This window comes from Triticum urartu, chromosome 3A (assembly GCF_056163025.1).
Source record: "Triticum urartu cultivar PI428250 chromosome 3A, HENAU_Tu73, whole genome shotgun sequence".
Taxonomy (NCBI): domain Eukaryota; kingdom Viridiplantae; phylum Streptophyta; class Magnoliopsida; order Poales; family Poaceae; genus Triticum; species Triticum urartu.
Genome location: NC_141875.1, coordinates 553628580 through 553700668, shown reverse-complemented (window position 1 = coordinate 553700668; position 72089 = coordinate 553628580). Strand labels below are relative to the sequence as shown.

Genomic DNA, 72089 nt, shown 5'->3' with positions numbered 1-72089 from the left:
TACCACCCCCTCCAACACTCTAGCTCTGTCTCTCTCCCAACCTTATTCATCTCCTGCACATATGCATGGATGCCGATCGATCTCCCTTAATACATGAGGCAGATCGATCTCCTTAATACATGAGGTAGGCCTCTCTGCTCCTCCACACATATACCAGCCATTGTACCTCTATAGTTAATTGGGCCTCCCTCTTCCCCCACCACACATCGATAGTCGAGCGCTGCAGGTAGGTATCCATGCCACAGAGACAAACTGCACAGGTCCCATCTCACGTTCTAGTAGGCCAGCCACTCTATATCTTTGACGTGGGCACACACAAATTCGATGGCACTCTTTATCAATCGTGCGTGCACACACACACACATCATCTCTCTCTTTGATTCTATGGTCACCTCAAGCCGATGATACCTCCACTCTCTTCTCGTGGATCGCCCCCTCTATATATATGTTATATCCAGGACTCTATTTCACACACATTGCATATGTTAAATATTTTGATTGACCCCCCCCCACAAAAAAAACTCTCAAGAACCCACACACTATATCTCTCTAGGTTTGTATCTCTCTCACACAACCCCACGTAGGTGGTGTACGTATACAAGAAGAGAATAGGTGCACCATGCACGTACTCATGCTTCGTGCCCAGCCACACCTGCGCTGGTACACGGTGGAGCTCATTTCTTTACGAAATGGCAGCCCACATGCTAATTTGAACGCCTGTAGCGGTTGTTTACCTAGGGAGGTCGTGTACCACGCGTGCACGAAACAAAGTTCGACTTGATGCGTTACCGCGTTATTTTTAAATAAAGTTATAGCGCTCAATGGCACGTACACAGAATATAAAACGATTTTTATGGAGGAAAAGGTAGTCTGCTCTTCAGAGTATCTCACACAAGGCTCCGGTGGCCTCTCTCTCTCTCACTGTTGGTCACTGATCCGGCCGCATCCCGTCTGCTGGGGGAAAGGGAGTGTGGTGGCCTCTCTCTCTCTCTCACCGTTGGTCACTGATCCGGCCGCATCCCGTCCACCGGGGGAAAGGGAGTGCGGTGGCCTCTCTCTCTCTCACCGTTGGTCACTGATCCGGCCGCATCCCATCCGCCAGGGGAAAGGGAGGAAGTGCATCATTTCTCCGTTCGACGGCGCCGAGGCAGCACGTCCCGATCTATGGTACATGCCGTTCTCTCTGACCAAGCTCCGGCGCGGCAGGGCCTACGCCACCTGCTCGCAGATTCCGCCCGCCGCCGCTCACCTAGTTACATCCCGATGACCTCCAGGTATCCCCTTCGACCTTGCTCCACTGCCCGTTTTCCCACTCGCTGCATGTGGATCTTCCATAGTTCTTTGCCCAAAACGTAGCTCGTCCGGTGTACTTTCCATATTGCATTCTCGTCCTCATACCGTTTTAGACAAACACAACCGTGTTGTTATCTTCCCTTAGGACAAGGAATATGCTTCTTTTTTGTCGTCGCATGTGTCATCAACTGTTATTGGCCAATAATTGTTTCCTTTCTACCTCTTTTTTGCAAACAGGGCTATCCATTTCACCTCGTTGCTATTGCGACCTTTTGGTGAATTGCACAAATCACTTTTTTCTTAAGAGTGTTTTGTGCAGTTGTACTAAAATGTCACACGGGCAATGTCATTTCAGTGCGACTGCACAAAGGGAGATTGGTTTTTCTCTATCCTCCTCATCCAACTCCGAGCCTAATCTTCTCCAACTAGTTAGTCTTAAGAGAGACTGCAAAGGTGACCGGCTTCTATTTGTGTGTTTATTGTTTCATCAGCAGCCCTCTATTATCATAATCACACTTGATATCTTTGGAACAGGGATGCTCAGCTCTATTTTAGTGGAACTGCACAAAATGATCGGAATGTTGCATGCTCCAGACAGCTACTTTTTTTCCCAACATGCCTTGTTGATTTAGACAGAGCTAGGGGGACGTTGCTGCCAATGAAAGCATGGATCAATTTTAATTTAACACCTTCTCACAACTTTGTCTTCAGTTGTGATGTAATTATTAGCTCTGATCTGCTAATAATTGACATGCATTAGCAAGGAAGTTAGTTTTTTATTGTTTCCGAAAGAGTATCGATGGCAAGACACGCGAAACAAAAGCTGAAAGCTCACACCATTGTACAATTTCATGTCGCTGGAAAATTATTTGTATAGTACATCAATTATGTAAACAAATGATGGTAGCTTGATAGCATTGCCAAAAGCCTCTTCATCATCCGGGTCCATGTGCCATGCACAAAATTATACTCCTTCGTTCCTAAATATTTGTCTTTTTACAAATTTCAAACGGGCATATTTTAGAGTGTAGATTCACTCATTTTGCTTCGTATGTGTACTCCCTCAGTTCCTAAATATTATATTCGTCTTAATAGAGATTTCAACAAGTGACTACATACGGAGCAAAATGAGTGAATATACACTCTAAAATATGTCTATATACATCTGTATGTGCCAGTCCATTTGAAATCTCTAAAAAGACAAATATTTGAGTAGTCACTCGTTGAAATCTCTAGAAAGACAAATACTCCAGAGTATATTTAAGAACCGAGGGGGTAGTGCACAACCGCATGGGAGACTCAGCCCGGTCGTTGCGCTGCATTAATAGTGAGTAATGAGCAGTCAAATCATAAGCCCCACCTTTCCCACTGTAAGTTGCTCTGAAGAAGCAACCATCAATATGCTCTTCTTTGAATCCGCTCATACTACTCCATTCGTCACTGTTTATACAGCGCGCTCTAGAAAAAAGAAAAAAATCTATGGGACCAAGGCGACTAGCGATCGGCCTAAAAAATAGCACTGGTAGTTATAGCACGGCGTCTATTACTAGAGGGAATAATGCGTACACACATGCATGCAGTGCTTCCACCCCGGGTACACACATGCATGCACTCCGTAGTAGTACAGTACATGGAGAGAAAATTGTGGACTTGATTGCGGTTACCACGCCCTAATTAATTGAGCATTAAACCAAACGCGTCTAAAGTCTCTCTGGTGGTGGAAATGCATTGAGAGAAATGCATCATAATGAAGCGCGCCCTGTAAACTGTGACGGAGGGTGGAGTAGTATGAAGGTGCAAGACCAAGTACGCGTACTACTGCGCTTGGCTCTTCGCCCCTTCGTGAAGTCGAACAATGATGGTACTCCGCATGTTGGGTACTACAGTGTATGCCTCTGACAATCTGACACCGAATGGACTGATGCATGTCCACCGAGGGTAGGTTGCATTAGTCAAAAGGCGTAAGCAAGCTTCACCTTGTCCTGCAAGCTTCTCCTCGTTCTGCGAGTTGACGGGACACACCAAAAAGTATTGCTAGTCCATACTCCCTCCTTTCCGGTTAATATGGCTTAATCTTTTTGCGGGTAAATGAGAGAGCTTTATTCATATATAAGCATTCTTAGGACGATCAGCCAAGACACTGGTCACTAGGAAGCAAGGTACCCCACAAAAAAAGAAGTAGGAAGCGAGGTGTTTCATCAAGCCAGCTCTCGGCCACATTCAAAGTGCAGCAAGCACGGTTCGCACGAAGATGCGCCGCAAGGTTTGCTGACCTGTTTACATGCTGAATAACAAAAAAAAAGAGGAAATATTACTGAGCACTACTATTTGTAACAGGATATGAGCCAGAATTAAGCGAGAATTGTGGCGTGTATTCTATGCAATCAACTTCCATTATCACATGCAAGAACCCTCGAAGAGAACCAAATGTGTTGAAGATTGCTTTATCACATTTTAAAATTATAATAAGAGTGCAGACGCTCCTCCATCCGGTTCCTAGTACTAGTATAGTACGTACCTTTATGGACTATAGTAGTAGTACTAGTAAACTTTGCGCTTGGCTGTTCGGGAAGTCGAACAATAATAGCACTAGTAGTATAGTGTATGCTTCTGGCAATCTGACACCGAATTAACTGTTGCACGTCCACCACCTGAGCGAGGGAGAGTTTGCATTAGTCAAAAGTTTCTCCTTGTCCTGCGAGCCACCTCGCGCAAGCTTCTCCCGTCCTGCAACCTTCTCCTCGTTCAGCAAGTTGATGGGACATGGCAAAGTAATGCTAGTCCATGCTGCCTACTCTCCGGTTAATATGGCTTAATTTCAAACAAGATAAATACATTGTCTATCACTGTATATTTGTAAAAATACAGTTAGTGGACTTCATAATACGCTCATTGCGCTCAATATATATATTTTCCGGTGTTCATACGGTCACTAGCTCACCCTGACTAAGTATGTGTGTGCATGCACGTGTAGGTTGAGCACTTAAGCGTGACCATGTGTGTTCCGTCGTGTGCTCAGACATGCATGCATTAGGGCGTCGCGTGCGTTTTTGTGTCCATGTGTACGTGTGACTGTTGCATACACGTAGGGGGAGTATGTGTAGGGGCCACTAAGGAGCAGTCAAATCACACAGTAAGTTAGTCGGAAGAAGCAACCATCATTTCACTCTTGAATGACACGTACGCAATATAAAATGGTTGATATGGAGAGAAAAAGAAAACCACTATATATACACTAGCAGGAGCCTAAGCTACAAGCCTGCTTGCTTAGGTTGCTCTCTTCACAAGCATAGAACGACGGGCCTGATCCCGCAGCTGGGGGAACGGAACAATGTTCTGCGTAGACGCGGTCGACATCGGCGAGGGAGAAAACCCACAGTCGGTGCGTCCCAATCGGGAGTCACCGCGGTATGGGCCGATGCCGCGTCCCAACCGCCCTGCTAGCTACAGCCCGACATCCCAGGTAGTCCATCTTCCTTTTGGAGCCGGCTTGCTCCACTGCCATAGCTCCATCTCCGTGTCGATCTTTCTCTACTTCTATCGGCTTCTACTTGTGATGAGTTTATGTCTCATGAACTAGTGCCAGTACTATTATTCTAATCACATTTCTTCAATATCTTTGCCATCAGGGATGCTCAGGTCGATTTTAGTGGAACTGCACAAAAGCATCGTATGATCTGAGGGTGCTAGCCGTCTTTCCTTCGACAGGTTCTACCTGGACAGGAAATTAAATCATGTTTATGATTTAGGGTTTAAGTCGTAGTGACCCCATCAGTGGTTTTTCTATCGTACACGCTCTCACAACTTTTTTCTTTAGGTGTGAAGTAAATATTGGCTATGATCTGTGAATCATTGAGATGCATCAGCATGCGTGTTAGTTTTCCTTTGTATTCGATGGAATGTTGTAATGGGGAAACCTTGGAATAGGAATGAAAATGGAGTGGAAAAGTTTCTGTTTTTCCGTAGAAAAAATGAAAACGGAGAGAAACCAACATTTCGTTTCGTTGGATCGCGCCATCGAGCAAAACCAACGTTTAAATCACGTCTGTCGTGTTCGTGTCTCACCCTACTCCACGGCTCGACCCCACACGGTCGCTCGGCATGCCACTCACCACAAACCGAGTAGTATACCATAACTTTCCCGCCTGCTTGTCGATGGATCGCGCCATGGAGTACTAGCACTACTGGAAGAGATTGACGAGTTGGGGGAGGACAGCTAGGTGTAGCACAGACTCCCAAGAACTTACTACTGGAAGAGATCGCGCATGTTGTAGCCGGCTATTGCGACCTTTGAACACGGAGCAGCCGCGTGCACCTGGAAGCGGCGCGGGCGACGCTCTCTCGGCCGACGCGCCGCTTCAATGCCGGTGCAAGTGAGAGGTCGCGTCCGCTCTGGCCGGGCATGAATGCGGCACTGACCGTTTCAGGCGGGAAGCACGCGCGGATGATGAAGAGGGTTCGGGTTGGTCAGGACAGGCCGTGGCAGCGGTCCGGACGTGCGCAAACAAGAGATGATGTACGTTAATATTGTTGCATATATAATTAACAACGTAAATAATGTGCCAGTCGGACAAATATGATTGGAGATGGAGACGGAAATGGAATTTTACGTAAACAGGAATATGCATGTCTATGTCTATGTGTGTGTGCGCGACGACTCTCGTGACCTGGAAGCGGGGGCGTGTTTTTGATGAAGTTTTCTTAAGGGAGGCTAGTGTACCACACGTGAAGGACAGGAAGTGCGACCAGGACACGTGGGCGTGGATCGTTAGTTCATCGGAAGTAGTACTAGTTTTCTTCACTGTACATTAAATAAAGAGTTTTGTTTCGTGCTTACACAATTTAAAATGATTGTTATGGAGAGAATAAGAAAACCACTTGTAACGCCCTCGATGCGGCTATAGCTCCCACGTGTCGAGGCATGACTTAGAGACATAACCGCATTGAAAGCAATGTCGCAAGTCAGGCAATCATTACAACATCCCATGTAATACATAATAAAAAAAGGGGAAATAACATAGTTGGCTTACACTCGCCACGTCACATCAGAGTACATAAATAACATCCATCAAACAAAACACTCATGGCCCGACTACGGCGCCAAAATGGAAAAGAACCCAACATGCGACAAGGCCCTGAATCGAACCCCAACTAGGCACCACTACTGATCATCGGGAAAGGAAACATAATAACGCTGAGAGTCCTCGTCGAACTCCCACTTGAGCTCGTACTCGTCACCTGGAGCGGAATCACCTGGACCTGCATATGGAATTATAGTATCTGTGAGCCACAGGGACTCAGCAATCTCGCACCCTCGCGATCAAAACTATTTAATCTTATAGGAAGGATAAGGCAAGTATATGTGGAGCTGCAGCAAGCGACTAGCATATGTGGTGGCTAACTTATCCGCAAAAGAGAGCGAGAAGAGGAGGCAAGGCGCGAGCGAGAATCTAGAGGAATAGCCTGCGCAAGCATAACTCCAACACCGTGTCCACTTCCCGGACTCCGCCGAGAAGAGGCCATCATGGCAAACACGCAGTTGATTCGTTTTAAATAATTAAGGTTTAAGTTATCTACAACCGGACATTAACAAATTCCCATCTGCCCATAACCGCGGGCACGGCTTTCGAAAGTTCAATCCCTGCAGGGGAGTCCCAACTTAGCCCATGACAAGCTCTCACGGTCAACGAAGGAATAGACCTCCACCCGAGACACACCGATCAGACTCGGTAACCCGGTACAACAAGACAATTCGACAGGTTAAAACAAGTCCAGCAACACCGCTCGAATGTGCCGACAAATCCCGATAGGAGCTGCACATATCTCTTTCTCAGGGCACACTCAGATGAGACTAGCTACGAGTAAAACCAACCCTCAAGTTTCCCCGAGGTGGCCCCGCAGGCAGCTCAGTTCGGACCAACACTCAGAGGGAGCACTGGCCCATGGGGGGGCTAAAATACGATGACCCTTGGGTCTGCAGAACCCAAGGGAAAGAAAAGGGTAGGCGGCAAATGGTAAAACCAAGGTTGGGCATTGCTGGAAAAGCTTTAATCGAGGCGAAATATCAAGGGGTTCCCATTATAACCCAACCGCGTAAGGAACGCAAAATCCGGGAACATAACACCGATATGACGGAAACTAGGGCGGCAAGAGTGGAACAAAACACTAGGCGAGAGGCCGAGCCTTCCACCCTTTACCAAGTATATAGATGTATTAAGATAACATAGCAATATAATGATATCCCAACAAGTAAATAAATGTTCCAACAAGGAACGGCTCCAATCTTCACCTGCAACTAACAACGCTATAAGAGGGGCTGAGCAAAGCAGTAACATAGCCAATCAACGGTTTGCTAGGACAAGGTGGGTTAAAGGTTCAATCATGCAATTGGGAGGCTGACAAGCAAGTGGTAGGCATCGTATCAGTGGCAAAGCAAAAGAGCGAGCAAACTAGCATAGCAAAGATAGTAGTGATTTCGAGGGTATGATCATCTTGCCTGCACAGTTGTCAGAGTTGACTGGATCCTCACAAGCAAACTCAACGGGCTCCTCGGTAGCGAACTCGTCTCCCGGCTCTACCCAACAAGACAAACAAGCAACAAGGATACAATCAACTACGTGCAAGACCAAGCAATATGATGAAACGATGATATGCTATGCGGGATGCGATGCGGGATGCAAAATGCAAGATATGACAGGAAATGCATGAACCTGGCCTCAACTTGGCATTCCAAGGGTGCCACTGGATAGAGGGGATGAAATCGCTTGAAAACGATATAAAGATCATTGGAATCGGAGTTACGGTTTGGAAATGGCAAGCGTTTTAAGATATGACACCGGTCTGCGATTTACAGCAAGTAGGCATCTAAATGCAACGAAATGAACATGCTACAGCCACCAAACATGAAAAAAATATACATGGCAGTGAAGTACACAATATGGTTAACAAAACACTAGCACTGAGCCATAGGCAAATTCATCCATTAAGAGGTTCAAACAAGCATGGCAAAAATGAATATGCAAAACAGATTCCAGACTTAGTGAAATTAACACTAGCCTGAAATTTCAGATCACGATGCTCTCTTCGGAGCAGCAAAACAACATGATAGATAACCTGAACATGACAAATAAGAACATGGCATGGAGCTACTCAACAAGCTTAACAAAACACCCAAAGTGACCTGGGGCCAAAAGGGTTCACAAAATACTCTACCGAGCTCACGAACATAGCTCGAACACAATCAGTTTTCAGACTTAGTGAAAACTGAGACATGCTGAAATTATAACTCACGAAGGCATGTAAACGAGCTCGATGCACTCACTACGGTGCAAGTCATGGCAAGGCAAGCATATATCCAGAAAGAAGACACAATATGCTAGCTACACATGGCAAGAACAAAGGCATAGCATGCATGGAACACTAACGGTAGCATCGGCAAAATCGCAAACAAGTTGACGATCTGCCCAGATTAACAACGAAGCAAAAGTTGAGCTCGATTGAGTCAACCTAGAGCACTCCACATATGCAAACAAAGACATGGATGGATAGAGCATAACATAAATATCAAAACTCCCTTACTAATCATCCTCAAAAGAGGCACGGATCACTAGGAAACAAGCTGGACATATAGCATCACGAACTAAAATATCCCAGACTTAGTGAAAATCACTAAGTCCCTGAAATCAGCAATCTCAGGTACCTCTCTTCGCAAGCTTGCACAAGACAACACACACATCCTAAAAATGCATGGGTGGCACCTCTAGAAAGAAGACAAAATGCTTAACAAATCATCCCAAAGGGGCAAAGGCATATCATGCACGGATTAAACATGGCAAAAATGACAAAAGTGCATGATGAACTAACGGATCTGCAATTTAACTCACGAAGCCTCCTTCTAACAGCATTTTGGGCAACAAGATGGCCTCAAATGCAAATTATGCAATGGAATGAAATGATGTACATGTCGAGGCGAAGATTTTGATATATCATACGCCCAAAACGGAGCTACGGTTGCGGAGATACGAGCAGTCAAAGTAGGCACAAAAAATCTAGGGTTAGAGGTAAAAAGTCAACCCGAGATCCAGATCTGGATCCGGGGTACTGTTCACCGGCACGTTTCCCGAGGATGACCAGCGCCGGAGCTCGTCGGTGCCGGCCGGAGTGGGGGAAGAGGAGGCCGGGGTGAGGGAGAGGAGGCCGGGCGGCGCCAGAGGATGAGGCGGCGACCGCGGGCGGCGGCGTCCGGGGCGGCGCCGGCCGGTGGCGGGCGGCGGCGGCCGGCTTGCGGCGGCCCGGCGAGGCGACAAGCAGCGGCGGGGCAGCGGCCGGAGGAGGAGAAGAAGGGCGGCGGCGTGCGGGCGCCTCTGGCCCGAGCGGTCGGCGGGGAGGGCCGGCCCCGGGCCCTCGCGGGCCGGCGATGTGGGCGCGGGCGCGGTGGCAGGAGGGCCACGTGGCGGTTGGCGGCTGGCTGGGCGCGGCGGCGGACGTTGTCCGGCTCTCCCGGACACGTCCGTCGGTGGCGGGGTCGATCTCTTTTTTTTTAGGGTTTTGGACGGGGGAAGAAGAGATCCGAGTGGAAGGGGTATATATAGGCATAGAGGGAGCTAGGAGTGTCCAAATGAGGTGCGGTTTTCGCCCACGCGATCGTGATCGAACGCTCTAGGACATGGAGCTGAGTTTGGTGGGTTTTTGGGCCAAGTTGGAGGGGTGTTGGGCTGCAACACACACGAGGCCTTTTCGGTCCCTCGGTTAACCGTTGGAGTATCAAACGAAGTCCAAATGATACGAAACTTGACGGGCGGTCTACCGGTAGTAACCCAAGGCCGCTTGGCAAGTCTCGGTCCAATCTGGAAATGTTTAATCCCCACACACGAAAGAAAGTTAGAAATGACCACCGGAGGAGAACGAAGCGCCGGAATGCAAAACGGACAACGGGGAAAATGCTCGAATGCATGAGATGAACACGTATGCGAATGCAATGCACATGATGACATGATATGAGATGCATGAAAACGAAAACAACACACGGAGACAAAAACCCGAACCCGAGAAATAAATATAACTTAATGCCAGAAACGGCAAGAGTTGGATACAAATATGGAAAGTATATCTGGGGTGTTACAACACTCCACCACTACGAAAAGATCTCGTCCCGAGATCTAGGACTGAAAGAACTCCGGGTACTCAGAACGGAGGTGATCCTCGCGTTCCCATGTAGCTTCACGGTCGGAATGGTGAGACCACTTGACTTTGAGAAATTTGATTGACTTGTTGCGAGTTCTGCGTTCAGTTTCTTCAAGAATGGCAACTGGGTGCTCATGATAGGAGAGATCTTCTTGGAGCTCAATGTCCTCGAAGTTGACAGTGCGGTCGGAAGTCTTGAAGCACTTTCGAAGCTGAGAGACATGGAACACATCATGAACATTTGCAAAGTTTGAAGGAAGCTGGAGCTGATAGGCGAGGTCGCCTCTCTTGCTGATAATCTTGAAAGGTCCGACATATCTGGGGGCAAGCTTCCCTTTGATACCGAAGCGACGAGTACCTTTCATAGGAGAGACGCGGAGGTAAACATGATCTCCGATCTTGAAAGCCAGATCACGGTGCTTACTGTCATAGTAGCTCTTCTGGCGGGATTGGGCTGCTTTGAGGTTATCCCGAATGACTTTGCACATTTCTTCTGCTTCTGTGATTAAGTCATTACCCAGCAGCTGACGTTCACCGGTTTCAGACCAGTTGAGAGGGGTACGGCACTTCCTGCCATACAGAATTTCAAAAGGGGCCTTGCCCGAACTTGCTTGAAAACTGTTGTTGTATGAGAATTCAGCATAAGGAAGACAATCCTCCCACTTCATGCCGAAGGAGATCACACAAGCCCTGAGCATATCTTCAAGAATCTGGTTGACACGCTCGACTTGACCGCTTGTTTGAGGATGGAAAGCTGTGCTGAAGCGAATGTTGGTACCCATGGCCTTCTGAAAAGAATCCCAAAACTTCGAGGTAAAGATACTGCCACGGTCTGAAGAGATCACTTGAGGAATACCGTGCAGAGAGACAATGCGAGAGGTATAGAGTTCCGCCAATTGAGCTGCAGTGATCGACTCTTTGATAGGCAGAAAATGAGCCACTTTGGTGAGTTTGTCGATGACAACAAATATAGCATCATTGCCACGCTTGGACTTTGGAAACCCAGTCACGAAGTCCATTTCAATGTGGTCAAACTTCCATTCTGGAATGGCAAGAGGTTGGAGGAGACCAGCTGGCCTTTGGTGTTCTGCCTTCACTCTTCTGCAGACATCACATTCATTCACGAATTGAGCGATCTCGCGCTTCATTCGAGTCCACCAATAAGCTTGCTTGAGGTCCTGATACATCTTCGTACTACCAGGGTGGATGGAGAGGAGAGAGTTGTAAGCCTCGTTCATGATCACTTTACGAAGTTCACCTTTGGGCACAACAATACGATCCTCGAAGAAGAGAGTGTCCTTGTCATCAAGGCGGTAGCACTTGTACTTGGACTGACTCTTTGCAATCCCAATCTTCACCTTTTTCACCATAGCATCAAGAAGCTGGGCTTGGCGAATCTGGTCTTCTAAGGTAGGAGAGACTTGAAGGTTGGCGAGGAAACCTTGATGAACAACTTGCAGATTAAGTTTGCGGAAAGCTTCACAAAGCTCGGGTTGATAAGGCTTGAGAATCAGACTGTTGCAATAGGCCTTTCTGCTCAAAGCGTCAGCAATCACATTAGCCTTGCCTGCAGTATACTCAATACTCGGATTTTACTCTTGAATCATTTCGACCCATCGAGTTTGCCTTAGGTTGAGATTAGGCTGAGTGAAGATGTACTTGAGGCTCTTGTGATCAGTGAAAATGTCCACTTTCCTTCCCAATAGAAGATGTCTCCAAGTCAAAAGAGCATGCACAACTGCCGCCAACTCGAGATCATGAGTGGGGTAGTTCTTCTCATTAGGCTTCAACTGGCGAGATGTATAAGCAACAACTTTCTTCTCTTGCATCAAAACTGCGCCAAGACCTTGGAGAGAGGCATCACAAAAGACCTCGTACGGCTTGGTTTCGTCAGGCGGAGTCAGAACTGGAGCAGTGATCAACTTCTCTTTCAAAGTGTTGAAAGCAATATCACACTCCGGAGACCAAACGTACTTGACGTGCTTCTGAAGAAGATTTGAGAGAGGCTTGGCGATCTTAGAGAAGTTTTCAACGAATCTTCTGCAATAGCTTGCGAGACCGAGGAAACTGCGGAGTTGCTTCACGTTCTGAGGAGGTTCCCAATTCACAATTGCGGATACCTTCTCGGGATTCACGGAAATGCCCTTGGCAGAGATGATATGGCCAAGATAAAGAACCTCATCGAGCCAAAATTCACACTTGGAGAACTTGGCATAGAACTGATGTTCCCTGAGCTTATCGAGAACCAAACGCAAGTGCTTGGCATGATCTTCCTTGTTCTTCGAGAAAACCAGAATGTCATCGAGATAGACCAAAACAAAGTCATTGGTGTAGGCGTTGAAGATGAAGTTCATCATGCGAGAAAACGTCGGAGGAGCGTTGGCGAGGCCAAAAGACATGACAGTGTATTCATATGAACCAAAGCTTGTTCTGAATGCTGTCTTGGGAATATCTTCTTCACGAATGCGAATCTGATGATAACCCATACGGAGATCAAGCTTGGAGAATACTTGAGCACCCTTGAGTTGTTCGAACAGCTCATTGATGTTGGGAAGTGGGTATTTGTTCTTGATGGTCTTCTTATTCACTGGACGGTAATCAACACAAAGTCGACTCGATCCATCCTTCTTCTTCACAAAAAGAACACCACAACCCCATGGAGAAGTACTAGGCCGGATGAGACCCAATCTTTCTTGCTCATCGAGTTGCTTCTTCAACTCCTTCAACTCTTCGGGGCCGAGCTTGTAGGGACGTTTGCACACAGGTTCCGTACCGGGCTCAAGTTCAATAACAAATTCAACCGGCCGGTTTGGAGGCATCCCTGGGAGTTCTTCTGGAAAAACGTCTTGATATTCGCAAACGACTGGAATTTGCGAGATAGCATCCAGTTCACCCTTCTCATTGAGAGAAAACAGACGGATGGTATTATCCCGAGCGGCAAAGACAATTACTTCCTCAGACGAATGAGTCAATTGAATCTGCCTGGCTGCACAATCAAGCTGAGCCTTGTGCTTAGAAAGCCAATCCATTCCGAGAATAAGATCGATATCAGAGTTACCAAGAACCATTGGAGAAGCAAGAAACTTGAAATCACCCATCAAGATAGAAATATCCGGCACCTCCATACTAGAACTCAGTCGCTTAGCTGGAGAGACGACTTGCATAGCTCTAGGTAATGCCTTAGTGCTAAAATTGTTCTCCGATGCAAATGGAAATGACATGAAGGAATGCGATGCACCAGAGTCAAAAAGAACTTTTGCAGGAATATCATTAACAGGAAGGTTACCCATGATCACATCTGACGAGTCCTCTGCCTGAGCTGCATTCATCAAATTGACCTTGGCGTGCTTGGGATTATGCTTGACCACAGCTGTACTTGCCGATCTGACAGGAGGAGGAGGAGGAAGACGCCTCTGGTTGAAACACTTGTTGGCATAGTGACCCTTCTGTTGGCACTTGTTGCACGTGACCTCTGAAAGCGGACGGTGATACGGATCACTCGATCTTGGAGCTTGAGACGAAGCCTTATTCTGAAAGCCTGGGTTGGGTGGGTGGGAAGAACCACTGCCACCTTTGCTCTTCTGCTGATACGGCTGACGGAACGGAGGAGGAGGAAGCCAAAACTTCTGCTGCTTGGCCACTTGAGTAGAGGAAGAAGGAGTAACATCTCTGACTCGCTTCCTGGAAGCATCACACCTCAACTGAGCAGCCTCTTGCTTCAGTGCCATGTTGTAGAACTCATCGTATCTCAATGGCTCAAAGAGGACAAGAGCGAGCTGAATTTCCTCACGAAGACCACCCCTGAACTGATAGATCATGCTCTTCTCATCAGGAACATCCTGCTTGGCAAAACGGGCAAGCTTCTGGAACAATTTGTTGTAGTCATAGACAGACAAAGAGCCTTGCTTCAGATTGCGGAATTCCTCATGCTTGCTTTCAACCACGCTCTGCGGAATGTGATGAGCGCGGAAATCTTGACGGAAATCATCCCAAGTGATAACACGTCCACCTCTGGAATCCTTGTACTGCTGGAACCACTCTGCAGCCTGATCTTTGAGTTGGAAGGAAGCGAATTTCACAAAATCCTCAGGCCTGACGTTGCTGCACTCGAAATGCTTACACAGATCCACAAGCCAATCGTCAGCATCGGTTGCCTCAACACAATTGCTGAAAGTCTTTGGCCCGTTAGCAAGGAACTGGTTGAGTGTAGCAAAGTGACCCTGGTTGCTGCCTTGATTCCCTTGACTGCCTTGATTGCGCTCTTGGAGAATTTGCATGATCAACTGAGTGTTTGCATTGGTTGCGGCCATCACAGCTTGCCATGCCTCTGGAGGAGGTGGAGGTGGTGGCGGATCAGGATTCGGAGTCGTGCGCGTTGGAGGAGCCATCCTGAACAGGTTGACCACCATTAGCACATTGACAGATAAATATTGAAGCTGAATCCAACGGAATGAAAATTGCAACATATAGTCTTCACATCCGAACAAAATGAACGAATGCATTTCTCTTGAAGTGGTCACATATTCCTAAACTGCGAAGCCACGAAGAATCAGGTAGAAGGGGTACAACAACGAGGGATGGAATCATCATATGACGTCGAAGCAAAACGAATGCCACAACTCGAAATAAAACCAAGGGTTGGCTTGAGGAATAAGCAGGAACAAATACATGATAGAAATTTCGTCCGAAGTTTTCGTGGTGGGACCTACATGGGCTCGATCGTACAGCACCATCATGTACAAGGCAGTGCACATGACATACGAAGCGTCTCCAAGTCAGCATAGCCAAGGACTCTTTAAGACACAACGAGACCACTGTAAAATCGACCGTGAATAGGCGAACCACTAGACGTCGAACCCCAATTTCATATCATACATCTGTCGGAAAGATATCCTAAGGCTACTTGAATTCCCACCTATGAAATTCCCGAAATTTTCCCGGTTATGCAATCAGGTGTTGGGGATACAGGGGAAGCATAATATCTCACCCAAGCTAGCAAATCCTACATCCAGCTGTATCCATCCTTCAACACATAACCAAGAAACCTTCGGAAACCATCTATCTCAACCTTCGAAAAGCATCCGTTATACAAGTTATGGCGATACTCCCGAACTCCCGCCCCAGTACTGGGTGGCGTCGAGGTTATCTCACCAACGAACTGCATAAAGGGGATTTTCGATGTCGCGCACAAATCTCAAGTATACCAGAATTGCAACGATAAAATTGTGACGACAACACCTCGGAGCTCAACTCCCCGGGACACTGCCACAACCCCTAAAGACAGGAGGCACCAAGAACAATGTTCTCGTCACAAAACCATCGGAACAAAACCAAGATACTTGCGTGATCCTAAAATTTTTTTTAGTGAAATTTGAGAAAAGAAGAGTCAAAACTCTACGTCAGGAAGCCTTACCAGAGCGATGAGGAGACTGGGAAGTAAAAAGAATTCCTAAGCTCTCCGATATATAATTCCTAAATGACTCAAAACATTTTTCTAGACACAACTCGGCTGCTAAAAGCGATCAAGCAATGGGGCTCCTAAGGTCGGGGAAGGCTCTGATTACCAACTTGTAACGCCCTCGATGCGGCTATAGCTCCCACGTGTCGAGGCACGACTTAGAGACATAACCGCATTGAAAGCAATGTCGCAAGTCAGGCAATCATTACAACATCCCATGTAATACATAATAAAAAAAGGGAGATAACATAGTTGGCTTACACTCGCCACGTCACATCAGAGTACATAAATAACATACATCAAACAAAACACTCATGGCCCGACTACGGCGCCAAAATGGAAAAGAACCCAACATGCGACAAGGCCCTGAATCGAACCCCAACTAGGCACCACTACTGATCATCGGGAAAGGAAACATAATAACGCTGAGAGTCCTCGTCGAACTCCCACTTGAGCTCGTACTCGTCACCTGGAGCGGAGTCACCTGGACCTGCATCTGGAATTATAGTATCTGTGAGCCACAGGGACTCAGCAATCTCGCACCCTCGCGATCAAAACTATTTAAACTTATAGGAAGGATAAGGCAAGTATATGTGGAGCTGCAGCAAGCGACTAGCATATGTGGTGGCTAACTTATCCGCAAAAGAGAGCGAGAAGAGGAGGCAAGGCGCGAGCGAAAATCTAGAGGAATAGCCTGCGCAAGCATAACTCCAACACCGTGTCCACTTCCCGGACTCCGCCGAGAAGAGGCCATCACGGCAACACACGCAGTTGATTTGTTTTAAATAATTAAGGTTTAAGTTATCTACAACCGGACATTAACAAATTCCCATCTGCCCATAACCGCGGGCACGGCTTTCGAAAGTTCAATCCCTGCAGGGGAGTCCCAACTTAGCCCATGACAAGCTCTCACGGTCAACGAAGGAATAGACCTCCACCCGAGACACACCGATCAGACTCGGTAACCCGGTACAACAAGACAATTCGACAGGTTAAAACAAGTCCAGCAACACCGCCCGAATGTGCCGACAAATCCCGATAGGAGCTGCACATATCTCTTTCTCAGGGCACACTCAGATGAGACTAGCTACGAGTAAAACCAACCCTCAAGTTTCCCCGAGGTGGCCCCGCAGGCAGCTCAGTTCGGACCAACACTCAGAGGGAGCACTGGCCCATGGGGGGGCTAAAATACGATGACCCTTGGGTCTGCAGAACCCAAGGGAAAGAAAAGGGTAGGCGGCAAATGGTAAAACCAAGGTTGGGCATTGCTGGAAAAGCTTTAATCGAGGCGAAATATCAAGGGGTTCCCATTATAACCCAACCGCGTAAGGAACGCAAAATCCGGGAACATAACACCGATATGACGGAAACTAGGGCGGCAAGAGTGGAACAAAACACTAGGCGAGAGGCCGAGCCTTCCACCCTTTACCAAGTATATAGATGTATTAAGATAACATAGCAATATAATGATATCCCAACAAGTAAATAAATGTTCCAACAAGGAACGGCTCCAATCTTCACCTGCAACTAACAACGCTATAAGAGGGGCTGAGCAAAGCGGTAACATAGCCAATCAACGGTTTGCTAGGACAAGGTGGGTTAAAGGTTCAATCATGCAATTGGGAGGCTGACAAGCAAGTGGTAGGCATCGTATCAGTGGCAAAGCAAAAGAGCGAGCAAACTAGCATAGCAAAGATAGTAGTGATTTCGAGGGTATGATCATCTTGCCTGCACAGTTGTCAGAGTTGACTGGATCCTCACAAGCAAACTCAACGGGCTCCTCGGTAGCGAACTCGTCTCCCGGCTCTACCCAACAAGACAAACAAGCAACAAGGATACAATCAACCACGTGCAAGACCAAGCAATATGATGAAACGATGATATGCTATGCGGGATGCGATGCGGGATGCAAAATGCAAGATATGACAGGAAATGCATGAACCTGGCCTCAACTTGGCATTCCAAGGGTGCCACTGGATAGAGGGGATGAAATCGCTTGAAAACGATATAAAGATCATTGGAATCGGAGTTACGGTTTGGAAATGGCAAGCGTTTTAAGATATGACACCGGTCTGCGATTTACAGCAAGTAGGCATCTAAATGCAACGAAATGAACATGCTACAGCCACCAAACATGAAAAAAATACATGGAAGTGAAGTACACAATATGGTTAACAAAACACTAGCACTGAGCCATAGGCAAATTCATCCATTAAGAGGTTCAAACAAGCATGGCAAAAATGAATATGCAAAACAGATTCCAGACTTAGTGAAATTAACACTAGCCTGAAATTTCAGATCACGATGCTCTCTTCGGAGCAGAAAAACAACATGATAGATAACCTGAACATGACAAGTAAGAACATGGCATGGAGCTACTCAACAAGCTTAACAAAACACCCAAAGTGACCTGGGGCCAAAAGGGTTCACAAAATACTCTACCGAGCTCACGAACATAGCTCGAACACAATCAGTTTTCAGACTTAGTGAAAACTGAGACATGCTGAAATTATAACTCACGAAGGCATGTAAACGAGCTCGATGCACTCACTACGGTGCAAGTCATGGCAAGGCAAGCATATATCCAGAAAGAAGACACAATATGCTAGCTACACATGGCAAGAACAAAGGCATAGCATGCATGGAACACTAACGGTAGCATCGGCAAAATCGCAAACAAGTTGACGATCTGCCCAGATTAACAACGAAGCAAAAGTTGAGCTCGATTGAGTCAACCTAGAGCACTCCACATATGCAAACAAAGACATGGATGGATAGAGCATAACATAAATATCAAAACTCCCTTACTGATCATCCTCAAAAGAGGCACGGATCACTAGGAAACAAGCTGGACATATAGCATCACGAACTAAAATATCCCAGACTTAGTGAAAATCACTAAGTCCCTGAAATCAGCAATCTCAGGTACCTCTCTTCGCAAGCTTGCACAAGACAACACACACATCCTAAAAATGCATGGGTGGCACCTCTAGAAAGAAGACAAAATGCTTAACAAATCATCCCAAAGGGGCAAAGGCATATCATGCACGGATTAAACATGGCAAAAATGACAAAAGTGCATGATGAACTAACGGATCTGCAATTTAACTCACGAAGCCTCCTTCTAACAGCATTTTGGGCAACAAGATGGCCTCAAATGCAAATTATGCAATGGAATGAAATGATGTACATGTCGAGGCGAAGATTTTGATATATCATACGCCCAAAACGGAGCTACGGTTGCGGAGATACGAGCAGTCAAAGTAGGCACAAAAAATCTAGGGTTAGAGGTAAAAAGTCAACCCGAGATCCAGATCTGGATCCGGGGTACTGTTTACCGGCGCGTTTCCCGAGGATGACCAGCACCGGAGCTCATCGGTGCCAGCTGGAGTGGGGGAAGAGGAGGTCGGGGTGAGGGAGAGGAGGCCGGGCGGCGCCAGAGGATGAGGCGGCGACCGCGGGCGGCGGCGTCCGGGGCGGCGCCGGCCGGTGGCGGGCGGCGGCGGCCGGCTTGCGGCGGCCCGGCGAGGCGACGAGCGGCGGCGGGGCAGCGGCCGGAGGAGGAGAAGAAGGGCGGCGGCGTGCGGGCGCCTCTGGCCCGAGCGGTCGGCGGGGAGGGCCGGCCCCGGGCCCTCGCGGGCCGGCGATGTGGGCGCGGGCGCGGTGGCAGGAGGGCCACGTGGCGGTTGGCGGCTGGCTGGGCACGGCGGCGGACGTTGTCCGGCTCGCCCGGACACGTCCGTCGGTGGCGGGGTTGATCTCTTTTTTTTTAGGGTTTTGGACGGGGGAAGAAGAGATCCGAGTGGAAGGGGTATATATAGGCATAGAGGGAGCTAGGAGTGTCCAAATGAGGTGCGGTTTTCGCCCACGCGATCATGATCGAACGCTCTAGGACATGGAGCTGAGTTTGGTGGGTTTTTGGGCCAAGTTGGAGGGGTGTTGGGCTGCAACACACACGAGGCCTTTTCGGTCCCTCGGTTAACCGTTGGAGTATCAAACGAAGTCCAAATGATACGAAACTTGACGGGCAGTCTACCGGTAGTAACCCAAGGCCGCTTGGCAAGTCTCGGTCCAATCCGGAAATGTTTAATCCCCACACACGAAAGAAAGCTAGAAATGACCACCGGAGGAGAACGAAGCGCTGGAATGCAAAACGGACAACGTGGAAAAATGCTCGAATGCATGAGATGAACACGTATGCGAATGCAATGCACATGATGACATGATATGAGATGCATGAAAACGAAAACAACACACGGAGACAAAAACCCGAACCCGAGAAATAAATATAACTTAATGCCGGAAACGGCAAGAGTTGGATACAAATATGGAAAGTATATCTGGAGCGTTACACCACTCCACTATATTTTAGCCGTATGCACGAGAGTACTATATGGACGCAGCTTCATTGACTTAGTGCACCTGCCTTTGGATTTATGACAGGTGGGCCCAAAATGTGGCTGGCTCACCTGTCATACAGCAAAAAGCAGGTGCAGTGAAGGCACCGAAGCTCAGTCCGTACTACAGTAGTAGTATTTATATAAGCGGGAGCCTTAGCGCTTGTTCGCTAGTGTTTGCACTCTCCACACGCTCGCCGCACTACATATATGTTACACGCTGGAGGCTCAGCGTTCATTTGCTAGGATTTGCTATATTCACAGTCTCTCACCGTCTCTTCACCAAATCTAAACAAGACTGCATTGGCCTCTTGTCTCTCTCTCCTCCCTCACAGCTGGTGAAGGAGGCGTCTGTATCCCGTCGCACCGGGAAGGGGAGGAGGTGCAGCGTTCACTCTATCGCCTTCGGCGAGGGAGGCAATCCACTGCCGGCTGCGCTGTTCTCTTTCACCCAGCACCTGTTCGGGAGGGCCACCGACCCCTTCTTCCTCGCTGTCGTACGTAGTGTGGGCAGATCCGGCCTCCCGCCGCACGCCTTGCTACATCCCGACGACCCTAAGGTATAAGTTTCTTTGAAACCGTCTTTGCTCTAGCTGCATGTGGATCTTTTTCGATCTGTAGTCGAATTTAGGTCTTGGTTCAAAGAGGAAAGAAGGGTGCGGTGGGCTAGAGCAAGAATCTAGGACGTGGTTCAATGAGGAAAGGAGGGGCAGAAAGTAGTATAGACTGACTATCCAGCCGCTTTGTAGGTCAAAAAGGGAAAAATGGGGTAACCCAGTACACACATCTGTAAGGAACCGATCTCTTTGTTGAAAAGGGAAAGAAACTGGGGGGGTCAGGTAGTTTGTGCACGACTAGATTTGCTGCCCTCACATAGAAAGAAGGTTCAAAGAGAACAAATATGGGACCAACGCATATATGCTGCTTGGCTACATACCCTGCATCACCCATTTATACGTGTGGACGCACATGGTGCTGGCATGTCCCATGCAGCTATTTTGCTGTTGTTAATCTCAGAATTAACTACTGATCTGTTTTAAAAGAATTTCTCTGTTAATATGAATCAATGCAACCGTTTTAGAAATGCTACTGTCCTATACTTTGTTTTTCATCAAGATAAGGTAGATGCTTCTTTTTGTGGCCGCATGTTTCACCCTCCTTTATTGGCCAGTAATTTTTTTCTTTTTTGCCTCTTAAAACAGGGATATCTATTCAACTTGTTGCTATAGAAAACTTAAATGTCACACCAGCAACTTTGTTTGATTTCAGTGCAACTGCACAAAACTTGATTGGATTTCCTATTCGTGTTGGTAGATTCGTATTTTATGTTGGTCGTCTCATGAAAGGTCAGTACAGGCCTTCATCCACATGATTGTGCAGTGTGCTTTGAGATGCTGTGCTACTTGTATTGATACTGTTTTAAATAAATGATGAATTGAAGCTATTGTATTGCTGTCTTTTCCCATTAAGTAGTGAACAAAAACGGGACCAACCTAGACATGATGCTTGTTGCTTTGTTACAACAAATTCAGCATCACCCCCTTTATAAGCCAGTAATTGATGCCACTCTTGGAATTAACTACTAAATCTTATTTCAAAACTGCAACACTTGTTAGGGATTGGCGGGATTACTATTTTTGTGGCCGCATGTTTCATCCTCCTTTATTAGCCAGTAATTGATTCTTTTTTTGCCTCTGTTTATACATGGATATCTATTCAACTTGTTGCTATTGTGACATTTTTCTTTGCTACGCGAAACACTTTGCTTGATTTCAGTGCAACTGCACAAAACGAGATTGGATTTCCTATTCGTGTTGGCAGATTCATACGTGATCTTGTGTGCGTCATGAAAGGTTGGTACAAGCCTTCATCCACATGATTGTGCAGTGTGCTTTGAGATGTTGTGCTACTTGTATTAGTACTATTTTAAATAAATGATGAATTGAAGCTATTGTATTGCTGTCTTTTCCCATTAAGTAGTGAACAAAAATGGGACCAACCCAGACATGATGCTTGTTGCTTTGTTACAACAAATTCAGCATCACCCCCTTTATAAGCCAGTAATTGATGCCACTCTCAGAATTAACTACTGAATCTTATTTCAAAATTGCAACACTTGTTAGGGATTGGCGGGATTACCATTTTTGTGGCCGCATGTTTAATCCTCCTTTATTAGCCAGTAATTGATTCCTTTTTTGCCTCTGTTTATACAGGGATATATATTCAACTTGTTGCTCACTACTAGGAAAAGGCCTACTAATGGTGCACCAGTTTTGCCTACTAATGGCGCATCACTGGTGCGCCATTAGTATCACGCCACTAGTATCTGGTATACTAATGGCGCACCACCCAGTGCGCCATTAGTATATAACACCATGCGCCTAAAAGCCTAAGCGTACATCATTTAGGTTCTCATCGACACCGAGGCACCCTATAGAAGCCAAGTTAAGTTTTCATCATTTAGGGTTTATCGATGTCGAGGCACCCTAGGTTGGGCCTAATCACTTGGCTCTATTGCCACCTATGTTGGGTTTATCATCTAGGGTTTAGGGCCTAATCACTTGGCTCTATTGCCACCTATGGTTTAATGCAGCAAGAATGGCGGGGCAGTTGATCCTACTTAACTAAGTACTAAGATACCCCGGCCCATGCATTAGTCGCAAGTATCCCATATGTCCTATTTTTAGCAAAGTCATGCTAAAATTCACAGAAAATTTCAGCATGACCTTTGCTGAAAATAGGACATATGGAGTACCCGAATTTGCCGGAACGGAAATTAATCGACATTCAGGCAAACTCAAGGACCTCTCGGGGTACCTGCAAATTCATCACGACACAATGGTCGGAGACAAAACCCAGCAACTTTACAAGTCTTTCACAGATTTGTTTGCAAGTTCTGATATGTAATAAAGATGAGCCTCCAATGCTGATTTGTTTGCCTCAAGACAAGATGAACCTCCAATGCAACAAGTAATAAAATGTTTCCAAGTTCTGATATGTTTGCAAGATGAACCTCCAATGCAACAGTCTTAGACATTAGGACACTACAATGATCTACAACCCTATGTAAAGTGCCAACTCCAGAGATTTCTTTTTCACTGCTTTTATATTATTTCTAGAAGCAACACAATAGGGTTAAACACCAGAATCTTGAGTCTAATTAAACCCTAAAATAAACATTTCTCTTTCCCCTCCCCCCTCCTATCCCTCTGTCTCTCTTTCCCAGCTCCAACCCCAAACACAAATTAAGTTAGCCATGGTTTAAACACCAGCTCATTCATTCTCACCTCTGGTCCAGGTGCTCTTCTCCTCCTCGTGCCTCTATCCTCTCCCTCAGCCTAGGAACACCTGCACATTAACAGCAAAAAGCAACAGCTTGTTCAGACACTTCTTTTTTACTGTGTTATTCCAGCCAGGAAAAAAAACTTTGCTTCAAAAGCAAATAAGAGCAGGAGTGCAAGCATCTAATGCTTGCTGCTCTTCTTCTTGCCACTTGCAGCACTGCAACTTGCCTCCTGATCCTCCTAATGCACCATCACAAAATTAAGTTCGGATTACCTGAGAGGAGAGGAGGAAGAGAGGAGAAGAGAGGCAGAGGAGGAAGAGAGGAGAAGAGAGGCAGAGGGAGGAGGAAGAGAGGAGAAGAGAGGAGGAAGAGAGGAGGAAGAGAGGAGAAGAGAGGCAGAGGGAGGAGGGTTACCTGACCACGATGAGGAGGCGCGGGGGCGGCGATGGAGACGGAGGCGCCGGGGCGGCGGCGGCGTGGGGGCGCGGGGGCGGCGGCGGCGTGGGGCCGGCGACGGAGACGGAGGCGCGGGGGCGGCGGCGCGTGGGGGCGGCGACGGAGACGGAGGCGCGGGGGCGGCGGCGGCGTGGGTCGGGGGCAGCAGGGGGAATTAGCTAGGGGCGGGGCGAGGGAGAGGGACGAAGGGGATCTGGCGAGAGGGAGGGAATTAGCTAGGGGGAATCTTACTAATGGCGCACCTGCGGCCGGTGCGCCATTAGTAATCATTTTTTACATAGCAATGGCGCATCAGGCAGAGGTGCGCCATTAGTAATCTTTTTTTACATAGCAATGGCGCACCAGGCAGAGGTGCGCCATTAGTAATCTTTTTTTTATATATAGCAATGGCGCACCAGCCAGAGGTGCGCCATAAGTAAATTTTTTTGTTGCATGTAATATTTTTTAGAAAATGAATATGAATATGAAGCAGTAATATTTTTTTTATAAAAACAGTAATAATTGTTGTTTAACAACAATTGTAGTCTACACTTTATTATTATTATTATTATTAAAATGAAGAGGGGAGAGGAGGCGCGGGTGGGATCGAGATCGAGATTGAGGGGGAATCGAGATCGAGATGGAGGGGGATCGAGATCGAGTGTCCTCATGAATATTCAATATTTTATCATATTGAATATGAAAAAATATCATCAAATTTGAAAAAATATTCATGAATTCAAAAAGTGCCCATGAAATTTAAAAATATTCATGATATCAAAAAGTGCCCATGAAATACAACCGAGAAATGAAGACTACGATTTAAATATAGTCGATCTTAGCTAGCTATCTGTTCATAATCTTATTTCCCTTCTTTTTCGCAAATGGAGTTCTTCTGTGGAACGGACGTCCTTTAGGTAGGGTGGTCTTGCTTCTTCTTGTGGTGTATGCTGCTACTTCATCGTCGTCGTCATGTTCGATCTTCGGGTCGCCGTACTTGTCGAAGTCTTGCTCATTGGCTACTCCATCCATTCCGATGATCTTCCTTTTGCCTCTCCTCACGACAACACGACTGGGCTTTGACGGGTCGGTAATGAAGAAGCATTGGTCCACTTGGGAAGCCAGTACCCATGGCTCATTTTTTGCGGTGACGTTTGCGCCCGCGGTCTTGGATTTGGCTTCGGGTATAACCATGGTGGTGAAATACCAGTCTTCTTTTAGGACGCTCTTGGCCCATCTGACACGGAACATCGGGACCTTCTCTCCAGCGTAGCTCAGCTCCCAAATCTCCTCGATCCTTCCGTAGTATCTGTCCTTGTCGTTACCGGTGTAGGATTCCATCGTTACCCCAGAGTTCTGATAACCATCGCTCTTCATGTCCTTGTCCTCGGTGTAGAATGTGTAGCTGTTGATATCGTACGCCTCATAGGTCATCAGGTTGTGCTCGGCGCCCTGTGACAAGGCGAATATGAGTTGTTCTTCCACGGAAGAATCCTCATGTAAAGGGTACGACAGAAGCTTCTGCTTGAACCAACGCGTGAAACATGAGTTGTGCTCTTTGATTATATCTCCGTCCGTCCTCTGTTGGCCTCGGTCATTGTACGTCTTCTCAATAAAGGTTTTGTGCTCTACCACCCAAGGATCGACCACGTCTATGTGTTGTAGCGCGACTAGATTTGCTCTTTCAAAGTCGGCGAGTCGACCCTCGAAGTCGAGATGCATTTCGCGGCGACCCTCACGGTGACCCCATCCAGCGAGCCTACCGAGGTGCCTGTTGACGGGCAGACCAACGGGGTTCTCGATGCCTAGATAATTCGTGCAGTAGGAGATGCACTCTTCGGTCAGAAAGCCCCTGGCTATACTTCCCTCTGGACGTGACATGTTGCGAACGTATCCTTTGATGACACCATTCATCCTTTCGAACGGCATCATGCTGTGCAGGAACGTCGGCCCGAGTTGGATGATATCCTCCACGATATGGACCGGCAGATGCACCATAACGTCAAAGAATGCGGGCGGGAAGTACATCTCAAGCTCGCATAGTATCACCACGATCTCTTCCTGTAGCCTTCTGAGTTGCCTCACGCCAACCGACTTCCGAGAGATGACGTCGAAAAAGTTGCATAGGCCAAATAGCGTTTCACGGACGTGCGCGTCCATGATCCCACGGATTGCAACTGGAAGTATCTGCGTCATCATCATGTGACAGTCGTGAGACTTCATCCCGCTGAACTCCTGCTTCGCTGGGTCTAGGTATCTGCTTATCTTCCCCGCATAACCGTAAGGAAGTTTTACTCCTACGAGGCAGGTGAAAAACTGCTCGATCTCCTCCTGACTTAGAGTGAAGCACGCGGGAGGATAGTCATTTCCGGTCTTCTTGGCCTTTTTGCCTTTGCGATGACTTTCTGTGTCCTGCTTCGCCTCATCATCATCATCATTAGCGTGAAGCTCCTGCCTGATGCCCATTGATTTCAAGTCTGCCCTAGCTTTCGTCCCATCTTTGGTCCTCTCTGGCATGTTGAGCAAGGTACCAAGCAGACTCTCGCACACGTTCTTCGTGATATGCATGGCATCAAGGCTGTGAGGCACACGGTGGATCTTCCAGTACGGCAAGTCCCAAAAAACAGACCTCGTTTTCCATACCTTCAGCAGCGGCTCTGGCGCCTTTCGCTTCTTTCCCGGCTCTGGCACCTTTTGCTTCTTTCCCGGCAGTGGGCAATCTTTCCAATTTTTCAATAGCCCGTCTATTTCCTCGCTGCTCCTCGTACGCGGGCGTCTTCGGAGTTCGGTTTCACCATCGAACAGATCCTTGCATTTCCTCCACGGGTCATCATCGCGAAGCCACCTTTGATGTCCCATGAACACGGTTTTCGAAGACTCGGGATCTCTATCTAGCTGGCGATACGTTGTGTCATCCATGCACCTGACGCATCCAGAAAATCTGTGGACCACCTGCCCCGCGAGATATCCGTAACCGAGATAGTCGTGCACCGTCGTGAGCAGTGCGGCTCTCATAGGGAAATATTCTTTCTCTGCGGCGTCCCATGTATTGGCTGGCGTTTTCCATAGCGTGTCTAGCTCCTCTTTCAGCAGCCCCAGATACAGATTGATGTCGTTCCTTGGTTGTTTCGGCCCTTCAATTAGCATACTCATGTGAATGTACTTCCTCTTCATGCATAACCAGGGGGAAGGTTGTACATCCACACAAACACAGGCCAGGTGCTATGTGTGCTTCTCTGGCTGCCAAACGGATTGACTCCATCGGTGCTCGCACCCAGCACGATGTTCCTTGGATCCTTCTCAAATTCTGGGTGTTCGCAGTTCAATGCTTGCCACTGGCTCCCATCCTTAGGGTGACTCAGCATCTTGTCTTTTTTATTTATCTCCAGATCATTTGCGTCATCTTCTCGCTTCTTCTCCTCCCTATCCGCGTGCCAACGCAGGAGCTTTGCTACCTTAGGGTCCGCGAAATACCGCTGTAGACGAGGAGTTATCGGAAAGTACCACACCACTTTTCGAGGAGCTTTCTTCCTCTTCTTGTATCGAGTGACGCCGCACACCGGACATATGGTAGACTCCGCGTGCTCGCCCCGATAAATGATGCAATTGTTCATGCACACATGGTATTTCATGTGCGGTAAATCCAGAGGACACACGACTTTCTTCGCCTCCTTGAAACTGGTCGGGCACTTGTTCCCCTTGGGAAGACGTTCGTGCCAGAATGACATGTTCTCGTCTAAGCATGTGTCGGTCATTTTGTGTTTTACCTTCATCTCCAAAGCCATGAGCGTTACTTTTAGGCGGGTATCCTCGGGTCTGCATCCTTCATACAATGGAGTAACCGCGTCTATCTCCAGTTGATCCAGCTTGGCTTTCTCTCGGGCGGCAGCTCTTGCGTTATCCGGCTGCTTGAGAAGCAGCTCTTGAATATGAGGGTCTTGCACCCAGCCCATCGATGGTCCATCGTCGTCTGCTACTCCGGCATCTAGATCTTCATGATCATGCCCTTCGTCTGCTCCGGCATCTTCCTCATCATCATGTCCGGCATCTTCTACATGATGACTGTGTACAGCATCACCGTCGTGATCATGTCCTGGAGATTCTTCGTCTTCTCGCCCGCCCGAGCCGTGGTGGTTGTCTTGCTGCCCTTCCTCATTTCTTGCCCGGCCCCCATGGACGACTTCATAGTCATCTTCATCACCTTGCCACCAATAGCCATCCATGAAACCACGCAAGAGCAGGTGGTCCCGCACCTGCCCAGAATCTGGGTCCGCAATAAGGCTCTTCAGCTTGCATCTTCGACACGGACATCTTATCTCCGTCTCGTTCTTTTGAAGCATCTCGGCCTTCGCGGAGCTCAAAAACCTATTCACGATGCCTTCGGTCATCGTGCGGACCATGGTCGCCTGCGGGGTAGAGCAAAATGATATTTTAGAACCAAGAAAAAATTTGGCATGACTTTCCCTAAAAATAGGACCAAAAAGAATGCATAGTGCCAAAATTCTCGCCGAAACGGAAATGAATCAACTTTCCGGCAAAATATTGGCAACTATCGCATTTCAAATACCGGTACCTGCAAACACAAACATATATGCAACACCACAAACATGCATAGATCTGGCTAGGCCACAAAAAGTGCATGTGCACGTTGTTGGAGCGAGCTAGGGAGAAAAAAAGTAGATCTACAACATGAAGATAGCTTTCCCCTTACTTACCTATCAAAAAAAGATAATTTCAACACTTAATTTTGATGAATCTATGGTGCAAATGAGGTGAGGAGGAGGAGGCAGCCGACAAGCTTAGAGAAGGAGGTGGGGGAATGAAGTGGGGAAAGTGAGTGTGTAGGTGTGGCTGCCCAAAAATATCTAGCTGGTCCCAAGTTACTAAGGGCGCACCACAGAGACATGCGCCATTAGTAACCCAACATACTAATGGCGCACCACACAGACATGCGCCATTAGTAGTTTTGCAAAAAAGTAAAAAAATAATAATTTTTATACTAATGGCGCACCGTGGCACAGTGCGCCATTACTAGTTTAAACTAGTAATGGCGCACTATGCAACGGTGTGCCATTAGTAGTTTTGCAAATAAAAAAAATACAGTAGTGGCACACTCTGTGGCTGGTGCGCCATTAGTAGTTCTAACTACTAATGGCTCACTCTGCCCGGATGCGCCATTAGTATGTTTGAAAAAATGAAAAAAAACATTTTGTTACTAGTGGCGCACCGTGTGTGCCTGGTGCGCCATTAGTGTCTTCCACACTAATGGCGCACCAACAGATGGTGCGCCATTAGTATATAGTAATGGCGCACCACATGTCTGGTGTGCCATTAGTGTCATTTCCATCTATAGCCCTTTTCCTAATAGTGGCTATTGCGACATTTTTCTTCGCTACGCGAAACACTTTGCTTGATTTCAGTGCAACTGCACAAAACGAGATTGGATTTCCTATTCGTGTTGGCAGATTCGTATTTTATCATTGTCGGTCTCATGAAAGGTCAGTACAGGCCTTCATCCACATGATTGTGCAGTGTGCTTTGAGATGTTGTGCTACTTGTATTGGTACTATTTTAAATAAATGTTGAATTGAAGCTATTGTATTGTTGTCTTTTCCCATTAAGTAGTGAACAAAAATGGAACCAACCCAGACATTATGCTTGTTGCTTTGTTTCAACAAACTCTGCATCACCCCCTTTATAAGTAGATGGAAGCACATACTGTTGTTGCTCCCACTCTACCCTGGAACTGAATCTTAGTTCAAAACTGCAAACACTTGTTAGGGATCGGCAAGAGTACCATTTCTGTTAGGGATCGGCCGGAGTACATGTTCAAGAAATGTATTGTTCAGATAATGTCCATGTTATTATATATCAGTTATAGACTTACAGTGTTTTACAAATGGTACTATCCTGCTTTGTAGTTCTTTCTACATGTTTAACCAAGGTATTGTTAAGATAATGTCTCTATTAAAATTAATCAATCGCATTGTTTTAGGAATGATACTTTTCTGCTTTTTCGTTCTTTATACATCTTCAAACAAGGCATTGTTAAGATAATGTCTCAGTTAGTATGAATGAATCACACTGATTGAGAATTGCTACTCTCCTGCTTTGTTTCCCATTAAGATAAGGTAGATCAGTAGATGTTTTTCTTCTAGGAGTACAAGTCATCAACCATTATTTCTCAGTAATTGTTTCCCTTATACCTTTTGTTGCTTACAGGGATATCAAAATTAAAGCTCGGTTTTATTCCGACTTCGATTTTAGTTCAACTGCACAAAAGGAGCCAATGTGTCCAAGGCAAACTGCTGCATTGCTGGGTCTAGTTGGTCATTCCACTTTGTAGAAAGAAGCAGTCATTGTTTGCGCTACATTACAGAAGGAATGACCGAGAAGCTTTACAGAGTATTAGGCCTTCCACTATGTAGGCCAAAAGAGGTGCCAATTTCACCTTTTCTTAGTTTGGCACCGAATCCCTCCATTGCTACAGCCGGTGCCATAAATATTAGACACCGGTGACATGACTAGTCTGCAGAGACTATTGACAATTTAACAACACGTGGAGTGCCCTGGGCAAGAAGTGCCCAAACAAGTACAAGAAGCGACAGGACTCCACGATCATAGGCATTACATATTTTGAATGGGAAAAGCTTGTCAAAGTTTAATCATTGATGTTAGCAAGAAGCGACAGGACTCCATGATCATAGGCATTACATATTTTGAATGGGAAAAGCTTGTCAAAGTTTAATCATTGATGTTAGCAAGAAGACATTAGTTTAATATATTGGAATTGGAAAACCTTGTCAAAATTTGCTCATTGATGTTAGCCAGAAGACATGCATTTGATATTTTTGAGTGGGACGCCCTTGCTGTGAGCAGCGTCGAGTGTTTTTTCCTATTCCTGTGTTCAGTTTAGAAGTAAATAGTTACTCTGTTGAGATATTCCTGTGTTAAGAGTTTGTTCTGAATATTGTCTATGTAATGCCAGGCCTTGTATTTGATTACAAAGTTGAGCTTGGAATGTTGTGGCATGCGGCATCACGAGCTATTCACCGTGCCTCCTGAGGATAATGCTTCTTATTGTTTTGCATGTCGATCTAATGCCAGTGATTTGCTTGTTAAGAAGATCATCCTCTTCTGTTGTTTTCATGCTTAAGAAGTTCATCGTCTGATGTTTCATTCATAGCCTATACGACAAGTCGGGTAGGTTAGACGTGAAACCATATGATCTTCTGACCAACTCATGATATTAGGCTGTGATTGGATCGTCGTTTTCCAACCACGCTTGTAAATTAAAGCAGATGGTCTCGGGCGAAGGCGCTTGGTTGGTCGATTTTGACTAGTAAAATATCGGAAGTACTTGACACACGATAAAAACACTGAACGACACTCGGACGATTGCTAATCCAGCCGTTAGCTACTGTTTCAGCCTTGCCCATGGATGGCATGATACGCACGTCGTGCATGTATCGTCTGGTAATGTTGTCCATATAGCAGTGCTTGTAAAATATACACTGGTCTCTCAAATTACACGTGTAACACACCGGTTTTACTTACAGACCTAGGGTCCTCGGTTTCATTATGCCTGTATTTTATGCGTTGTTTTCGATGACGAGTAAATTACACTTGTATGTTAATACAGGTTTGAAATAAACCAGAGCTCCAAAGCGCGGCCTTACCGTTTCATGTCGTCTCAGTTTCTCGAAGGTGTTTATAGGTGTCCGATGATCCTGGCTTCCTGAATGAGTAGCGGGCGCTGTATCAGACCATCCGTAGGGCCCACGAGGCCCTCTCCGTTGTCCTTTGAGTTGTTGCGCTCGCCGTGGCGCCGAGCATTGTTAACATCATCAACGGACATGAGGATTTAGGAGATGACTTTATTTTGACTGGATGACACTAGGGACCCACCAGGGCCATAGCCGTATGTACGCAATTGCCTCCTTATTATGTACAACTATATTTTTTTGCTTTCTCCTGGTTTCCTGACATCACGGTCCCACATCATTGTCAACCTATGTAGTCAATATAAACGAGAGAATTGCACAAGGTGCGGCCGATAGTTGGGACCAGGCAGCTCGAGCAGTATTTGTGTTTTTGAGGCGTGAGCACTGCAGAGTTTTTCTTGGCGATGATTTCGTTGTTGTTCAGAGGAGAGCAGGGTATTAACTGGGCAGGTTGTGGCCCGTCTAGCCCAGGCCAGATATCCAGCCCAGATACTAATTTTTTCAAGATGAAAATGGCTAGCCCAGCTATACGTCTTTTTGAGGAATACCCAGGCAAGGTCAACTTGTTATTATCCGCCCCGCTGGGCTGCAAATCTTTCCTAGAAGGGATGCATTAGGCTTAACAGGAAAATGGGCTTTAAAAAAATAATAAATGGGATGTAATTATAAAAACTGGGCAGTAACTATAAAAAATGCACCAAACACGAAATTATTTTATAAAATATTATTTATGGATTTTGTAAATCTTAAATTTTCATTGTTGCGCGCGCAATATTTTGTTGGATTTTTACGTAATACAAATTTATATTTAATCTGACTAGAAATTTCGTGATAAAAATATTTCGGAGCCCATCAAAATGTGGGAAATTTTATTGAATTCTGTCTTCAACGGTTGGTTGAAATTATTAATCATTGTCCTAGCTAGAAAATGGGTTGTACTTTTAACAAACTGTAAATGGGCTGTTGTAAATTCCATTAGAATTCCAAAATGGGTTGTACATCCTTACAAAACGCAAATGGGCTATAAGTTCTCTGCCACACACTTATGGGCCTACTAAGTGACGCGTCCCCTAAAAAAATAAGTTGACGCGTATGCAAGGCTTTGCCAACTTATTATAGTCAACACACGGTTCTAGCAGCAGTAGCCGTTGGATGTCTATCCAACGAATGTTGTGCTTCTTCTTCAATCTCGGATATTCTTAGCTTCGACCGCCCAAAAAATGATTCCTCCCCCTGACATTTGGGCGCACCGTTTCGAAGGCTGACCTGTGGGCCTACTAAGTTGGAGCGTACCAAGGGCTTTGTCAACTTAGTCAATAATAAACGTTTCTAGCTTCAATGACCGTACGATGTCCATCCAACGACTGTAGTGCTTCTTCAACTTTTGGTCTTCTTGGTCCAGCCGCCCAAAGCAGCGCCGGTCGTGCCGCCTGCTCCTGCCTCCCGTGGCCGGCTGTGCTGCCGCGGAGGCCTCACCACCCCCATACTACTCCCACCGCTGGCCAGACCATCCCTCCACTCACCCACACCCCCTGTTATTCTGCGACGACGGCAGCCTCACACCGCAGCCGAACCAGTGAACCCTCGTACTCCTCTCCGCGCGGGCTTCCACTGTTGTGTCTTCCCCGACTCCGCGTCGTCCCCTTCCTAGGCCTCGCCGTCGTCCAGACCACCACCCTGGTGCTATCGGCGTGGCGTGGTCAACGTGGTCAACGATCGACTTCCATCGGAAGAGTATTGTACGTGGAGAGGCTGACAGCTGGGTCCAGGCGGCCGCAAGGAAGTGCCTCCTTATTATGCGCAAAATAATTATTCCTCCACCTTACAGCAGGGACCCACCGCACGGGCCACCTTATTTCGCGAAAAAACGTTTCCCACCTGACTACTCGGACCCATCGGACGGGCCAGCGTATTTCGCGAAAAAAACGTTCCCCGCTGTCAGCTCGGACCCACCGGAAGTGCCTCCTTATTACGCACAAAAAAAATGAATACTCCCCCTGCTAGCTGGGACCCACCATGGTGGGAGGCTGACTTGTGGGCCTACTAAGTTGACTGGGACGGGGGCCTTTGTCAACTTTAGTCAATATGAATGATTCTAGCTCCAGTGACCGTACGATGTCCATCCAACGGCCGTAGTGCTTCTTCAACCTCTGGTTTCTTGCTCCAGCCGCCCAAAGCAGCGCCGGTCGTGCCGCATGCTCCTGCCTCCCGTGGCCGGCTGTGCTGTCGCCGAGGACTCACCGCCCCCTACTATTCCCACCGTTGGCCAGGCCCAGCGGCGACAGCAGCCTCACACCACAGCTGAACCAGTGAACCCTCGTACTCCTCTCCGTGCGAGCTTCCACTGCCGCGTCTTCCCCGGCTCCCCGTCGTCCCCTTCCTAGGCCTCGCCGTCGTCCACCGCCCTGGTGCTCTTGGCGCGGCGTGGTCAACATGGTCAAGGAACAACTTCCATCGGACGTGGACTGTACGTGGAGAGGCTGACAGCTGGGTCCACAGCCGCAGCAAGGAAGTGCCTCCTTATTACGTGCAAACTAATTATTCCTCCACCTGACAACGGGGACCCACCGGACGGGCCAGCTTATTTCGTGAAAAAAATGTTTCCCCCTGACTCCTGGGACCCACCAGCTACACCTTCGCATGCAAGGAAGTGCGTCCGGGCAAAAAAACAAAATGATTCGCCCCCCTGACTGCTGGGACCCACCAGCTACATCTTCACACGCAAGGAAGTGCCTGACAGTCGGGACCCACCTGGTCAAAACGTACGTAGCGTTGTCATTCTGGTCGCGAACGTGTACGTACATATATATTGGTTGATGTAGAGGCGCGCACGTGTCGTAGTAGAGGCGCGCACGTAGCATGTACACATACGCACAGCGGTCAGGGTGCAAGAAAGAAAATACGGCCATGTATGTGTACCTACGGGTGGGGTCTCGAACGCCTACTCGCGCATACCTACGGCGAGGGCTCGTGTGCATGGCTGGGTCGGAACGGAGCTCGTCATGTTCATGGGGAGGCAACGGAATGCGTCGTGTTCATGGGGAGGCAACGGAATGTGTCGTGTTCATGGGGAGGCAACGGAATGCGTCGTGTTCATCGGAAGGGCTTGGATGGAACATGCGATGGAAACGAGGCCTGGCGTATCGTAGAACGGAGGAAACGGCCTTGTGTTCGACCGGCCACGTTCGAAACGGGATCATGTTCATCGGTAGTGGTGTGGCGTACCGCAAAACAGAGGAAACGGATCTCCTACGGTCGAAACGGGGGTCCTGTTGATCGGGAGGGGTGTGGCGTACCACAAAACGGAGGAAACGGACTTGTGTTGGAGCACTACGGTCGAAATGGGGGTCCTGTTCATCGGGAGGGGTGTGGCGTACCGCAAAACGGGACTCCACGGGATACTGTTCATCTCCACCGTCGACCTCCTCTAGCCTCCACGGGCTCCTGTTCATCCAGCCTCCACGGGCTCCCGTTCATCCAGCCTCCACGGGCTCCTGTTCATCCAGCCTCCACTGCACGCTACTCCACCGGCTACTGTTCAACCACCCCTCCACTGTCTACTGTTCATCCAGCCCTCCACACCACGGGGTCCTGTTCAACCACCCTCCACGGGCACCCCTCCACCGTCTATTGTTCATCCAGCCCTCCACACCACGGGGTCCTGTTCAACCACCCCTCCACGGGCACCCCTCCATCGTCTACTGTTCATTCAGCCCTCCACCACACCACGGGGTCCTGTTCATCCAGAGGCAACGCCACCGCTCACTGTTCATCCAAACCCCCCGCAACACTCACTATTCATCCCAGAAGCAGCATCGATCGGCTTCAGTTAGCAGCAGTAGCGAAGGAATCGCTCGATCGGGTTCAGTTAACATCCATTGATCGATCGCTCGGGTTCAGTAATGCGTAGCCTGCAGTGCAATCGCTCGGGTTCAGTTAGAGCCCAATGCCTTGCTCGGGTTCAGTTAGAGCCAACGCCTCGCACACACGCGTGTATGTGTACGAGAGAAACGCACATCGCTCGGCCCCCGACCTCCCACCGTAACCGGGAACTCCCCGAAATTTTCCTCCCCCTCGCTTCTACCACGATTTTTTTTGTCATGGACGGCCCAAAGAATGTCATGCAGCTGCGTCTCCGGCCCGCCTAGGACGAAAATCCCATTTTCTGCCATGATTTTTTGTCATAGAAGTAGGAGCCCACCACATCTATGATGATACCGGGTTTTTTCACAATTATCGTCATAGAAGTGTCATATGTATGACAGAAATTTTTTTCGTTCGGCCCAAAATGTCACAGATGTGTCTTTTTTTGTAGTGAAGGCTTGTGGAGTAGATACATTTGTTGCCCAGAAGCTCACCAAGTGGAATGATGAGCTGATCATGAAATTCTATTCTACAAACCATTTCTATCCAGATGGGAGGATTATATGGATGTCTGAGGGTACTAGGTACCAACCCACAGTAGAAGAATGGGCCAAGCTGATCAATGCCCCTGAGGAACATGAAGATGACTTGGATGTTTATGCCGAGAAGAAGAAATACCACAACACTATGCACACATGTATAGAGAGATCCCAGATGATGCTTTAGAGACTCATAAGTTTGGATCTGTCCACTTCTTGTTGTTTGGTCTACCTACCATCAACTAGATCCTAAGACACACATTGCTACCCAAGTCAGGTGATCACAAGATGATCAGAGGACATGCTATCAATTTGCTACATTTGTTTGATGTGCCTCAAAAGTTCAAAGTCATGAGTCTAATTGTAGAGACAATCAAAAGGACAACAGCTGATCAGAAGAGAAGCTGTGGGTATGCCCCACAAATTCAGGAGCTCATCAACTCCAAGATGGGCATATGCAAATATCTATTGGATAAGGAGCACCTGGCCATACACCCTAAATTTGAAGACAACACTATTGTGATGAATGAGGAAGACCCCACATCTGTGCAAGCACATGAGAAGAGAGAGAAGGCAAGGGCAGAGAAAGCTGCAAGGATGCCAACTGTTGAAGAGGCATCTCAAGTGTTCTTGAAATCCAAGCAAGATCAGCTTGGATATCTGATCCAATCCACCTTGAGGATTGAGAAGGGCTTGGCCACCCTGACTCAAAACCAGGAGAGCTTGGAGAGGATCGTTGAGCAGAAATTCTATGATCTTGATGTCAAAGCAACTGAGATTCAGTCAGCAGTTGAGCAGCTTCAGGAGGAAGTGGAGGAGAAGAAGGGCAAGTCAACTACAGATGCTTTTGCTAGAGTGCCTCGAAGACGGAGGTCTGCTGCAGTGCCAGTCACAGATACTAGAGCTACAGCATCAGCTCCAGCAGCTACAGCTCCAGTGCCACCTCCAGCAGCCACTCCACCAACCCCAGCTACATTAACAGAAGCTTTCGTCCTTGGAGTCATCTCTACACCACATCCTTAAGATCAAGCCTGAGAGACGTTTAGCACTATGCATTTTTGAACTTTTTGGTAACTTGTTGTCAAAGGGGGAGAAAAATGTATAGATCATAGGCTTCGAGAGAGTGTGTTGCTTTTTATCTCTCTTGTTTTTGGTTTGGTTGAACTTCTCTATTGTGTGCTTGTGTGAGATACTTTATGTTCTTGTGAGATACTTATTTGATCATGTGTTTGATCTTATGCTACCCTTAATGCTTGTTGGATGATATTATCTCTTATATCCTTATATGATCATTCACTTGCTTGGTGATAAGTGCATGCTTTTAATTTCTATCATTTTGAGCGCTCCACCAAGATGTATGTGACATGGAAGAGTAACCCATGATCCTAATCGATTGCGCATTTGCATTCAAAAGCAAATTTTAAATAATGCACAAATTTAGGGGGAACTCTTGCTTATCACATACTTCTCAAAGCGATGATGTCTTTCAATCTTATTATCATTTGTCGAAGCTTTGATCTATATGTTGTCATCAATTACCAAAAAGGGGAGATTGAAAGTGCAACTATCCCTGGGTGGTTTTGGTAATTCCTAATAACATATAGCTCATTGAGCTAATGCTATTTCAAGATAAATATTTCAGGAAAGCTCAATGATTGGCATGGCATGGATTAGAAAGTGGACCCCTCACAATGCTAAGGACAAAAGGATTGGCTCAAGCTCAAAGTACAAGACTCTACATTTATCATTTTAGTGATCCAAGATCACATTGAGTCCATAGAAAAAGCCAATACTATCAAGAGGGGGTGAGGTGTTGCTTAATGAGTTTCTTGCTCAAAATGCTTAGTGATATGCTCCAAAGCCTTCAACTACTTTCTCATATCCACATATGTCCCAAACCAAAAGTCAAACTCGGTCCTACCGAAATTCTCTATCCGGCGCCACCGAGTTCTATTGACATAGCCACTGCCAGAAATCCTAGTCTTTTCGGTCTCACCGATAGGGATCTCGGTCTCACCGAAATGGGATTGTAATCTCTTTGTTTCCCTTCGTAACGTTTCAGTGAAACCGAGATGAGCGATCGGTCCCACCGAGATTGCAGTGCAAACCCTCTGTTTCTTTCGTAACGTTTCAGTCCTACCGAAAGAGCGAATCAGTCCCACCGAGATTGCCTGACCAACTCTCTGTTAGTCTATTACCAAAATCGGTCTCACCGAGATTACGTTATGCCCTAAACCTAAAGAAATCGGTCCCACCGAGTTGACGTGTCGGTCCCACCAAAAATCTTAACGTTCACATTTTGAACTAAATCGGTCCGACCGAGTTTCATGATTCGGTCCCACCGAGTTTGGTAAATTGTGTGTAATGGTTAGATTTTGTGTGGAGGCTATATATACCCATCCACCCACTCTTTATTCGTGAAGAGAGCCATCAGAACGTGCCTACACTTCCAACATACATTTTCTGAGAGAGAACCACCTACACTTGTGTTGAGGTCAAGATATTCCATTCCAACCACATAAATCTTGATCTCTAGCCTTCCCCAAGTTGCTTTCCACTCAAATCTTCTTTCTACCAAATCCAAATCATGTGTGAGAGAGTTGAGTGTTGGGGATACTATCATTTGAAGCACAAGAGCAAGGATTTCATCACCAACACACCATTTGTTACCTTTTGGAGAGTGGTGTCTCCTAGATTGGCTAGGTGTCACTTGGGAGCCTCCGTCAAGATTGTGGAGTTGAACCAAGGAGTTTGTAAGGGCAAGGAGATCGCCTACTTCGTGAAGATCTACCCGAGTGAGGCAAGTCCTTTGTGGGCGACGACCATGGTGGGATAGACAAGGTTGCTTCTTCGTGGACCCTTCATGGGTGGAGCCCTCCGCTCGCGCAACCGTTACCCTTCGTGGGTTGAAGTCTCTATCAACGTGGATGTACGATAGCACCACCTATCGGAACCACACCAAAAATCTCCGTGTCTACATTACGTTTGCTCCCTCAAACTCCTCCCTTTACCTTCATATGCAATTGTTTTAATTTCCGCTGCTATCCTCTTAGAATTGCATGCGTAGGTTGATTGCTTGACTTGTGCAAAGTTGCTAAAATCTACCAAGAACTAAAATTGGGAAAATGCTAGATTTTTATTTGGTCCAGTAGTCTAATCACCCCCCTCTAGACATACTTTCGATCCTACAGGGACGGTGCGGGGCGAGGTGAGGGAGAGGGGGCGGGGTCCGACGCTTGTAAAGGGCGGGGGGGGGGGCAGCTGCCTTGCGGAAGGGGGCACCGGGGCAGAGTCCGTCTCGAACTCGAGCTCCGGCGGCGGCGCGCAGGCGGGCCGGCCTGCTCGGCTGGGCCTTTGGCTCAGTCGGGCGGGAAGAAGATTTTTTTAAATAAAATTTTGCCCGAAGAAAAATCCTAATAAAAAGTCTAAAAATACCAGAAACAATTTTCGCCGCCTAAACCTATTATCTAGAACAAAGTGAACTTTTTTTGGCCTAAAAATACAATTTTCAAAAATGCATAGTTTTTCTAAATTCAAATAAAATAGCAAATAAAGCCAAATAAAATTTTAATTTGATTTGAAATTTTCTTCTCCAATATTCCTTTCTTTTGAAGAAGTCATATTATCTTCTCTCTTTTTATTTGTAATATCGGAAATAATTTTAGAGGAAAATATAAAAATTAAATTGATCCCCTTTTCAAATTTGAGAAAATTCAAATATGAAAATTTATGAAATCCCCAACTCTCTCCTTGGGTCCTTAAGTTGCTTAAGATTTCTAGGATCCCAACCAAATATGCAAATAAAATATGATATGCATATGATGACCTATGTATAACATCCAAATTAAAAATTGGGATGTTACACACCGACTCTTCACTGCTTCCACCACTCTGCTCGTCGGTGAGTTTGATCGTTACCACAATCTTCATAGTGTTCCTGGTGTGATCGTGTAGCATAAATTTTGTTGCGTACCATGTTTCCCTAGCTTTCCCATATATTTTTAGTGTTGAATTGAGTTTCACTAAGGTAGAAATTAAGCATTGTGTCAAATTATTCTTCGGGGTTAAGGTGGTACTTCCTCCATTCCCTTTATTACCCCTCATATTTTGTTTTAAATTTTGAGCATAGATTTAAATACTAAAATGTAATTTATATTTCATGGAAATTATATCATTAGATTAGTATTCGAAAGAAATTTGCAGTGATCCTCTTTTGTGGTATACGATTATATTTTGCTAGTTAAATCCAAGGTCAAAATTTGACCCAAAATACCAAGGGACCAAATAATTTCAGAGAAAGGAGGTAGCTGTGAATTACAAAGAGAAGTGTTTTTTAAAATCATTGTAATACATATAACGTTTGTAATACATATACTAAGGGACCAAATAAATTCACAAGAGAAGTAGCTTTTTTGAACATTAGTACAGACACAAGCGCTTATATACACGTGCATACACTCACCCCTATGAACGTACACACGCACACCCTTCCCTATGAGCACCTTCGAAAGACTGAGTCGGCATATCATCTTGAGATTTACGAAGTCACCGTATGCACCTCATCGTCGACGGGAACGTCTCCTCCCACTGAATGCGTATCGTCAGAAATCCTGAAATAAATTCAGAAATAAATGCGAGCACCAGGATTTGGAACCCTGGTGGGCTGAGAATACCACAATCTCTCTAACCATTTAACCACAGATTGGTTCACAAGAAGTAGCTGTGAAGCTGCTTCTATAAGAGGTTTGAACATATATGCTCCGCTGAGGCCGAGGCCCAACAAAAAATCGATCTCACAGTGGGCCGCCTCTAATGCAGGAGGAAGAAGATTTTGGCACCTCTAAAAATTTGGATGTATTTTTTTTTCTCTAAGTGTGCATTCTAAGGACTTGTGATACTTAATATATGGCCTCACCCTTTTTTCCGCAAAAAAAAAAAAAATCTCATGGCTCAATTTTTTTTCTCAACTCCTCAAAACCTCTAAAAAAGACTTTCTTTGCAAGCAGACGTTTTGCAAGTGTGTTTACGGTTAAATTGACATCTTCCCCACACAACTAGAGTAATCAAGGAGTATCATTAAGTGCAAGCTTTTCTATTGGACGGTGAAACAACTCCAGGGCCCAGAGCCACACGGTACAACCAAAAACATTTGCGTACCAAACACCTCTGCTGTCTTCACCGTGCTGGCTGGCCATTTTTGACACGCAAGTGCGTTTCCGACACCACCAGCCTCCTCGCATATAAAAAAAGCTCCCAGATCAAAATCTCCCCCAACCGCAGACCACCATGGCAGTCTCCAAGCTCGCCGCCGTGTCTCTACTGCTGCTTTCAGCAGCCACGCTCGCAGCCGTGCTGCTCCTCCGTTCCTCCGGCGCAGACGACGGCGGCGCCCCGTGGGGCGCGGGCAGCGGCGGCATCCTGACCACCGCCCTGCCGTTCAGCCCCGCGGACGTCCTGCCCCTCCTGCCGCGGCGCGTGGCCATGGCGGCCCTCCGCGCGCTCCACGGCGCGTCGGACATCTTCCCGGTGTTCGTGGGCGCGGCGACGGCGGGGCCGGCGCAGGCGGGCACCGCGCCCGTGGGCTGGAAGGGCGCCTGCTTCTACGAGAACGAGGCCTGGCTGGTCTTCCACAACGACTCCGGCTCCAAGTACGGCGGCGGCACGGTCCACCTCAAGGTACGGCACGGTGCTTCCCACAAAGTCCGCCGCAGAGCGCGGTCACCACGAACTGCCGCAGAGCTTACTTCGGGATAGGCGTTTCCTCATTTTTTTAACTTCCGGATAGGTTTTTTGTTTTATTTCTGATTCTGATGAATCAAGATCGGGAGACGGGATTTTACTTCTTTTATTTATCCTCCCATGTGATTGCGGATAGAAATGAAAATGCGTCGTGGCTGCGAGAGTGACACGCGCGCCACTTAACTGCATCCTCAACTGCCGTGTCCAACTCAGCGAGTTCATGACGATGACACGTCGCAATTTTGTACTACCACTCCACTTTTTTTGTGCAAACAAGACAGTACTAGCAGTGTATATCCTTGGAATATGCCAGAAATACGCGCTAACCATTTTTGATCCGCCTCGTGAACGATTCTCGCTGGCTTGGTATCTACGAAACACTGAACCAATTGGAAAATGGAGCAAAACAGCATCGCAAGCCTCGAACCGTCGTCGTTGTTGTTTGTTACCTCGAGCAAGGCGCACGCAACGCAGCACGGCGGTCAACTCGATACGGAAGCAACAAGCGAGCGAGGAGCCGCCACCAACAAGCAAACCTTGCAAACCTCACAAAATTTCCTCCCCCCTTTGTTTCAAGCCACAATCCCCCCCGCATCTGAATTCCTTGGCGCGGCGGCGGCCGAACCCTAGGCCCCCGCCATGGGAGCCACCAGACTCAGGCTCCTCCTCCTCCCCCTCCTCGTCGCCGCCCTGCTGTTCGCCGCCTCGCGCGGCCCGCTCCCGCAGCTGCTGCTCAAGGGGCCGCTCTTCCTCCCCGGAGACCTCCTCCCGCTCCTGCCGTGGCCGGTGGCCAGGCCGCTGCGGGGCCCTGCCGACCTCCTGCCGGCCTTCGTCGGCGCCGCGCGCGTGCCGGGGAGCGACGGCGCGCGCGCCGCGGAATGGAAGGGGGCCTGCTTCTACGAGAACCGGGCGTGGATGGAGTTCCGCGACGCCAACGGGACCGACGGGGGCCTCGGGGGCGGCACGGTCCATCTCGAGGTGAACGCCGGTGCGAGACCCACCTCGCGCTGCTTATTATTATACTCGCTTTTGGGTTCGGTCGGGTGGATGGTAGAACTACTTTCTCTCCTAGTGAGGTAATGAGGAACTCGTCAGTTGGTTTGATTTGTTATCCGTGACTGCAGGAACGATCTTGACACGATTTGGTATTTCCAGTATCGCCATATCGAACACAGGGATTCGTAGTTTTGAGCAGTGGCCTGTAGGTTTGGTAAATGGGTTGATTTCATTATAGCTCAATTATGGTAGCTGTTGCTTTTTTTAGTACACTTCTTAGTTGTGTCCCCTTGCGTGATCAAAACTTGGTTCCTGTTAGTTTATAATTGTGGGGAACATAACTAGTCCTTATACGGATTGGGCTAAAAAAATAATTATAATCACCGCAAAGTACATGCACTGTTCTATCATGTTTCATGGCTGTTAGCATCATGTCATCATTCAGATTGGAAAGCTATAATTGCACTATAGGGAATTGCAATTCTCAGCGATGAGAACTCGAAGCAGTCATAAATGGGGATTTTTAATCAGTAAGGTCCACATGGATGCTTAAGGTTGATATTTTCTTTTTTCAAATAGATTCTTAATTTACATGCTGACAGCAACTGGGGTCCACTAGAAGAGTGGTTCAAACTTTTTATCCTGATTAACTGGCTCTCCCTTAACGACTGTTCCAAAGGCTGTTCCTAACGACACAGAGAGCATACTATTTTCCAATCCTAACAACACTGAGAGCAAACTATTTTGCTACTTACTATTGAAAGGCAGTATGATGTTCCAACCTATTGCTTGATTGTTAAATACTATCCATAGTACAATGCATACAAGAGCAAGATATCATGTGTTCCCATCAATTTTATGCCGTAAGGATGGATGGGGGAAATCCGACTTGCATCTTGAGACTTATATTGGGTATTCATGTAATCCATGTGTGTTCTGACTTTCAGCAGCCAGAATTATCTTCCATATGATGTTTGTTGTCTTGTTTTTATTAGATTAAAGGCAGTATTCATTTGTTTATAAAGGTCGTGGGTTGCACAATTGAAGCCTATTGCTCAACTTTTTTACGATTTTAGATTAGAAAGCTAAATACTACCCTGAGTACAAGTTAAAATAGTACTTTTCTTTTCCCTCCTTTATACAAACATCTTCCTTGTCTTGCTACCCATTTTGAAACTAACCTTTCCTCTCTGTAGACAACGAAAGCACATAGCTGGACTTGCATGGATCTGTATGTGTTTGCAACTCCATACCGTGTTACATGGGATTACTACTTTCTAGGCCGTGAGCATACCCTTGAAATCAAAGAATGGGAAAGCAAGGCGGAATATGACTATGTAAGTACTTTGTAGTAACTGGTGCTTCTTCTGTTTACAACTGATATTTAACATTGTTGATACAATTGCGCTGTTTTGTTATCTTAAAATAGGTGAAACATAATGGAGTGTCCATCTTCCTCATGCCGTCAGGAACAATCGGGACACTCAGAGCACTCTGGGATGTTTTCCCTCTTTTCACAAATACTGGATGGGGCGAGAATGCAAACCTTGCATTTCTCAAAAAGCATATGGGTGCGACCTTTGAGGAACGGCCAAAACCATGGGTTTCAGAATTAAATCCGGATGACATCCAATCTGGAGATTTTTTGGTTTTATCAAAAATCCGTGGACGCTGGGGTGGTTTTGAAACCCTTGAGAAGTGGGTTACCGGAGCTTATGCAGGCCATACTGCAGTTTGCCTCAGGGACTCTGAAGGAAAGCTGTGGGTTGGAGAATCTGGTCATGAAAATGAGGAGGTACCTGTACAAGATCATTACTGTATCAGAACTGAAAAATAGTAAAGATCCAACATTTTAACTATTGCCCTATGTGATAGCCATGATAAAATGACACTTGTAGATACTAGCTGTCTGTCATTTCGATTAACTAGTTACAGCAGTCTTACTGAGTAAGATCCCATAGTTTGATCTAAATGAATTAATTCCTTTCCTTTTTGCCTAGAAGGATGAGAAGTGAAGAACTGCTATATGCTTGCAAATTATCAGTTATTTTATTGAATAATTTGACAATATAGATAGTGAATTTGCACTGCATGGTATATCTGTATTAGTTATTTCAGCCATATTAAGAGGGGCACACTTTAAAAGCATTCTGTAGAATGTGCATATTTCACCAGAAAATAATGTTCTCGTTGCTGTTACTGGCTATAGGTATAGTTATATCTGCAAACTGTCTTCAATCTTTGTTTTTTACCTGTAATGTTTCCAACGTTTGTATGGAAGACAAATAAAGGAAATGTTACTACCAAGTGCTGATCATATTTAGATGTTGTTCTGCTTGAATTACAAATTATTACTGCAGGGTATTTCTTGCCACATGCAGTCTTGCAAATTAAGCTAACAAACAGAGTTGTGCAGGGAGAGGATATTATTGCTGTCTTGCCATGGGAAGAATGGTGGGAGTTTGAAACAACAAAGGATGATTCGAATCCTCAGATTGCATTGCTTCCATTACGTCAAGATTTACGAGCAAAATTTAATGAGACAGCAGCTTGGATTTATGCGAAAAAAATGAATGGGAAGCCTTATGGGTATCATAATATGATTTTCAGTTGGATCGATACTATAAGTAACAACTATCCACCACCATTGGATGCTCACGTGGTATGATTTATGTATACGTTTTCCAAGAGCATTTTGCTAATGTTTATTTTATTAGTTCATATGTATATCATCGGCTTATGTTTTCAGAGGCTCGTAGCTTAGATGGTGCATACGGTTTATGACACAGATTAGAACATTAATATTTAACCTTATAGCACAATTCTTGGACAAAATGTTCTCATATTTATAAATTGTAGTATCAGATATCATCGCAGTTTAAGCATTACCGATGAGATTGGACTATGCACTTTCGCAGGATTTATTTCCTGATGTAGTAACCTAAATCTAATGATTGACTTAGGTTGCATCTGTTATGACTGTGTGGAACAAGCTTCAACCAGACTACGCGGCTAGCATGTGGACAGAAGCCCTTAACAAGCGGCTGGGAACTAAGGTTTGTTTTAATTTGTCATTGACTTCCAATAGCTGTGCTCTGTTTTTGTTACAGTTCGTTCTTGGTTTGGTTACTTGATGCCTGTTCTTCAGCACCCGATGATTTTTTTAATTGTCTAGGTAGTACCTGGCCCCAGTTTTGGTAGTTCAATTCATCTAGCTGATTCATTAGTTTGTGACAATAAGCTCTTGTGTGACCACAATCCTGCTGGAATGGACAATGTAAATGTAGTAACCTTTGATACCGTGGCATTTACTCTGGACCTATAAACCTGAACACTATCATCTATTTTGGGCATCTCCAATACTGATGATGTCATCATCGATATAATTTGCCATGTTGGCTATGTGATGATGTGACAGAATAAAAGAGTAGAGAGAGTAACTTGCATATACCATGAACCAACAACCCATGCACGAAGTCCGAGGTGAAACTAGAGAGCAAACTTGGTTTATTCTCCTATAGCCTACTGGAAAACTTAACATACACTCTATTGGAGTACCTTTTTTTTAAATAGGCTTGGCAGCCCCATGTCATATAAAAAGTGAAGTATCAAAATTGAATGACGTACAAATTTCTGAAATGCTCTTAAATGCAGGTTGGGCTCTGAAATGGAACCCTGTTGAAAATTGAATGCTGATTGATTTACATTCTCAGCTCTTTATAAGAGATACCTGTACTAGTTTCATTTTATCAACCACACGTTGTAACCTACTGTGTGAACAAAGGGGTATATAAAAGGATCTGTGTGCTAAATGGTTTTCTCTAGGATTATATATTCCGTGGTACCATACTGAGGGCTGTTCAAGAAATATTATATACCGAGGACCTATACTTGAGATACTGGAGCTTAAAACTGATTTTGTTGACTATACAATTTGACCTTGAAGGTGCTTAACTTGTTTTGACACAATATTAGTTTCACCTTTAGATCCGTACCTTGTTTACGCGCACAAAAAAATCATTGTTCTTTACAGTTCTCTCATGCTAAATGGCAATCTTCTTTTTTAAGTAGTCTTTGTAACGGTGCCACTTATTTCAGGGTCTTGATCTACCTGAAATCATAGTGGAATCAGAGAAACGTGGGATGACATTTGACAAATTGCTAACAATTCCTGAGAAAGATAATTGGGTCTATACTGATGGCCAATCAGCATCTTGTGTGGCCTACGTCCTCATGATGTACAAGGAGGCTGGACTCTTTGAACCAATTTCCAGCTCTATAGAAGTCACGGAGTTCACGGTGAGTGATCCTGAAATCTTATCTTAAGTTTGAGCCTTTATGAGCTTATAGGTGGTGGTATTAGGTAAACCGGTCCAGTAAAAAAGAGGGTGGGTTATCTCAGTAACTGATTGAGTGAAATGCTGGCCTATCAGCATTGCCTATTCTGGCAAATACCTAATGATTTGGATGACTTTACAATCTTTCACTTATAAACACATGACCTGTGAATTCCATATTGCCATGCAGATAAAAGATGCTTACATCCTGAACTTCTTTGAAGCCAACATGACACGGCTTCCGTCGTGGTGCAACAAAGACGACACTGTGAAGCTCCCGTTTTGCCAAATCAAGGGCAGGTATCGAATGGAACTGCCAGGATACAACACCATGGAACCGTACGCTCACATGAATGAAAGGTGTGCATCGCTGCCTCCGGACTACGTGAGGGATGAGAACTGCTGAGTACTCATATTTAACTGTGCGCCCATGCGATTTGTTTGTACTCCCTTTTAGTCAGTACTTCAGCTGTACATATCACGGTAGGTCTGGAATATTTTCCATGATGCACACCGGCCTGCCGCGAGGTATGATCAACTTCCTCGAATAAGGAAGGCCACGGTGGCACAATTGTATAGTAAAAAGCTCTGCATCTGGCTCGCAGCTGCTGTCATGTTCTGAAAACATTCATAGTGTTTTTGTCAGAAAATAGATACACGTTTGACAAAGATGTATGTGCACCGTTGTATTCAGCTGATTAGAAATGGTTGAAAACCTATGTACACCATGTAGAAGTGCTATTTGGTTTGGCTCGTATTGTTCAATTGCCATCCTATGAGCGGTGTAAAAGCTCCAAGTTGAATTGTTGGTTGCTGTTTTGTCGTAATTGATACATCAATGTACAATATGATTATATTGGGTCATGCTGGATTCGAGTCATCTGACATATGCTCTCTGCGGCAGCAAATCTAGCGAGCTGAACTGGCGAGTTCTTAGTTGACCCACTTCACTCCGCATTTCAACCCTGGCATGTGACCTGACTTGTGATGGTTGAATCAGGCGGGTAAGCATCATAAAATGATCTTATCATAAAATGATCTTATGATTACAATGTACCAATTGAGTTGGCCGTCCGATTGACCTGCGATGCCACCCTACATGTCATCGTCAGGTACCCCGTCGCCCACCGCCGGCACGCATGGTGCATCAGCATCGTCCGTGAGGGTGAGCTGCAAGGTGGAGAACGCCGCCAGGAGGGAGCGGCGCGCCCGCTAGCGCGAACTGGAACCGGAGGTGAAGGAAGTTTTGTCTAAGGAATTTATGGACATCAACGTGGATGTGTCCCCTCCGTTGTGCCCCGCCCGCGTCCGCCCTGCTGCCATCAAGGAAGCCGCCATCCGCCCCGCCCGTGACTGACAATGATCCAACGTCCGAGTGGGCGATTTTGGATGGCTGGACGCAACCGGAGGCGCTAGAGACTGTGTGACACTCACTGCAACTCGAACGGGTGCGGACAAGCATGGGCAGCGCCGGTGCCCGGTCTGCCCAGGCCCCGCTCGACGAAATGTCGTAGTAGGACGCGATACATTTTTTGCTCCATTTTGTATCGCTTCTTTTGTTATTCGCCATGCCATTTGATCAATTGGTTGCATATGCCATTGAATCAATTTGTTGCATATGTCGTTAGTTTATTTGGAATCATGATCATTTTATGAAAGTTTCATGTTGGACATGATCAATGAGGGTCAAGAGCCTACGAAGCCTATGGAATATGACTTGGGGGATACCAATTGTCCTACATATGATTTTGGAGGAACATCGCATACTACCAAGGAAAAAGGTCAAAGATACCCAAGGCAAGAGGTCCGACACTCACAACCTTTGAGGTTTTTTTGTTGGTTGAATCTTCGTGGGCCACAAGCATGATCCTATATCTGGTATGGAGTAAAAAGGCAACAAGTATTGAGAAAATATCCACAAGCACTATCATGAACACGAGAAATATGTGGAGCCAAAGCCTATCTATACCACCCGCAATATGGCCTCTCTCCAACATAGATGGTCAATCATCCAAGACAACGTGAACAAGTTTGTCTGCCACTATGCTTTCGTGCTTGGTCGGAATCAAAGTGGGATCGGAATCACAAGTCAGGTAAGTTGAATTTCTCGTTTTGCCATCATTTGCGTTGCTAGTTTTGTTTGTCGCATTCTCATGATTACTTATTATTTGATAGATGGTGTTGACGGCCACTTTGTACCAACAACCCGAGAAGAAGCCATTCGATCCTACCTTGGATGAAATTGAAGGGCAAACCGAAGTGGCAAAATCTTGTGGATGACCTCAAGAACGACAAGAGGTTGAAGAAAAATGATGGCCAAGCTCCCAACAATTCATTGGATTGGATGACAAAGAGGAAGAAGTTGTAGGGGAGAATGGACGAGCCACCGTGCCAACAAAGAACCGGCAAGTGATGGGGAACACGTGGGAGAAGGGGAGGGCCTCCATGAAGCCATGGCGAGTAAAATGTCTGCGATGCACACGAGCATTTTTTTTCCACAAAGGAGGAGAAGAAAGAGGAGAGTCACGAGCTCATGTCGGATGCGCAAAAAGAGAGGATGGATTGGGACCAAGAGAGAGAGAGAGAGTGAACAACAAGTAACAAATTGAAAGGAGAAAATAGATTCGGAGAAGCAAGAGACGTGTGCCAAATAGGAGGACGAGAAGGCCTAGACTTTTGGAATAATAGAGCTTAAGAACGCAACATCTCGAGACACGGAGGATTCGAGAATAATGTTGGCGGATGCAAGCCTGCTAGACACGAAGGCATAAAGTCGCTTGAGTGGAAGGAGTTCAACTTGTGCATGGAGTACGAGGGGGCGAGAGGAGCGGATGCGAGATGGATGGCGGCCGGCAAGTGATTCACCACGTTGGCCGGCCTTGGCCCGACGTTGAATTTCATTTTTTCATCTGAATTGTTGAATCATGATTTATTTTGTTTTGTTGCATTTTGTGGAAATTGTGCTGAATTTGTGGTATATGATCGACGTGCATGGATTTGAGGGTTTTGATACGAGGAGTGTGGCCGTCTGACATGACTTTTGAGGGACCGTCCGACACTATTTTAGTCGCGACCGAACGCATCCGCTGACATTTATAGGGCCGGATTTGTCAAGTCCAGCTATAGATGCTCTAATTTCACTATGGAATACGTACACCCGGCGTTTTTTTGCATGATAATACGTCTCATTTATATCATAAGGATCATAGTACAAGCTACGTATAAACCGACTTGGCAAAACTGAAAAGACAGCAAAACGCTAGCCTTTACACAAATGAACAACAACCAAGAAGTAAAATTACAATCAAGACCGAAGAAACCTTTGAACTTGACCCCAACGCCCGTCACAGGCCTCTGGGACCACCATAGAAGCCACCAAAGGAAACAATGACGGATCACCTTACACCCGAGCTCGAAGCGGCTTCATCGCTGATATGCAGTTTTGCGGACCTTGAAGGTGGTTCACCAAAAGTGAAACCATTACCGTTGAACGAATCAGAGTGGGGCAACACCCCGACACCCAATCGAACTCCAGACATCTCCACACGACTAAGACGTCGAAGGAGAAAATCATACCTGCCATCCACGAACCACCACGACCCAGCACACGATCCACCATCTTTCAGATGCCGCCGATGCAGACCATAATCTGCATCCGCTCCTGGACTACCTCTCAAGCTTCGCGCCAGCGCTGGAGCAAACGCCGTCGCAACGGCGGAACCCGGGGACATAGGTCCACCACGAGGACGTCGTCGCCGCCACGCCATCCTTACTTGAACAGATTGATTTTTAAATCCATCCCCAATCACAGGACCGATCGCCTCTTCGGAATATGATTCGAAGAAACTTTATTCAGCGCCGCTCTCGCCGTCGCCGAAGCAAAAAGATAAATAATCTAAAAACCTAAACTACGAGAGTCTAAGAAATAATCCACACGTGTGAATCCGACGATCCCTCCTCACCACCGATGACCAAAGTCGCCAGTAGAGGGGAGCCGGCCACCGCCGGCGGCGGAAGTGAGTCTGCTGGCGGCAGAAGCTAGATCGCCTTTTCTTTATTCAGAAGAAAGAAAAGCGAACCGTGCACACCCGACGTTTGTGAAAGCGTGGAACACGCGAATACGTATGGTCCTTCTAGCGTGGAACACGCGAATACGTATGGTCCTTGTCTCACACCGTTGGTCACGTCATTGCATGCGACTTACATTTGACAGTGGCGCACTCTCGCGACGATTTGGTGCCGTGTTAGCGTGTTTTAGTTTATACACAGTACGAATTACGAAAGATCTTCGGCTTTAAATGCCCAAGAGTCAGCTCCGCGCAGTGCTTTTCCTATGCAAAACTGTGAAGCATCGAGTCGTCACGGCCCGGCGCTAAACTACATGATCCTCTTTGTGTTGCATCGTATGTCAAGGAACCGGGGGAGTTTTCTTCCTGCGAATCATTTTTTTCTTCCTGGGCGGGCGCTGATACGAAGTGCGATTTCCGTTCATGTGGCAAAGACCTTAGTGAATACGTACTTTGCTATAGTTACAGACAAGTTTTACGGATTGCAATCTACAGGGTTATGTGGAGCAAGTCAATTGGGATTTGGGAATCAACCGGGCCACACCATTAAATTCAACGGGGGGAGGAGACACAAAGTTCAAGTCCTACGCTTAGAATCGGTACTTGTATTTTTTTGATTTGTTTTAGGTTTTTGATGATGTGTGTTATGTGGGAGAAAATGTTTTTATCGACTATGAGGAGTCTGTGATGACTTCGTCAATCTAAGGTATTGTGCTGACTCGGTATCTTAAAAATGCTCATACGAATAAAGGTGTGAGTGTGTGTTCATAAGATTAAAGTGAGTATATGTGAGAGTACGTGATTGTACCGTGTTAAAAAAGTATTAGAGCCATTCATGGGTAAATAGAATAGACCCACATACTAACTCTTTTTTTTTGCATGGTAATGTGTCTCATTCATATAATAAAGATTAAAGTACAAGTCACATAAAGATCGACATAACAAAACTGAAAAAGCAACAGAACGTCGCTGAGCTTGTCACCAACGCCCGTCACCTGCCTCCAGCACCACCACATCAGCCACCAAAGAAAAAAAGTGACGGATCACCTTCTCACCTGAGCTCGACGCGGCTCCATTGCTGATATGCAGCTTTATGGACCTCCAAGGTGGCTCGCCTAAGGCGAAATCATTACCGTTGAACGAGTCAGGCCGAGGCAACACCCTGGGCACGTCATCAAACGCCAAATCTGGCACCCCCACATGACTAAGACATCGAAGGAGGAAACCATACCCGCCATCCATGAACCATGAGCCCAGCAATACATGTTCCGTCTTTCAAATGTTGTTGATGCAGACCATAATCTGCATCCGCTCCTTGACTATCTCCCAAGCTCCGTGTCGACGTTGGAGCAGACGCCGTCACAACGACGGAGCCGGAGGACACACGTCCACCACAAGGATGCCGCCGCCGCCACGGCTTCCCCGCTTGAACAGACTGGTTCCCAGATCCTTCACTGACCATAGATACAATCGCCTCGCCCGAAAAGAACTCGAAGTTTCTTTATTCAGATCACCGTCGCCGCCGCCGAAGCCAACAATCCAAAACCCTAAGCTTTTTGGACCCTAAAACCTAAACCTAAAACGATCCATACGGACGGAATCCGGTGACCTCCCGCACCACCGACAATCAAAAGATCGCCGGTGAAGGAGAACCGCCGGAATACGGCGCGGGAAGGAGCGGCTCTCGGCGGCTAGGTTTCTGTACCCAGGAGAGCTCCAAATATCGGCCGTTGCGTACGTGCCCAGTCTGTATGTCATGAAATTAAGCGAGTACGCTGTGCATGGAAAGGGAAATACATGTGCGAAAGGTTGGACGTGCACGCGGTATGTTTTTTCACCAAGAAAACATCCTGCCATGGTGACCACACACATCCAACAGCCACGTCCCTAGCTTGCAGTCCTCTCCTTACATGTCCCTATATAACTCTGCTCCCAGACAAAGTAGCTGTGGGCAGCTTAGCCCAAACAAGATACTACGCCTGTGCGAAGCAACAAGCTGCTAGCACCTGAAGCCATGGCCAATGGACACCGTGCTCCACTCGCGGCCTGCGTCTTTCTCATCTGCGCCTCCGCCGCAGCCACGGTCATCGTCGTCTACACCGCCTTCCTGGTCTCCCTAAACCCATGCACTTACTCTCTGCCCAGAGCGCTCATCACCGTCTCCGGCCTCGACCCGTACATCGTCTCATGCGCAGGCGAAGCCGACACCGCCCCACTCTCCGACGGCAGCGGCGGCAAGAAGAAGATCGGCGGTCCTCTGTGACCAGCCTGCACACGTGCGTCAAGGTGACGCTGCCACCGCACCCGATCCCGCCCTTCTACTGCTGCCCGCCGGCGCCCGCGTCGGAGCCGATCAACTTCACGCTCCCGGACCCGGCGGAGCCGCTGAGGGTCCGGCGGCCGATGCACGCCGTGGGGGCGGAGCACATGGCCAAGTACGAGCGCGCGATAGCTCTGATGAGGGCGCTGCCGCACAGCGACCCGCGCAGCCTCTACCAGCTGGCCAACGTCCACTGCGCCTACTGCACCGGCTCCTACCGCCAGACGGGGGACCCGGAGCTCAACATGCAGATCCACTTCTCGTGGTTCTTCCCGTTCCACCGCGCCTACCTCTACTTCTTCGAGCGCATCGCCGCGAGGCTGCTCGGGGAGCCCGGCTTCGCGCTGCCCTTCTGGGGCTGGGACGTGCCGGAGGGAATGCGGATGCCGGCGGAGTTCGCCAACTCGTCGTCGCCGCTGCACGACCCCGTGCGGAACCCGGCGCACGCGCCGCCTACGGTCGTCAACCTGGACTTCGCGCGCGTCGAGAACAACCTCACTGACGAGCAGCAGATCCAGCAGAACCTCAGGATCATGTACAAGCAGATGATCGGCAATGCGGCCCTGCCGTCCCTCTTCCACGGCCAGCCATTCCGTGCCGGCCAGTCTGACAGGCCGGGCCCTGGGACAGTGGAAATGACCCCGCACAACACCATGCACACTTGGACCGGCGATCTGGCCTTCCACAACGTGGAGGACATGGGCACCTACTACTCCGCCGGCCGAGACCCGCTCTTCTACCCGCACCACAACAACGTCGACCGCCAGTGGGAGGCGTGGCGCGACGTCGGCGCCGCCCGCGGCTACCGTGGCCACGTCGACTTCACGGACCCTGACTGGCTCGACTCCTCCTTCGTCTTCTACGACGAGGAGGCCCGCCTGGTGCGGATCACCGTCGGCGACGTGCTCGACATCGACAAGCTCCGGTACAGGTTCGACGGCGTCGGCATGCCGTGGGTCGACGCACGTCCGCCTCCTACTCCAAACGTGAACAGAAATAAAGGCTCGTCGTCGTTGAAGTCCGTCAGGTTCCCACTGTCCCTTCACGCAGCGGTGACCGTGGAGGTAAGACGGCCGCGGGTGCTTCGAAGCCGGCGAGAGAAGGCGGTGCGGGAGGAGGTGCTGGTGGTCGAGGGCATCGAGACCGACGGCACGGAAATGGTCAAGTTCGACGTCTACGTGAACGCCATGGAGTACGAGAAGGTCGAGCCGAGCGGGCGGGAGCTGGCCGGGAGCTACCTGTGCTTGAGTCATCCCAGGATGGATGGCACAGGGAAGGCCACGAGGATAGAAACAAGCATGAGGGTGGCGTTGAACGAGCTCCTGGAAGATTTGGGTGCCGACAGAGACGAGAGTGTGACAGTGACATTGGTGCCTAGACATGGGAAGGTTAAGATCGGAGGCCTGAAAATTGTGTACATGATGGAGTGAGATTTATGTATTTATTTATTTATTTATTGAATGTGTGAGATTTTTGTTTCGAGAAGATGATGGGGTAAGATTACACCACGAACAAGCTGCATACAGAAGTGTAGTTTACTGTGCATGCATCCACCGCTTGTCGTTGCTTTGAGATCCATGCTATGTTTTCTGGTTTTCGGTAAAATTGCCTTGTTTGAAAGGATCTTTTTTTTCTTGTTTCGAAGTGTATAGTCATGTTTCATTGTTAGAAGAAATTAATTGATACGTGGTCATCACTACGGACATGAATTTTTAGGACATGGTGCCACGCGAGGATGAAATTTGAGCTGCCCATCTGTGCTATGAGATTAGCACTTAATATAGCGAATTAATGAATACGAAAATGATACCGTGGTTTAATTTGGTGAATACACGTCAGTGATACATGAAGTACGTGGATTGAGTTATGCCTCAGTGAGTCAGTGGTCTGCGATTTAAATGCAGATGTGACTGTTGTCAAGGTCTTAAATGTCATCAATTTGTATGGGGCCATGTTCACTTAATGGTGCTGCTCCCTCCCGAGTGTGTGGACGAGAGTTTGGATTAGAGACCTTACATGTTTGCGGCAGATATTTTTTTATGTATGAACAGTAGGGGAAGCCCCTCTACTGTAAATTTCTATTATAAATAAACAAGGGAAAAGTCTGTCCAGAAACTGCATCATTTACAAAGAGGGTTTCAATCTCCGAAGAACAAGAAAACATAAGGAAATTTAAATTTTTATCATGTATAAATAGTAACTCACATCACCCGCAAAAAAAAGTAACTCACATGACACTGGCATCGAATATTTTAATTAACTTGCTGGGGAAAATTACATTTAAGCGCTTAGAACATTAGCGCTCGACAGAATCAAGAATGGTAAACTACTAGCATTAGCTAATTATGTCACCCTAGGTACATCTGAACGTTTGTGCACACGAATGAACCTCAACTTGTGGTGACTAGTGGGAATAGAGGGAGGGAGGGAGGGAGAGGCTACATCTCCATTTTTACAAAGAACTAGCAAGATGTTTTACGAAACATCTTTTGTGATTGACCCATGTGGGAGCAATTCCATGTGTAAGAACTATTGATATTTTTTTATAAAATATTCAATCCTGCTTCCAAACAAAATTGCATATCTTATGATAGCGATTAGGAGGGTGAAGTGATGGTGCCGGGTGGTGAGGCAACTGAGGTGTTGGGACACGGACGGCGCCGTTGACATGCTTTGCGGAGGTCAGCGTAGGAGAGGATATGCATCAATGGCGTAAGTGATGAGTTATGTGTGGGGGAGATGAGAAAGAGGAGAGATAAGGTGAGGAGGAGTGGGACGTGATGGTGGCCGGACTGAGCGGAGGCATGGAGATGGACGACGCGAGCAGTGGCCGCCATGCCATATTGTTCCAGAAACTTCCTTTTTTTAATTGCTCAACAATAAGGTTGTGGGAGGTAAAGATGAACGAGGAAAGGCTTTCTCTGCAAATGTGGAGAGGGATGCGAGTATCTTTTTGAAAATTGACATAGCTTGCTTCTCATCTATCAAATATAGATTGAAAGGTCTATATTGCAGAATGACAGGCACATCATCATCACCAACTCTTTTTTATAAGAGTAGAGATAAGGAGCTTTATATCTCCATGGATGAGTTATAGCTAGCTATGAACATGAACTAGAGAATGAGGATGAACAGAGTCCATGAACTAGAGGAGGATGAGTGAGAGAGGAGCTGCAGGTGGTGCAGGTTGCCCATTAACTTGTAAACAATAGCGTGGAATCAGTGCAGTTAGGCTGGTCGTAATGGTAGTATCATAGCTAGTATCATGCATGCCAACTAGGCAATTTTGATGAAGTGTCATAGCATTAAATGAAGAAAGAGATGGTGAAGTATCATATTATGATACCGTATCATAATAAATGTTGTGCTACTTTATGTCATGCATGGCAATAAATAGAATACTACATGATACTAATATATGATACTATGCATTAGGGAGGTACTCCCTCCTTTCCGGTTTATAGGCCTTATCTCAAAATTTTAGTTTTTCTATTTTATAAGGCTCAAATTGGTTGTTCTCCATCACATGTTCAGACTTCAAGGTGCATTAAGTCATTGGATGCAAGTATTAAGAGAAAACTGACCAATGCATGCATGCATTGCAATTAATGCATTCGTAAACATAAATTTTTAAGGAAAACAAGAGCATTAATTGGGTGCTTTTGCAAACTACAAAAAATATTTCACCACTCATCATCTACTTTGGTTGGCGAGATTTTTGAATTGAGCCTTATAAACCGGAAAGGAGGGAGTAGTATCATACACTAGTATCATGTGCATGATACTACTCCATATTACAACCAGCCTTATTGTGTGGTGGGACACATACACACTTATTGACCATGTAACGGGTGAATGATTAATTGCATGTCTGGCCGTTCCATACAACTGACGTGTGGGACTTGTAGCTGCCCCCTCTGATTTAATACAAAAACTATACAAACGTTTATATGCGTCAGGGATATCATTATATAAGCTCGTTGTATAATAAGTGCACTAATCACGTGGGAGTGGACGGAGCTGATTTTCTCCTCGCGTGGCTGCATGGCCACTCGTGATTTATCGCCATCACTACCTCCTTTCCTATTGCCACTGCCTGAATGAAAGAAATGAATATACAGCTATGGTGCGGAATTTATGCAAAACCCGGCCCATAGTGACCAACATTAGGACAAACCTGTTATAAACCAAACGCAAGCTCCAAATCATCCGTGCATTTCTACTTTAAGAAGAAGCGTGTGGGATTGTCCTATTTCTATGGGATTTTTCAGTATTTGGTATTCTCTCCGTTCACAAATATAAGATGCTTTTACTTTTTTTTGTGAATTGGAGGTATATGGACATGTTCTGATGCATTTGTTCACTCATTTTGATCCGCATGTAGTCTATGTGAACGGAGGGAGTACAAAGCATGGTTGCTGATATTGTCTGGAAATCAAGCTTGGTGATAAAAAAAATGCATACTACCTTTGTATTTTAAACTGCAAAAACATCTTATAGGTGGTACATATGTGGTGATACTTCTGGTTCCAAATGTTTGGTAGTACAAAACATGCTTTGCCGGTATTGTTGACATTTTTCATCATCCGCGTTTGCTGATATCGTTCAAACGAGCAATTTACACGCGTTCTAAAATAGCTGAGAGAGAGAAAGTATGATGATGATGATATATCACAGGTTATATCTTTCATGGTGTTTGTCCTTCACACCAATGGCTTCGTCCAGCTTTGTGTGTGCATAACAGAGGCCACACCGACCAAGATCCTGTGCTGAAAAGGACAAAAGAAGAAGTCCAAATCTCAACTTGTATTAACGGCCATACGAGGCACCACAGTTTCAGCCTGTGGAGAAGAACTGATTCCCCAAATTTTTTTCATTTGTTTTATTAGATGAATGGGATGTCTGTCGACTTGTTAGCAGAACTCCACTTGGAAACGGATGGTATCTCAAGTTTGGTAGAATGGTCGCAGTGACCACAAGCATGTTGGAGGACATGCGGTGTGGCTGCTGGTCGATTTGCGAATCGGTACAGTTACTAAGCGAACTTTGCTACAGCTACGGGCAGTTTCTACGGAAAGTGCTTACGGAGATGAGCTGGAGACCTAGGATTCATCATAATTTGGGTCCCACAGCTAACTTTATGGAGAGAAAATCAATGAGATTCAGCCATGCAATTCCGTAACTTGCGTCCGTAGTGAGATTTCCGTAAGTCTAGCATTTTTGTTACTAAGCTCCCAGGAATTTGAGGCTCCTGGTGCATCGAGGCTGGTTTTTACTGCCATGGACCCACCTGTAAGGGAGGTGGAATCCTGGTATTTACGATTAGCGTCCAACTGCAGGCGAACGTGGCGCGCGTAGGATGATTCGTGTGGTACGTGTCGATAGTACGGGTGGATGGTCGGTTGGGCTCGCTGATATTTTCCGCCACCACCCCTCATCCCCATCGCGCACCGTCTTTCCCTTGACAGCGGCGGCTGCTAGGTCCAGAGATGTCGTGTGGAGGCGGTATGGCAGGAGGCGTTCGCGATCTGGTGCGACCAGACCATGTGAAACGCCAAGGACTAGCAGTGCAGCGTACAAACACAGGTATTCTTCGACTTCGATGCTGGAGTACGAGGACTCCTGCCCCGGGAGGACCATCTCGATGACTAGCTGGATTAGATGTGGCGATCTGCTTTCTTCACGGCCTCCCCGTGTTGGTCACTCTGATAGGCGAAGCGCAGATGTGGGAGTCGAAAGCCGGCGCTGTGGCCTAAGCAGACAAAGCATGATGAGCGGCAGGAGAAGCAGCAGCGCCAACGACGCAAGCAGCAACACCGCCAGGATCGCCATCGGCGGCATGGCTTCCCTCTCCCTCAGTCTTTGGCAATGGTGCACGCACCAGCGGCATCTTGCCTGCCCCGCCTCCCCAGCTCGCTATTTCTACCACGCCCTCATGCGCATGCCTGCTCGCATTAAGCCTTACAATCGCTGACGGCACGTCTTCCGACCATGTTCCCTGATCTACTGGCCGGCGTTTGGTACTTCCTTTATGTGCATCAGGTTTATTGGATTGATGATTATGTGTTCATTGCTGTGCTTGATTTTGGGTTTGCATAATCCATACCACAGAATTTTTCTTCACATAATGCTTGGGTTAGACCAGATCCTTACTAGTAGGCTCGATGGGAAGCACCAGTAAGGCAGCCTGTGTTCTTGTGTAGTTCCTCACCTCTGTATGATGTACATGAAGAATTGAGAGTAGAGGGGAATCACATTGCTAGAACCTTTTTCCGCTCCGATGATATCACCAGATTGGCATAAGCATGAATGAAGGTTAATTAGTGTATTATTGTGAACTGCTTGAATTCACATTGCAATGGTTACTAGCTGGGAATACTGTATGTGCACAATCATTTTGACCTATGCCCAATGAGTTAAAAATAAAGAGTTAGCCTGCAGATGTAAGTTGCTGAATCTTTTTTGTACATTTCATGCTCATATCTGATAATATTTACCAAGCAAGAATCATTTCCCAGATGTATTTTTCCTCCCTGTGCTTATTTCTAACAATGTATACATGCTCTGTTATTTAGGGAGGAGATTAGTTGAGGGCTCAGGAGAATACTTTAATTTCCCTACCTTTTACTGTTATTTCTTTTCTTTAGGATGGTTCCCAATTTCAATATTATTTATACATATTAAGCTAAGTTTTATCATGCATTTCGTAATTGATAGCTACAGCAGAAAGGTTAACTATTGATCGTGCATTTTAGGAAGGTTTGCATTTTTTGCATCTTGTTGCTGTTTTTGCATTAGATATGCCCCCTCTAGATATATATACCATTAAGTAAAACTGTGGCAAACAGAAAATGGATGAGATTCCTTTTTCAGATTATGATGAGCAAGAGACCAAGAAAGAGATAGAGAATGCAATATTTTAGTGGGTACTTAACGGACGGTCTTGGAGTAATTAATTGATGAATGGTTGTCAGTTAAAATCTATAACATTTTGTAAAAGCAGTGTAACTTCACTACATTTTTTGTAGCCAGATATAGTTACATTTTAACCTTTACTGAAGTAGGAACAAGTGTCGATCTTGCTATAATATAAATTCTACAGTGTTGTTGATTGTAAGGTTAACTTAAGCGAGATGCACTGGGAAGGCAATCCTCTGATGAACAAACTTGCTGGGGCTTGGGGATTGGGTCAGCAATAATCTGACCCTGAGCTTCTATTTCTATACAGATGCACCAGCTTAAGCTAATTGCTGCACGTATTTTAGATACTTGTGTACACGGGAAAACAAAAGATTTGTGTTCTTGTATGATGGGGTTGATGTGTTATTGTTTTTTCTTCTTCAAATAATGATGTATATCTTTTTTGCCTGAGGATTTCATTATTTTGCTGCTATAGTTAAATGATTATTTAGGTATTATGCAATGAACTTATTTTTAAGCGCTGCAAGTACATTTTGGGCTAACCTAACAACAAATGATGATGGCAGTAGCCGACTATTTTCTACTACCTGCTTTAGTGATGTTGTATGATATGAGTGATGCAGATACATGTGCTTTTACTAACAAGAAAGTTTGCATTTTGAAATGTGCATGTCATTAGGTTGCTTTTGTTGGACATTGCCATATTAATTGATGCATTCGGTCTAAAAAGAAAGAGAAGCTGGTGTCATCCAGCAGTCCAAGTCAAGAAATCAACAAAGAAAAAATAATATCCCAATGTTCAGTATGAATTGACAATCTTTACAGAGTTACCGCGGCATGCTTGTTTAAGTTATTTATTCCCGGCTGCAGCAACGCGGCTTTTCTTCTACTCCCTCCGTTCCTAAATATCTGTCTTTTTAGAGGTTTCAAATGATGACTACATATGAAGCAAAATGAGTAAATATATACTCTAAAATATGTCTATATACATCCGTATGTGGTGACCATTTGAAATCTTTAGAAAGACAAATATTTTGAAACGGAGAGACTAGTAGAGGAATGATAAGTCGACACAACCAAGCAGCCTCGGCTTTGCCGCTCTGGACACAAGCAACCACCGTGACGTTGTAAATTTCTCAAAATGCTGGTCGATGGCCTCTTTTATTCCCACGATTATCAAAATGTAGGAACGGAAAAAGCATAGGCTTTGGAGTGGCATGTCATGCTGACCCCTACTAGTAAACCACAGGAACTTGGAGCAATGAGTGCTTTCATGCCGGGAAAAAACAAAGAAAATGTACAAAAAGGTTTGAGTGGATGGAAATTTTCTTCCAAAACAGGGTGCAAAAACCCCAACAATTGCAATCCTACGAATCAAACAGCCTGTGTAGGAAGAATTCCCAAGGATACAAATTCTCCAAGATTTCTATGAAGTTCCTTTGAGTCAGAGGGATCCTCCAACAGAGAAGATTGAAAACAAGGAGATTTCCGAACGGCGTTAATCAGGCTGGTTGTAATGGGAAGTATCATATATTAGTATCATGCATATGATATTATTGTATGATACTATCTCCCTAATGCATAGTATCATATATCAGTATTATGTAGTACTCTATTTATTGACATGCATGACACAAAGTAGCATAGTATTTATTATGATACGGTATCATGATATACCATCTCTTTCTTCATTTAATGCTACGACACCTCATCAAAATTGCCTAGTTGATATGTATGATACTAGCTATGATACTACCATTACAACCAGCCTCAGAGTATGATTCCTTTTTGGCAAAGAGAGGTCGGGAAAAGTGCATGAGTTAATGCAACTGCATTAATCAGATCATGATTCCTTTTTGGGAAAGAATTTATGGTGAGGTCAGAAAAGTGCACGAGTTAGAACAAATACAATAGAGCTGAGTCAGCGGGCTATAAGAAATAAATTAGTATATTTCTACTTAGTTGGAGAAAAAAGAAGAGGAGAGAGAAGGTAAGCGGGCTTTTCGTGAAGAGCCAACTCTAGCACATGCTGCTCCTAGATACTTTGTGAGAACGAAAAATAGGCCACATAATAAAAAAATAGTACACTCTTTTAATCTACTATTGTACATGTTAGTTATGGCACTGGCTTATAGCCAACAGCTGGCTATACTATTAACCATGCTCTTAATGAAATCACGTCAACTGGAATGAAGAGATAGGAATGACATTTATTTGCAACTGAACACCTGTGAATTTCTGTCCACGCAGGCAAATGGTTTTAGATTTCTGGCTAGGTAACCTAAGTATTTTCGGCTATTTGTTGTATTTTCTGAAACAGTCTGTGCACTGACAGTAATTGTTGCTTTTAGCTTGGAAGGCATCATAAGGATTCTTGGATGCTGATGTCTGATCACCCTCTTCACTTTCGTGTGAGGTTTTCTGTCAAATTCTGGACCATGTACGGAGACAAGTTATGTAGATCTCATTATATCCAGCGAGGGCGCTACCTACTTAGATGCATCCAGTGAGGGCGCTGCCTACTTAGATGTATGGTTCCGAAAATGACAAATGAAAAGAAATGAGGTATGGAAAACTTTAAGACACAATCTGATAAGATAAGCAATTAGGATGCAAAAATAAAATAGTATGTCGCACAATGTCACGGGGTTTGGTTGACTAGTTGATCCTTGCAACTCTAAAATCGGTTCGTCCATACCCCGTCAACAACCTAAAACTTTTAGAGGAAAAAAATTGAGCTACCAGTCAAAGATAATTAGAGGTGCCATGGTGAAAACAAGTCCTATCTGGCACATTGCTAGCATCCAGGGAAAAAAAACGGTCACAAATTCTGGATAACGAGCTAAAGCTGTGACAAATACTACCAGCAAACCTCAATTCTTCACTAGAGTTCAAAGTCATCTATCCGTTAAGAACATTTTCGTGATAAGGAATGCATGATCTCATGGATTAGAACCTAAGTATCAAATCTATTTATCTAATTTTAGTACACTTGTAATAAACTTATTTAGGTCCTAGACTGAATAATCTAAGTTGTTTGTAAGAATATTCTTTGAGGTGTACGATGTTCACGTTCTAGCTTTCTTTTGCTTTTCCAGGAGACAGCAGCAAAGCACCCTGCTAAACACAGTTATACAGGGGTATTCCGCCTTCAATCCAAGAAAGTAGTACTACACAACATGCATGTGGCCCTGCTGCATTAGTAACCTACTGACATGAATCAGCAGAAATCACAGAATCATGCAGACTGCTTGCCCTCTTCACTTTCGTGCGAGTTCTGGACCATGTATAGACAAGCTATGCAGATCACACTGTATCCATTGTGGGATACCCACTTAAGGTATGGTTATTATTATCTCCTACACCTTATAAATAAATTAAGCTATAACTTGCATGAGCATACTAAAGAACAGAGTATCCAGAAAGTATCGAACAGGTGCCTTACCTCAAAGGTCATGGTTTTGACAACCGCCTCAACAATTCTTTGACGGGAGATATTTTATAACAGCAACTGGGACTAGCATATTCTAATAGAAAAATTACATCTTAAACAAAGCTCCATGTGCTTAGAACAGTCCATCAAATGTAATTGCAGTTCCCAACTGCTAACCACATTTTCGGCACGCAAGAACAAACACTTTGAGAAGGGACGTTCAGCGACAAACTTCAATTTGAATCACTGACCAGCGCAGTCTTCATCTGGAAAGCAAAATAAATTATGCAATGTGCATTAATATCCCATCTCTATACGAAGCCACATAAAATGAATGTAATGAATTTTATGCTAGTGATACATGATGATCAAGTTTTTCAACTGGAACAGGGGCTTGAAATGAAGCATACTTTTATAGATTTGATGTTTACTGAAAGGAAGTAGAATTGTCAGGTCATATGCTCGTACTGTTATAAATGTTAGTATAAAATCAAGATGCTTGCAACCAGAATTTTACATGCTCAGATTCACAACTTTGCTCTTAAGGTTTATTTAGAACATTTTCAAAGTCCCTGAGTTAAGACTCCTGAATTAACCTAACTTAATTAATCCGGCTAAAAATCTCTCAGCCACCGGCCATCAGCAATAATAATAGGCATTCTCAAGAAAAAGTAAGGAGAGAATCAGAAGAGACGATTCTTGTGCTGTTTGCCTATTCGGAATACATTACTTGCAACTTTTATGCACTGACCTTTTGTAAGGTGAGACAGTGGTTCACAACAATTCTTCTGGACTAGAAAACTAGTTCAAATGGGATGACGGCATTGATATGTTTAATTTAGCACAAAAAGATTACAAGATGACATACAAATGTTACAAATTGTACTACTCGGTCACTGTACAAACAATTCCATTCAATGGCGGAGATCATCACCAAAGTAATGACCTCAAATCTCCACTTGAAAAACTATGTGGGTTCTCAAATAACTAGTAGTAGTTTGACTCGGGTCAAGTACCCACTGCTCAAGATGTGCATTCGATATTGTCAGGAGTTTCTCTGCAGTCTCGACATTTCTGTCAACATTCTCTTATGCTACCAGTTATGAAAGAAAATATGAAACTCTAAATCTAAATCGTCTGCCTGGTGTGCCTCTAACTTCCTATTAGTTATGTACTCCCTCCATCCCAAAATTACTAAACCAGCGACACTTATTTTGGGACGGAGGGAGTACTAAACCAGCGACACTTATTTTGGGACGGAGGGAGTATGATTTAATACCTCCGAGGGGAATAAAATCTACCTCACGCTCTATAATCTAATTAATTTTCCACAGTTATTACAAGTACTACTTAAACAGTTCCAATTTCTTAAAAGCAGTGCCGATCTACTATAGAGTGCATCCTTTTCCTTACAAATTTGAAAATCATGATCAGCTGTCCGGATAAATGAAGCACCCCAATTCCTTTCAGATCCTATACTAACATACATCAAACTAATGAATACAAGGTTCTTGCTGATATACACAACTATTGTGCAAGTCATATATATTCTTATAGACATGGATATGCTAACTGACAACAATTTTGTAAATCCTATATTACTATGACCTTTTGCAAGCAATCTATGTTACTGAAAAGTAACATATTATGTCCTATAGAGGACTGAAACACTGGAACGCAGAAAAAACAGCTCTAAGATGCAGTTCATTCTGGACTCGAACCAAGAGGAACAGATACTGAAGTGAAACGGAAAAACATCTCAGTTGCAGAGCCTCATGGTGTAGATTAAGGTCCTACAGAAGGACACTACTTTACCATAAGTTGAACTGCAACATCTTCAGGATATAGAACAGCTTGTATAATGCATATTGTAATATTGCAGGTTTATGACATGTGAAATGGCAAATTTAATAAGCAACATACTCAGACATCAGTATTCTCAAATTGCAGCTGTGTAATTGTTTCTAAGAACACTTTAGTAGGAAAACAATACCTGTGAGTGGTGATTCTATTGAGGCAATGCCGCCTCTACCTCTTTCCACCCTTCATCCCTGTCCGGGAATTTCTCCTTCATCTTCTCAATGATCCCCTTTGCCTCATCGATTCGCGAGCTCCCAGCAAGCCCATTCACAAGCATCTTCATGGTCGAGAAGCAGGGTACCCAGTTCCTAGGTATTATCTCATTGTATACACCAAGGGCAGTATCAAAATCGCCAGCCTTGCAAAGGTGAAAAATGACAGTAAAATAGAAGCCACTATCCCCAACAAGCCCCTTCTTTCCCATCTCCTTGTACAGCCGCTTCGCTTCCTCCAAATCCCCTTCCTTACAGAATCCATAAATCAAATGGTTATAAGTAACCCAGTTTGGCTTCGTCCCTTTCTTGGCCATCTCACTCAGTAATGCCTTGGCATCACCATTCCGGCCAAGCTTGCACAGCCCCTGGACCCTTGCATTGTACACTTGCAGTGACTCGCCACAACTGTGCTTCTTCATGAGCTTAATCACCTTCTCTACATCATCAAAGCGCTCCTCCTTGTAAAACCCAGCAATCGCGGCAGTAAATGTGGTGGCAGTGGGCTTCACGCCCTGCTTGCACATTTCATCGAACACCGAGTAGAAGGACCTTGTGGTGCCGGACTCGGAGAAGGATTTTATAATGGAGTTGAATGTCTCGGCGTTGGGCTTGACGCGGTGGGCGTCCGGGAAGGTCTGGAAGATGCGAGCGGCCTCGGTGTGGTTGCCGGCGACGATGCAGGCGAAGAGGAGGGCGTTGAGGGAGCGGGTGGAGGGGGATGACTGGAAGGTGGAGATGGCGTCGGGGAGGAGGCCGGCCTGGCCAAAGAGCACGATGGCGTGGTGGGCGTGGTGGGGGATGAGAAGAGAGGACGTGAGGTCTCGGAGGGAGTCCGGGGCGGTGGAGAGCCTCGAGGTGGCGAGGGAGAGAGCAACACGGTCGAGGTGGGTCTTCGGGGAGAGTGCGGCGGCGCGGCAGATGGAGAGGATCTGGTCGGGGGGCGGCGGCGGGGAGGACTTGAGGAGGGAGATGGCGAGGCGGGTCTTCTGCCGCGAGGTGAGCGGGGTGGTCGGGGAGGAAGGGTTGAGGATGGAGGCCGGGGTCGGAGGCGTGGCGGTGGCCGTGGCGAGGCGGCGGCGCAGGAAGAGGCGGACGGCGGCGGCCATGGCGGCGGCTGGGTTTAGGGTTTACGAGTGGGAACGATCGACACTCTGACTGAGAACGAGAAAGCTTTCTTTCAGTTCGCTTGTAAGTGGCCCCGATATGTCAGCCCCTGGTAGCAAATTTCCCCTTTTCTCGCAGTATAGGCGCCGGCCGACCGGCCAGGATCCAGAACGGGGCCGTGACAAGCCGTTTGATCTGGGTTACCGTAGCCGTCGGATTCTCCCTCGATTCATCTTCTTGCTCACCAACACGTACAGAAAAAAAATCCTCTCATGTCGGCTAGTCGCCACCACTGACTGCATGCTTCTCCTCCAAGGTGCATCCCTTGCGAGGCACGGCGGCCGCGTTCATCGGTGTTGACGGCCTCGGCAGCACCAGCGTCGTAGAACCCTCTCGCCTGCCACCATTGCTTGCAGCTCGCGAACATTGTTCATAGTTTGCGCACCAAGCCGTTGCATCACCTGACGTCCGTTGATGTAGCCGTCATTACCCGCCATTTCTAGCAAGTCTTCCCCGCATGCATTTTTCGCAACATCGACCGACTCACCCTACGGCATCCCGACGACTCCCCTGTGGTCCCGGTTCCGACTCGTTGTGTTCGCCGTTGCAGCATTTGAGGCATGCGGTTATAGCTCGCCATGGCCACTGTTGTAGCTCGTCGTGGTCACGTTTCAAGCAAAAAAAGCCATCGTCGCCACGCTCGTAGCGACCACCACTGGCGAGCTCGCACCATGACCCTTCGCCGGTTGCAGCACCAGAGAACTCTAGGGCCTCAACATTGGCACTGCCAGTTCAAGGCCACTACTTGAGCCCTACAAATATTCACATACAATCATTATTTTCCAAAGTGCATCTAGGTCTTTAATGTTTGTTTTGGTATTGATGACATTAAATTGTAGGGATTGATACATTAATCGAGTGAATAGACAGATTTTAGTCTCTTATGCAAGTGGTGTCGATGATCGCCGTCCTCCAAAATAAAAAAGACCCAATACAAGTGCTTTTAAGAAGAGTAAAGTGTAGCTTTTCTTTTCATTCTTGTGTTATGGGGATCCCACACTATTGAAGGGGATCAAATGTAGCAGAGTATTTTCTCAAGTCAACCATCACTTGAATTCTCACATATCCGCCGAACAGTCCAAAGATAGACAGCCACAAGAAACCCTAGGTCAAAGGTAGTCAAGTGGTAAATTTCAGTCGGGCCGACTTTGCGTGCCAATTCTGGTTAGACAACATGGGTTTGTATCTTTGCCCTGACTCGGGGGTGATTCAATAGTCGAACAAGCATAAGACTGTTCGGTTGCAATCGGCCTTGGGGTATTCCTGACATGACAAGTGCCGGACTATTCAGGTGCGCTTAGCCTCATGAAGTCGTGGTGCATAATTTGTATGCCCTTGATGTTTGTCTGTGTGGCTGCCTACTGGATCGACTGCTGCTTCTGGCTAGACATTGCAGCTGGATTCTTCGAGCACTTCCAAGCCAGATTGTCCATTTGTGTAATTCTGTTTAAACATGCTAATTCTTCACATATTACATAAGTCACCTACCCTTTGGGAGGTAGGTTGACCACTCCATTCCAAAACATTCTAGATTTGAGAAGAACCCTCCTGACACTCTCCCACCCTAAAATGTTTGATTCCTTGAGTTTAAGGTATTTGAGAGAGGAGCACCCTAGCCAAGATTCAACCTCCATCTCTCTCTCGACCAACCGATTTCTTGATTTGAGCAAGTATCAAGCTTTCCTCCTTCAATCTTGTTACTCTTGGAGATTGGAGAATCCTAGGCGGTAGGAGGCATCGACGAGGATTCAAGCTGTGATTTAGCCCATCGTTTGTAAAGATTTGGAGGCCGCCCCAAGTTCTACCATGAGTGATTGAGAATTGTCTTTGTGGTTATATCTCAAGGAGAATAATGTGAGCCATTGGTGTAGGAAGCCTTTGTTTGGTTTCCCGCCTCTCCAACGATGACTAGGTCTCCTCCAAGGAAGTGAATATCTAGATACATCTTTGTATTTCCATGTCTTCGGTTTTCTCTTACCAGAGCTCGTTCACTTAGTGCATTACTTTGAACCATTAACCTTGCAAGCTTCATGTAGGCTATCACACCATTATATTATGCAAAGACCTAATTTGGTAAGAAAAAGGTTAGATTTTGTAGTGACTTATCCACCCCTCTAGGTCCATCTAGATCATTTTACATGCATCCACCTCTCATGTAGTGGCTTCGCACTGCGGCCCCGTTGCATCATATATCGTTTCGCTGTCAACCTCGCTTTCCCATCCTCCTTCCCTCCATCACCCTTCCCTGCTCCCCTCCACCCGTCCAGAGGTCTTTCGTGACCTCTTTTGTCCATCCCAAGTTTTTTCTATCATGGGCTCCACTGGGAAGCGGCAAGAAGGTAGAGGCGAGGCCTTGTCGCAAGCACTAGCGGACTAGATAGAGAAAAATGAAGAAAGAAAGAAAGGAAAACTATTGGTGATCCTACGTGTCATTGTGTTGTAAAAGAATATAGATATTACTGCAAATGAGGGCATATTTTGTGGATTGTCGAAGTAGAGGAGCCCTCAAATAGCTTTTTGAAGGGTTATTTCACAGAATATTGTTCATGGGGGTTGTGAGGACTATTACGGGAGATGCTCCGATGTTTTTTTCTTTTGAAAAAAAATCAGTTTAAATACTTAACATGTTGCAACATTACAAAATTAAAAATCCAAACTTGAAATGTAGCAAGAGAAATTAGAAATAACAAATTCAATACTAGCTGCGGAAATTGACCGAATTCATGGCCAAATTTGACTAGCTACTGTATGTATCTAGAAAAAGGTTTATCTTGTATATTTATAAAGTTGTGCTTGAGATTGGATTTAAAATCTTGCAACGTAGTATATATATGTGTTGTGTCCATATATATATGAATGATTTTTTTTAGAACTTCACAAACTTGTAAAATAACTAATGGAAGTGGGCACCACGAGTTCCTATGCGATTGATGTGATCTTGATGGTGATGGTAGCTAGCGGAGGCGCGGTCAGATGCATGCGGCAAACGTCATAGTGATGAGCCGTCTGTCATGAGCTAGCGATGGTCTTCAGAGTTGTGCTAAATTCTCGCTCTTATGAAATACTTTCTCCGTTTCAAAATAAGTGTTGTGGTTATTTTGGAAGTGAGGGAGTATGTAAATTTCAGTTGCTTTCAAATAGGAAAGAAGAGACAATATTAACAATACATTATCCCCACCCAACAAAAATGAACATTACTTATTATTCCGTCCCAAAATAGTGTGTATCACATTTTTTAAGTCGACATATGTAAACTTTGACAGAGATTTTAGAGAAAATTATCAATATCTAGGTTGCAAAATCAACGAATCAAATACTGTTATTAGATTCACAATGAAATATATGGTATGATATATAATGTGTATTGTGGGTCGGATAATTTCTCTCCGTAAACTTGGTCAAAGTTTTTGAAGCTTGACTCTCTTGAGACCAATGCTCTCTATATTATTCGACGAGAGACTAGAATTGGAAGTCTTTTCGTTATTCAATCACGGTTCATCGCACCCAATAATTATTTGCAACTTCGATCACCTTTTGTTTTTGAGTACGTTCTACTAGAGTTATCAATTCCACAAATCCTTGGCGGGATAGATTTTAGATTACATGCAGACCAGAATGATGGAAAATGGTAATGTTTGCATGTTGATCTAGAAGCTAATAATGAAGGTGGCAGTCCTTGGAATAGCTCAGGAATAGACGGCTCAGCTCTTGGCTTTTGCTGCTGGAATTTGAGGCCTTGACTAACAAATCAGCATCATCAGTCAAGATGATTCGTTGCTGCTCTTACATCCTGCCTATGTGGTGTACGGTACACAAGAAATGTGAGGGGGGCAGAGATATAGTTCTGCTGCATCTCCTCCTTTATGCATCTCTTATATTATATTATATTCTATGGTCGTCTGGCTCATCGCTGCTTCATGTCATCATCGGCTTTGATCTCAGAAACCATGTCCTTTTTGGGAGGAGTGCTGCAGTCCCCGCCCTTCGCCTGAGCAGCTTCCCGGTCTCGTTGAGGATAGTACTTCTGTTCAGCGAGGAAGGTGAGCGCGTCCACGACGTCGCCGATCTTGGGCCTCTTGCTGGGATCCTCCTGCATGCACATGGAGGCGATGGCGAGCGCCTGGTACAGCCCCTTCACCGGGAAGTCCTTCCCCAGCAACGGATCCGCCAGCCTCACGAACATTTTCCTGTCCCTGATCAGAGGCGCCGCCTGAATACAGAGGTGGTCTCGAGCTTGTAATTAGTGATATTTGCATTGGATTAAACGTTCGATTGGAGTGAGTATATGCTTAGTTGCTTACCCAGTGGATGAGAACCTGCTCCTCCGTGGGCTTGGTGGGGTCGATGGCCCGCCTGCCGGTGATGAGCTCGAGCAGCACGACGCCGAAGCTGTAGATGTCGGACATCTTGGTGAGCTTGCCGGTCATGGCGTACTCGGGGGCGCAGTAGCCGTAGGTGCCCATCACCCTGGTGCTGACGTGGCTCTCGTCGCCGAGGGGGCCGAGCTTGGCGAGCCCGAAGTCGGAGAGCTTGGAGTTGAAGTCCTTGTCCAGGAGGATGTTGGAGGCCTTGAGGTCCCGGTAGATGACCGGCGGGTTGGCCACCTCGTGCAGGTACTCGATGCCCTTGGCCGCGCCCACCGCGATCCTCATCCGCGTCTGCCAGGGGAGCGCCTTGGCGTTCTCCGGGAGATCTGCGCCATTGATCGACTCGATCGATCAGCCAAGCCGACGACAAGGAAGGAATCGACCTCGAACGCATGCAACAGCTTACCTAGGAGATGATCCTCCAGCGAGCCGTTGGGCATGTACTCGTAGACGAGGATCCGCTGGTCGAGGTCGGTGCTGTAGCCGATCAG

The 72089-nt window shown here is 46.2% G+C and overlaps 3 protein-coding genes and 1 pseudogene across 4 annotated transcripts in view; 2 read left to right on the top strand and 2 right to left on the bottom strand.

Moving 5' to 3' along the window:
* The first annotated feature begins 41396 nt into the window (after positions 1-41396).
* On the top strand, positions 41397-48115 carry LOC125545020 (uncharacterized). 2 transcript variants are annotated; one of them, XM_048708855.2, is made up of 7 exons: positions 41397-41855; positions 44111-44251; positions 44344-44709; positions 45331-45576; positions 45878-45970; positions 47013-47213; positions 47442-48115. In XM_048708855.2, the coding sequence occupies exons 1-7, from the start codon at positions 41466-41468 to the stop codon at positions 47655-47657; spliced, it is 1653 nt and encodes a 550-aa protein (XP_048564812.1). In that variant the 5' UTR covers positions 41397-41465; the 3' UTR covers positions 47658-48115. The 2 variants fall into 2 exon arrangements, with proteins under 2 accessions (XP_048564812.1, XP_048564813.2); XM_048708856.2 differs by lacking the exon at positions 41397-41855 and adding an exon at positions 42301-42896.
* A 5127-nt stretch (positions 48116-53242) lies between these two features.
* On the top strand, positions 53243-55092 carry LOC125548709 (polyphenol oxidase I, chloroplastic-like; annotated as a pseudogene).
* Positions 55093-63974: 8882 nt separating this feature from the next.
* On the bottom strand, positions 63975-67265 carry PPR336 (pentatricopeptide repeat 336). The gene is made up of 2 exons (XM_048708854.2): positions 65986-67265; positions 63975-64258 (listed from the first exon to the last, which is right to left on the bottom strand). The coding sequence occupies exon 1, from the start codon at positions 67171-67173 to the stop codon at positions 66001-66003; it is 1173 nt and encodes a 390-aa protein (XP_048564811.1). The 5' UTR covers positions 67174-67265; the 3' UTR covers positions 63975-64258; positions 65986-66000.
* Positions 67266-70847: 3582 nt separating this feature from the next.
* LOC125545018 (putative serine/threonine-protein kinase PBL23) overlaps positions 70848-72089 on the bottom strand; it is a 2045-nt gene continuing 803 nt past the window's right edge. Inside the window, exons 3-5 of the mRNA XM_048708853.2 lie at positions 72005-72089; positions 71533-71924; positions 70848-71441 (exon numbers count right to left, since the gene is read on the bottom strand). The exon at positions 72005-72089 is cut by the window's right edge and continues 105 nt beyond it. Of these exons, the coding sequence (XP_048564810.1) occupies positions 71136-71441; positions 71533-71924; positions 72005-72089 (783 nt within the window). The 3' untranslated portion in view covers positions 70848-71135. The remainder of the gene's footprint in view (positions 71442-71532; positions 71925-72004) is intronic.

Excerpts from the sequence above, each read along its gene's own strand:
- LOC125545020 (XM_048708855.2), top strand. The coding sequence starts at position 41,466 with ATGGCAGTCTCCAAGCTCGCCGCCGTGTCTCTACTGCTGCTTTCAGCA. Across the intron at positions 44,252-44,343 it reads GCAAGGCGGAATATGACTAT|GTGAAACATAATGGAGTGTC; the intron begins GTAAGTACTTTG and ends ATCTTAAAATAG. Across the intron at positions 44,710-45,330 it reads CTGGTCATGAAAATGAGGAG|GGAGAGGATATTATTGCTGT; the intron begins GTACCTGTACAA and ends AGAGTTGTGCAG.
- PPR336 (XM_048708854.2), bottom strand. The coding sequence starts at position 67,173 with ATGGCCGCCGCCGTCCGCCTCTTCCTGCGCCGCCGCCTCGCCACGGCC.